Source organism: Heterodontus francisci, chromosome 16 (genome assembly GCF_036365525.1).
Source record: "Heterodontus francisci isolate sHetFra1 chromosome 16, sHetFra1.hap1, whole genome shotgun sequence".
Classification (NCBI taxonomy): domain Eukaryota; kingdom Metazoa; phylum Chordata; class Chondrichthyes; order Heterodontiformes; family Heterodontidae; genus Heterodontus; species Heterodontus francisci.
The window spans coordinates 25,787,273-25,859,361 of NC_090386.1; the positions used below are offsets into that span (position 1 = coordinate 25,787,273).

General features: G+C 44.8%; 1 protein-coding gene and 1 pseudogene across 1 annotated transcript; both read left to right on the forward strand.

Annotated features, from left to right (window-relative positions):
- Positions 1-650: 650 nt before the first annotated feature.
- On the forward strand, positions 651-40,575 carry rae1 (ribonucleic acid export 1). Its single transcript, XM_068048042.1, has 13 exons — positions 651-807; positions 6,885-6,976; positions 15,501-15,605; positions 20,221-20,313; positions 25,124-25,210; positions 26,497-26,583; positions 27,263-27,334; positions 28,744-28,851; positions 29,947-30,053; positions 30,141-30,219; positions 33,123-33,317; positions 36,131-36,216; positions 40,372-40,575. The coding sequence occupies exons 2-13, from the start codon at positions 6,893-6,895 to the stop codon at positions 40,376-40,378; spliced, it is 1,110 nt and encodes a 369-aa protein (XP_067904143.1). The 5' UTR covers positions 651-807; positions 6,885-6,892; the 3' UTR covers positions 40,379-40,575.
- Positions 40,576-69,044: 28,469 nt separating this feature from the next.
- LOC137378539 (U2 spliceosomal RNA) lies at positions 69,045-69,153 on the forward strand (annotated as a pseudogene).
- Positions 69,154-72,089: the final 2,936 nt, after the last annotated feature.

Here is a 72,089-nt window from a genome sequence, read left to right on the forward strand (position 1 = left end):
ACACCATTGTGTGCAAAAATTAATTTCAAGGGCTTAATCCTTAACAAGTAGTATGTTTTTAAGTATAACTAGATTAATGGTTTCAAGAGGAAACTTGACAATTATTTAAGAAGAGAGAACAGAAAGATTCTGAAAGGAGGTGGAGGTAGATGGAATGGGAAGAGCCTCATATACCAGCACTGAACAGTTGGGCCGAATGGCCTGTATTGTACTTCTATGTGAAATGTAGCATTGAAAATAATTAGAACATCAATTTCAATACTTGAAGCTACAAAGTTAGAAATAAACATTTTTTTCCTTTTCAAAGGCAACAATATATATAAAATTAACATGTAAAACATTTAATAGTGAAATTGTAGTTGCGTTTTGAAACCGGAAGTACATTCGCGCATTGTGTAGTCAGTGTGCGGGTTCCGTCCAGCAAATCATTCAAGAGCCGAAGCTGGGAGCTGGGGAAAGAAGCAGCGGGAGATTGGAGAGAAGAGCCGGGGGAGCAGCAGCGAGAGGCCGGGGAGAAGAGCCGGGGAGCAGCAGCAGCGAGAGGCCGGGGAGAAGAGCCGGGGAGCAGCAGCAGCGAGAGGCCGGGGAGAAGAGCCGGGGGAGCAGCAGCGAGAGGCCGGGGAGAAGAGCCGGGGCAGCAGCAGCGAGGGGCCGGGAAGAAGATCCGGGGGAGCAGCAGCGAGGGGCCGGGGAGAAGGGCCGGGGGAGCAGCACCGGGAGTCCTAGGACCAGAGCCGGGGGAGTAGCACCGGGAGGCCGGAGTCCGAAGCATCGAGAGGTGGCTGTGTGGGCAGCAACAGGCTGCAGGTATGGATTATAGAGTCATACAGCACCGAAACAGGCCCTTTGGCCCATCGTGTCTCTGCCGGCCATCGAGCACCTATTCTAATCCCATTTTCAAGCACTTGGCCTGTAGCCTTGTATGCTATGGCGTTTCAAGTGCTCATCTAACAACTTCTTAAATGTAGTGATGGTTCTTGCCTCTACCACCTCTTCACGCTGTGTGTTCCAGATTACAACCACCCTCTGGGTGAAAACATTTTTCCTCAAATCCCCTCTAAACCTCCTGCCCCTTACCTAAAATCTATGCCCCCTGGTTATTGACTCGTCCGCTAAGGGAAAAAAGTTTCTTCCTATCAATGCCCCTCATAATCTTGTATATCTCAAACATGTCCCCCCTCAGCCTTCTCTGCTCTAAGGAAGACAACCCTAGCCTTTTCAGTCTCTTTTCATAGCTGAAATGCTCCAGCCCAGGCAACATCCTGGTGAAACTCCTCTGCATCTTCTCCAGTACAATTGCATCTTTCCTATAGTGTGGTGCCCAGAACCGTACACAGTACTCCAGCTGTGGCCTAACTAGTGTTTTATGCAGCTCCATCATAACCTCCCTGCTCTTACATTCTATACCTTGGCTAATAAAGGCAAGTATCTCATATGCCTTCCTAACCACCTTATCTACCTATGCTGCTGCCTTAAGTAGTCTATTATCAAGTACACCAAGGTCCCTCTGACCTTCTGTATTTCCTAGGGTCTTACCATACATTGTATATTCCCTTGCCTTGTTCGTCCTCCCAAAATGCATCACCTCACACCTCTCAGGATTAACTTCCATTTTCCACTGCTCTACCCAATTTACCAGCCCATCTATATCCTGTAATCTAAGGCTTTCCTCCTCGCTATTTCCGACACCACCAATTTTTGTGTCATCTGTGAACTTACTGATCATATCTTCTATATTCACGTCTAAGTCATTAATGTACACTACAAACAGCAAGGGTCCCAGCACCGATCCCTGCAGTACACCACTGGTCACAGGCTTCCACTCGCAGAAACAACCCTCGACCATCACCCTCTGTCTCCTGCCACTAAGCCAATTTTGGATCCAATTTACCAGATTGCCCTGGATCCCATGGGCTGTTACCTTATTGACCAATCTCCCATGTGGGACCTTATCAAAAGCCTTACTGAAGTCCATGTAGACTACAGGAACTGCTTTACCCTCATCTACACATCTAGTCATCTCCTTGAAAAATTCAATCAAGTTAGTTAGACACGATCTCCCCCTGACGAAGCCATGTTGACTATCTCTGCCTCGCCAAGTAGAGATTAATCCTGTCCCTCAGAATTTTTTCCAATAGTTTCTCAACAACTGATGTTGACTCACCAGCCTGTAATTACCTGGTTTATCCTTGCTACCCTTCTTGAATAATGGTACCACATTTGCTGTCCTCCAGTTCTCTAGTACCTCTCCTGTGGCCAGAGATGATTTGAAAATTTGTGTCCGAGCCCCTGCTGTCTCCTCGCTTGCCTCCCATAACAGCCTGGGATACATCTCATCTGGGCCTGGGGATTTATCCACTTTTAAGCCTGCTACAACAGCTAATACTTCCTCCCTTTCAATACTAATATGTTCAAGTATATCACAGTCCCCCTTCCTGATCTCTACACCTACATTGTCCTTCTCCATAGTGAACACAGATGAAAAGTAATCATTTAAAACCTCACCTATATCCTCCGGCTCTACACACAGATTGCCACTTTTGTCCCTAATGGACCCTACTCTTTCCCTGGTTATCCTTTTGCCCTTAATATACTTATAAAACGCCTTGGGATTTTCCTTTATCTTGCCCGCCAGTGTTTTTTCATGTCCCCTCTTCGCTCTCCTAATTACTTTTTTTTAAGTAACCCCCCTACACTTTCTATACTCCTGTAGGTCCATATTCTGTTTTCAGCGATCTGAATCTGCCATAAGCCTCTCTTTTTTTTTTTGCCTGATCCAATCCTCTATATTCCTTGACATCCAGGGTTCCCTGGACTTGTTAGTCCTACCCTTCGCCTTAATGGGTACATGTTGGCTCTGAACTCTCGCTATTTCCTCCTTGAATGACTCCCACTGGTCTGAGGTAGACTTTCCTACAAGTAGCTGCTCCCAGTCCACTTTGGTCAGATCCTATTTTATCATACTGATAAATTCAGTACCTTTATTTCTGGTTTATCATTGTCCTTTTCCATGCCTACTTTAAATCTTAGTTATGTTCACTATCCCTGAAATGTTCCCCACTGATTCTTCTACCACCTGTCCAGCTTCATTCCCTAGGATTAGGTCCAGTACCGCCCCTTCTCTTGTAGGACTTTGTACGTACTTGCTCAAAAGGCTCTCCTGTCTGCATTTTAAGAATTCCTTTATGCCTTTTGCACTAAGACTATCCCAGTTAATATTAGGGACGTTGAAATCCCCTACTACTATTCTTACACCTCTGAGATTTGCCTACATATCTGCTCCTCTATCTCTCGCTGACTGTTTGGAGGCCTGTAGTACACTCCCAGCCAATTGATTGCCCCCTTTTTGTTTTTAAGTTCTACCCATATGGCCTCATTTGAGCAACCTTCTAAGATATCATCCCTCCTTACTGCAGTAATTGACTCCTTGATCAACAGTGCAATACCACCTCTTTTTTTTTTTATCCCCTCCCCTGTCACGCCTGAATATTCTATACCCTGGAATATTGAGCTGCCAGTCCTGCCCCTCCCTCAACTCAAACCCCCCCCCAATGTCTCTGATAGCAATAATATCATCATCCATGTGCTAATCAATGCCCTCAATTCAACTGCCTTACCAGTAAGACACCTTGCATTAAAATAGTTGCAATCCAGCCTTGCATTTTTCACTTGTGCTTTAACAAGTCTATCTTTGCTCTGCCTTCCAGACTGACTCGGTTTCTCTTCTATATTTCTATATATTCTGACTGTGCATCACCCCCTGCTGTATTTGCACTCTGTATCCCATCCCCCTGCCAAATTAGTTTAAACCACCACCCGCGCCCCCCCCTTGCCCAACAGCACTAGCAAACTTCCAAGCAAGGATGTTGGTCCCGTTCTGGTTCAGGTGCAGCCTGTCCAACTTATGCATGTCCCACCTTCGCTGCAACAGTCCCAGTGATCCAGGAAACTAAAGCCCTCCCTCCTGCACCATCTCAGCCACGTATTCATCTGCTCTATCCTTCTATTCCTATACTCGCTAGCATGTGGCACCGGGAGTAATCTAGAGATTACAACCTTTTGAGGTCCTGCTTTTTAATATGCTACCTAGCTCCCTAAATTCTTGTTGCAGGACCTCATCCTCCTTTCTACCTACGTCGTTGGTACCAATGTGTACCATGACCTGTGACTGTTCACCACCCTCCTCCTTAGGAATGTCCTGAAGCTGCTCCGTGACATCCTTGACCCTAGCACCAGGGAGGCAACATACCATCCTGGAGTCACGTTTGCAGCCACAGAAATGCCTATCTGCACCCTTTACGATCGAATCCCCTATCTTTATAGTTCTCCCACTCTTTTTCCTCCCCTCCTGTGCAGCTGAGCCACCTGTGGTGCCACAGACTTAGCTTCTCAGAGAAATGCAGCAAGAGCCATCTCCCCAACAGTATCCAAAGTGGAAAATCTGTTAGAAAGGGAGATGGACCCAGGGGACTCCTGCACTACCTGCCTAATTGTTCTGCTCTGCCTGGCGGTCACCCATCCTTTACCTGCGGTGTGACCACCTCCCTGTACGTGCTATCCATGATGATCTCAGCCTCGCGGATGTTCCTCAGTGTCTCCAGCCGCCGCTCCAGATCCGAAATGCGGATTTCGAGTAGCTGCAGCTAGGGACGCTTTGATATTTATTTGATTTAGAGATACAGCACTGAAACAGGCCCTTCGGCCCACCGAGTCTGTGCTGACCATTGACCACCCACTTATACTAATCCTACACTAATCCCATATTCCTACCACATCCTACCACCTACCTATACTAGGGGCAATTTATAATGGCCAATTTACCTATCAACCTGCAAGTCTTTTGGCTGTGGGAGGAAACCGGAGCACCCAGAGGAAACCCATGCAGACACAGGGAGAACTTGCAAACTCCACACAGGCAGTACCCAGAATTGAACCCGGGTCGCTGGAGCTGTGAGGCTGTGACACTTCCTGCACACATGTTCGCCCTGGACACTGGAAGCGTCCCTGACTTCCCACATTGCACAGGAGGGGCACTCCACGTTGCTGAGCTGCCCTGCCATGACTTACCCATAATTTAATTTATCCCCTTAAATTATCCAAAAAATAGATTAATTACACTAGGGACCTTGATTCCCTTTAAAAAAAAAAACTACCTACTATATTTTTAAAAAACTGTAGACCTGACCCTTTACTTTATTTACTTACCCAGCTATTTAGAGTTATTCCCTAACAGCAGTGACTCACCAACCAATCACCTTGCAGCTTTCCTGTGACATCACTGTTGGCTTTTTTTCAAAAGTCCAGTGCGCTTGAAGAGGTCTGACTGCTCTCCGCTCCTGAATGTAAGTGAAGGATTGTATGATGGGTAAAGCTTGCAATGGGATGTCAGGTTCGGTTATTCATCCAGTGGCCTCCTGAGATGCTGAGTGGAGAACTAAGGTGCCTCCCTCAACTGGGGAGGCTGATGTGATGTGTTCCATGGTCTGGACCACAGCTGCACTTCGGGTCGTCTCTCGTCTTCCACTTATGGGGCAGGTGGCCGCATCGTCCATGACTTGTGCAATTCGGTTGTCCACTGTCTTTGAAGGAGATGAAGCCAGAGACCTCCCTGATTTTGGGTCAGTTATGAGATTTTTTTAAATGCGGCATGTGTCCCACGATTCCACCTATTTGGATGGTTGGTTGATACCAGCTGCTGTTTCCTGAATTGGTCGGTGTGATTTTAAGTGCTTTCATGGTCGATTTTTCAGGTCTTTGTGAATGGGAAGATAGGTCTTTGATTTTTTTTTTTTCCCCCATCTCAGTATGATATCCTGGCAAATGGGAGAATGTGGGACAGTACTGGGAACCACTCAGTTGGAGGGGGACTTGAAGGCATCTGATATTGTCCTCGTGACAGTATTTAGCTGTACAGGTCTTTGTGTGGCAACTGCAGACCATGAGGCAGAGAATTATTCTGCAGGACAGTAGACAGGGGCCATAGTTGTGATGTGTTCTTGTTGTGTTCCTCCATGATATTCCAACAAGTTTCCAGACTCCGTTCACCTTGGTTTTTACTTTTTTGGCTGGTGTTGATGAGGTGATGCTGATAGTCTTGTCCACGGTGATGCCTAGGTATTTTGAGTGGGGGATGGTAATGGACAAGAAGGAAACTGAGTTCTTTCCGGGCAGCATTGTAGTCATTATTGGCCGTGGATAGGGTTTGGAGACTGGAGATGGATGGATGGAGGCCCAGCTCATTCCACCTGCTGTAAGAATTAGGATAAATGGGAAATTTCCCTGGGAATATACAGTAGTCCTGCCAACCTGCCTTAGGATCTATCGCTGTGCCCTCCCTCATTGGCATCTGGCTCCCCCCTCTTGTGGGTACTGCCCCCCACCCCCTACCCCCCTGCGGTATCTTCACTTTTGTACGCTGACCTGGGATCGTTGATTCATGTGTATCTGCTTAACATTCAGTGATCCATACCCAGTCTGTCACTTCATGGCAGGCACAACTTTGTTAAAACTGGAAACAAGTTGAATGTATATACACAGCTTCTTTTCGTTATTCTTTATGTATGCTGTCAAAGAAGGAAGTATTTCTTAACTTTGTCACTTTAAAAAAAAAAATGCTTCATTACCTGTGTATTTCCCCCCATGTTTACTTTCAACGATCCTGTTGTTTGTTATAACTTTATGTAGTCTGTGATGTAGCATAATATTATAGAATTTTCTAACACCAAAATAGGCCAAATGGTCTGTGGTGTTTTCTCCTCCACCCTAATTCATTTAACCTGATCAACAGATCCTCCTTTTTGCACTTGGCAGTGGCTGTTAAGCCCTTCCTATTTATAGTAAGCTGCTGTAATCATTATGTGCATTTTAAAATGTATTGTTTGCAGAGCCAAAAATGAGCATATTTGGAACAAGTGGAGGGTTTGGAACAGGGAGCATGTTTGGAGGGACAGCTGCAGACAACCACAATCCTATGAAGGTACGATACATTGGAAGGGGATATATTTGTGTATCTGAGTATATTTGACCACACAGCATGTAAATAGAAACTGCAACTGTATATAAAATGGGGAAAATCTTATGAATAGTAAGTTGCATTCCCTAGGGTTGGCTGAGGCTCAGTTGGTGGCATTTTCATCTGAGTCAGAAGGTTGTGGGTTCAGGCCCCACTCTAGGGACTTGAGCACAAAATCCACATTGACATTCCGGTGCTGTACTGAGGGAATGCTGCACTGTCTGGTAGATGTAAAAGATAGCATGGCACTATTTTAAAAATGAGCAGGGGAGTTCTTCCTGGCCAATATTTATCCCTCAACTACTTAGAAGCAGATGCCTAGTGATTATCACATTGCTGTTTGTGGGAGCTTTCTGTGCACAAATTCGCTGCCACATTTCCTGCATTATAATCGTCAAGACTGTTCAAAAGTATTTCATTGACTGTAAAGTGCTTTGGGATGTCCTGAGGATGTAAAAAGCACAATAGAAATGCAAGTCCTTTCTTGACGATTGAGTGAGTCATGTTTTTTTTTGGAGTGCGCGGTCAATTTCTTTAAGCGTGCGGGCCCTTTAAATTTTTTTGCATTAGCTTATTGGGGCCAACTTGTGTAGACCTGCATTGCCATGGGATCGCACAGCTGAGCGGGCATATTGGTTACAACTGTTTTTTAAAAAATCTTTGTGTGAAGAGTTGCATATTAAGTTTTCAACACTTTTCATTAAAGTTTGTGCTTCCAAATAAGGGTTAATATTACTGTCCTTTTTTTGTATAAGTTTTCAAAATTACATTAATTAGTGGAATGCAACCACACTGAAGTTGGGCTGAGGTCTGAGCTTTAACTGGAGTCAATCAAAATGATAGCTGCACGTTTCACTATTCTGCAAAGTGTCATCCTTTTCAGGCCTAGTCTGTCCCATTAGGGGAGAGTAGATGGCTTCTCAATTGCAAGTAGCTTACTATGGGAAACATTGGTACAATTGAGAGATTTAAATTTCTACCCACACTTATGGTCTTGTGGTACTGGACTAGTAATATTTTAGAATGTGGACTAATCCAGAGTCTATGGGTTCAGGTTCCACCATAACAGTTGGAGAATTAGTTTTTTTTTTTAAAAAGGCACTGGAAATAAAAATCTTAGTGGTGTCCATGAAGCTGTCACTTTGTGGCAAAAACCCAATTGCTTCACTAATGCCTTTTAGGGAAAGAAATTTTCCCTGGTCGATAAGTGACTGCAGCCCCAGACCAATGTAGTTGACTCTTAACTCACAGAATCATTACAGCACAGAAGGAGGCTATTTGGCCTTTCATGTATGCACAGATTCTCTGAAAGAGCAATTCACTTAATGCCATTCTCCCGCCTTCTCCCCGTAACCCTGCATATTCTTCCTTTTCGTATAACTGTCTAATTCCCTTTTGAATGCTTCAATTAAACCTGCCTCCTCCATACTCTCTCAGGCAGCGCATTCCAGACTTTGACCACTTGCAGCATGAAAGGTTTTCCTCGTCACATTTGCTTCTCTTACCATTACTTTAAACCTATGCCCTCATTCTCGATCCTTTCACAAGTGGGAACAGTTTCTCTCTATCTACTTGTCCAGCCCTTCATGATTTTGATAACCTCTATCAAATTTCCTTGGAGGAAAAGGCTTAGAGGTAAACAGCCCCAACTTCTCCAACCTATCCATAACTGAAATTCTTTATCCCTGTAACCATTCTCGTGAATCTTTTCTGCACACTCTCCAATGCCCTCACAACTTTCCTAAAGTGCCCAGAACTGGGCGCAATACTCCAACTGAGGCCAAACTAGTATCTTATACAAGTTCAGCATAACTTCCTTGCTCTTGTACTCTATGTTTCTATGAATAAAGCCCAGGATATTGGAGGCTTTATTAACTAACTGCTCTCTTAGCCTGTCCCGCCACCTTCAATGACTTATGCACGTCTACACCTAGGACCCTCTGCTCCTGCACCCCCTTTAGAATTGTGCCCTTTATTTTATATTGTGTCTCCTTGTACTTCATACCAAAATGAACCACTTCACATTTCTCTGTATTGAACTTTATCTGCATTCCACCAACTTGTCGGTTTCCCTTTGCAGCTCTTTAACCTCACCAGCACCTCTCTTGATCTGACTGTCTGTCTCTGATTTGTCAGATCACTTGTCCAACACCAAGTATTGGATGAGCAGAAATTTCCTCCAACTAAATATTGGAAAGTTTAAAGCCATTGTTTTCGGTCCCCATCACAAATTCTGTTCCTCAGTCACCGACTCCATCCCTCTCCCTGGCAACTCTGAAGCTGAACCAGACTGTTTCAGAACTCTGGTGTCGTATTGACCCTGTGATGAGCGTCCGATCGCTGATCCATTCCATAACCAAGACAACATACTTCCACCTCCGTAACATCGCCCGACTCTGCCCCACTACGGTTTATCTGCTGTTGAAACCCTCAATCATGTCTTTTGTTACCTCATACTTGACTATTCCAGTGCTCTCCTGTCCAACCTACCATCTTCCATTCTACATAGCACCCAGAGGAAACCCACGCAGACACAAGGAGAACTTGCAAACTCTGCACACAGTACCCAGAATTGAACCTGGAGCTGTGAGGCTGTGGTGCTAACCACTGCGCCACTGTTGACCAATGTTTGTCCAGCAGAAAGATGAGATACTTCTCCCAAAGCTTGTATTGGATGTTGTTGGGACAGTGTAGGAGACCAAATTGGAAAGATACTGGAAAAGGGAGTTTAAGTGTTGCAGAAGGTGGTCAGGGCCACACTTGCAGACTGGAGAGCTGTGTCCAGTGAAGCAGTCAGTTAATCTGCATTTGGTATTCCTAGTGTAATAATGACCGCACAGCAAGCAGTAAATACTATGAGAAAGTACTGGTGGATTGGTGTCTCAAATGGAAAGGAATAATTGGTGCCTGGGGCAGCACACTTCAGAAGGTAAATTGGGCATTTGTTGCATTTCCTATGATTGCATGGAGAGGAGGGGCAACTGGATGGAGGAATACAAAAGAGGAGGAGAAAATGTGGTTGTTGATGAGACCATGTTAGCAGATTGGAGTCTGGCAAAAGTGGAGGCTGGTAGGATGGAAGTTGAGGACAAAGGCATCGTAATAAAAATGCAAGAATGTGGCAGGGGCCCTGTCGGCTAAGGTGGAGTGGAAATCTCCGCTAAGGAAAAAGTACCTTTTCAGAAGCTCCTCTGAGAGAAGTGGTCATCTGAATAAATGTGCCGGGGTGGGCTTGTATAGAGGTCTGTGGAAAGTGTGTTATCAGAGTCCAGGAGGAAAAGGAGGAGGCAGATAAGTGAGGGATAGTCAGTCATTTAAGGCACAGAAGGAGGCCATTAGATACAAACATACGAATTCCGAGCAGGAGTAGAAACACTCGGTCCCTTGAGCCTGGTCCGCCATTCAATAAGATCATGGTTGATTTGATTGTAACCTCAACTCCGCATTCCTGCCTACCCCCAGTAACCTAGTAACCTTTCACCCCCCTTGCTTATCAAGAATCTATCTACCTCTGCCTTAAAAATATTCAAAGATTCTGCTTCCACCTCCTTTTGAGAAAAAGTTCCAAAGACTCACGACCCTCTGAGAAAAAATTTCTCCTCATCTCTCTTAAATGGGCAACCCCTTACTTTTAAACAGTGACCCCTAGTTCTAGATTCTCCCACAAGAGGAAACCTCCTTTCCACATCCACCCTGTCAAGACCCCTCAGAATCTTACATGTTTCAATCAAGTTGCCTCTTGCTCTTCTAAACTCCAGCAGATACAAGCCTAGCCTGTCCAATCTTTTCTCATAAGACAACCCGTCCATTCCAGGTATTTGTTTAATAAACCTTCTCTGAACTGCTTCCAATGCATTTATATCCTTTCTTAAAAAAGACCAGTACTGTACACAATACTCCAGATATGGTCTCACCAGTGCCTTGTATAACTGAAGGATAACCTCCCTACTTTTATATTCAATTCCTCTTGCAATAAATGATATTCTATTAGCTTTCCTAATTACTTACTGTAACTGCAATTCATGCACCAGGACACCCAGATCCCTCTGCATTTCAGAGCTCTGCAATCTCTCACCATTTAGGTAATATGCTTTTTTACTCTTCCTGCCAAAATAGACAATTTCATGTATTCCCACATTCTACTCCATTCACTTAACCTATTTTTTTTTTATTTGTTTGTGGGCATCTCAGTCTAGGCCAGCATTTATTGCCCATCCCTAATTGTCCTTGAACTGAGTGACTTGCTAGGCCATTTCAGAGGGCATGTAAGAGTCAACCACATTGCTGTGTGTCTGGAGTCGCATGTTGGCCAGACCAGGTAAGGACAGCAGATTTCCTTCCCTAAAGGACATTGGTGAACCAGATGGGTTTTTACAACAATTGACAATGTTTTCATGATTAGACTAGCTTTTAATCTGGATTTATTAATTGAATTCAAATTTCACCATCTGTGGTGAGATTCGAACCCATGACCCCAAAGCATTAGCCTGAGCTCTGGAATGCTAGTCCAGTGACAATACCACTACGCCACCACGTCCCCTATCAGTATCCCTTTGTAGCCTCCTTTATGTCCTCTTCATAACTTGCTTTCCCACCTATCTTTGTGTCATCAGCGAATTTAAAAACCATACCTTCGGTCCCTTCATCCAAGTCATTTATAGCAATTGTAAAAAGTTGAGACCCCAGCACAGATCCCTGTGGCACACCACTAATTCTGTTTTCTGTTAGCTAGCCAAAATGTTACCCAACCCACCCACGAGATTTTATTTTCCGCAATAACCTTTGATGTGGCGCTGAATCAAGTGCCTTCTGGAAATCTAAGTACAGCACATCCACCGTTCCCCTTTATCCACAGCACATGTTGCTTCTTCAGAGAACTGACAAATTGGTTAAATATGATTTCCCTTTCACAAAACCATGCTGACTCTGCCTATTGCCTTGAATTTTGCAAAGTGCCCTGCTATAACGTCTTTAATAATGGCTTCTAACATTTTCCCTATGACAGATGTTAAGCTAATTGGCCTATAGTTCTTTCTTTGTCTCCCTTCCTTTTAAAATCAAGGAGTTACGTTAGCTACTTTCCAATCTAATGGAACCTTCCCCGAATATGGGGAATTTTTGAAAATTAAAACCAATGCATCAACTATCTAACCACTTCTTCTAAGACCCTAGGATGAAGTCCATCAAGACCTGAGGACTTGTCAGCCTGCGACTCCAACAATTTGCTCAGTACCATATCCCTGGTGATTGTAATTTTCTTGAGTTCATTGCTCCTTTCCATTTCTGATTTGCAGCTATTTCTGGGATGTTACTTTCATTGTCTATGGTGAAGACTGATGCCAAATACCTGTTCAGTTCATCCGCCGTCTCCTTATTTTCCTGTATTAATTCCCCAGACTCTCATTTTATAGGACCTATGCTCACTTTGTTAAATTTTCTTTTTAAAATATCTGTCGAAACTCTTAATGGTTTTATATTTCTTGCCAGCTTTCTCTCGTACTCTAATTTTTCCCTCCTTATCAATCTTTTGGATGTTCTTTGCTTTTTATATTCTGTCCAATCTTCTGACCTGCCACCCATCTTTGTGCATGTATATGCTTTTCCTTTTAAGTTTGATGCTATCTTTAAGTTTTTTAGTTAACCACAGATGGTGGGTCCTTTCCTTGGAGTTTTCTTTCTCGTTGGAATGTGTCTATTCTGTGTATTCTGAAATATCCCCTTTAAATGTCTGCCCTGCATTACTATTGACATATTCGTTAACCTACTTTGTCAGTTCACTTTTGCTAGCTCTGCTTTCATGCCCTCATCATTGCCCTTATTTAAGTTTAAAATACTAGTCTTGGACCCACTCTTCACTCCTCAAACTGAATGTAAAATTCATATTATGATCGCTGCTGCCTAGGGGTGTCTTCACTGAGGTCAAGTTAATACTACCTTGTTGCACAATACCAGGTCTAGTAGAGCATAATCTCTGGTTGTCTCCAGAACATGCTATACTAAGAAACTATCCCAAAAACATTCTATGAACTCCTCATCTAGGCTACCTTTGCCCATCTGATTTTTTTCCAATCTATAGATCAAGATCCCCCAAGCACCCATTATTTCTTCCATTTTATACTTATACCCTGTCCTACTGTGTGGTTACTATTAGGGGGCCTGTACACCACTCCCACAAGTGACTTCTTGCCTTTATCATTTTTATCTCTACCCAAACTGCTTCTACATCCTGGTTTCCTGAACTTGGGTCATCCCTCTCTAATTAATTATGGTAATACAGAGCCAGCCTCCACCTTTTCCTAGCTTCCTGTCCTTCCTAAATGTCATGTAGCCTTCAATATTCAGCCATGTCTCTGTAATGGCTATCGGATTGTACTTATTCATTTCTATTTGCGCTATCTGGTCATCTGTTTTGTTTCGAATGTTGCGTGCATTCAGATACAGAACCTTTAGTTTTGTCCTTTTTTTTTTTTATTTTTGTAACCTCGAGCCTTGTCTGCTGATTTACTCTTGGATTTGTAGTCACAGTCTGTTTATCTTTTCCCATATTAGTACCTTTCTCTCTTGCCTTGTCTTTCACTCTGACTTACCACATCTTTCCAAATTTGTTCCCTTGCTCCCACTCTTTAGTTGAAACCCTCTCTACTTCCCTAGTTATGCATCTTGCTAGAACACTGATCCCAGCGAGGTTTAGGTGTAGACCTTCCTAATGTACAGGCCCCACTTTCCCCAGTACTGGTTCCAGTGCCCCACGAACTGGAACCCGCTTCTACCACACCAGTCTTTGAGCCAGGCATTCATTTCTCTAATCTTATTTGCCCTACTCCAGTTTGCCTGGCGCTCAGGTAATACCTTTTTGAAGTTTTGCTTCTTAATTTGGTGCCTAGCTCCTCATACTGACTAGGCAGAACCTCTTTCCTTGTCCTGCCTATGTCATTGTTACCTACATGGACCACGACGACTGGATCCTCCCCCTGTAAGTTCTTCTCCAGCCCTGAGCAGATGTCCCAAACCCTGCAACTGGGCAGGCAACACAACCTTTTGAACTCTCGCTGTTTGCTGTCGAGAACAGTGTCAATCCCCCTCACAATACTGTCCCCTACTACCACTACTTGGTCAGTCTGCTTATCCACACTACAGCCCCTCTCGTCCATACAAGCTGCAAGAATCTCAAACCTGTTGCTCAATTGCAAGGGCTGAGGCTCCTCCACTCCCACCTTCTTGATCGCCTTAGCAGGTTTGGCAGCATCTGTGGAAAGAGAAGCAGAGTTAATGTTTCGGGTCAGTGACCCTTCTTAGAACCCGAAACGTTAACTCTGCTTCTCTTTCCACAGATGCTGCCAGACCTGCTGAGTGGTTCTAGCATTTCTTGTTTTTATTTCAGATTTCGAGCATCCGCAGTATTTTGCTTTTATTCTTGATCCTCTTACCTGCCTGACTCCTGTCCCTGACCACTGACCAAAACAGACAACTCTATCCTAAAGGGTGTGACAGCCTTCTGGAACAAAGTGTCCAGAAAACTTTCCCCCTCCCTGATGCATCGCACTGTCTGCAGCTCAATAATTCTGAGCCGAAGCTGCTCAAGCCAAAGACGCTTATTACAAACTTGGTTTCCATGGATTGCCGTGGCATCTGGGAGCTCCCACATACTGCAGCCACGACACATCATCTGTCCTGCCATCTTTGTGTTAATTTAATTAAATTTATTTCTTAACTTATAGTTCCCCTCCTTACCGAACTCCCTCACTTACCAAGCTCCCTTCTTCACACTCTGCCCCCACAGCAGCATTCAGTGCAGACCATTCAGCCCATCGAGTCCATGCCAGCTCTCCACTGAGCTATCCAGTCAGTATGGCAAGGGTGGAGAGGGGTGTAAATGGAAAGTGAGAGGGGTGTAAATGGAAAGTGCAGCTAATGGCATTCTGAGCAGAGAGAGAACAAGGAGGAGCACTAACTTCTATCAGGGAGAGGAGGCCTAAATAGAATTGGAGTAAAGGCTGTTCCACCTATCCTGTTTTATAATTTTAGGAGTGAACTCTTTATGGAGTCATCCAATAGTGTGTTAGCAGAGAGTTGTCTGTAACTGATACATGCTTGGAATTCTACATTAGATTCTATTAAGCAAATAAAATTTAGCATTTTTATAGTACTTTTCACGTCCACTGGACATCTCAAGCGTTTTACAGCCTTTGAAGTACTTTTGAAGTGTAGTCACTGTTGTAATGTAGGAAACGCGGCAGCCAATTTGCACACAACCTCCCGCAGCTTGTTGGTTTGAGGAAGAAAGGAAGGCTGAGGGATTTGTCAAGGTGCAGATGGAATAAGTCTTGATTTAAATCTGAGTGAAGGGAGGGAAAGGAGAACTTCTAGGTATAGATTGGGTTATTACAATAAGATTGTTTTGTTTTAGGTCTGAGAGATTCTGTGGATAATTCAAGTCCATTCCTCAACTAAATTATCATGCCCTAGTTTAACAATGTTGTTTCCACAGGATATTGAAGTGATGTCCCCTCCTGATGATAGCATCAGCTGCCTGGAGTTTAGCCCTCCTACGTTACCGGGAAACTTTCTGATCGCTGGATCATGGGCCAACGATGTGAGTAATGAACCTGGTGTTAATGCCCTTTATTCATGGGCCTTTGTGTCCTCTTCTTTGCATTGCTTTATTTGCTTAGCCTCCACTTTACATCATTACACCCTAGCTAAGTTCCACGTTTGGGTAACACACTGGAGCTTCTGCCATCGTTTTCCATCATTAGCATTGCTCCCTTTTTTCTTTTCAGATATGAAGTTCTCAAAATGCAAAAGCAAAACACTGCAGATGCTGGAAATCATAAAAACATAAAATGCTGGAAATACTCAGCAGGTCAGGCAGCATCTGTGGAGAGAGATAGTTAGTTAATGTTTCAGGTAGATGCCATTTATCAGAACTGGAAAAAGTTAGAGATGTAAGGGTTGTTAAACAAGTAGAGAGGCAGTGAAAGGTGGGGAGAGGGCAGGAAAGAACAAAAGGTCTGTGATGGGGTGGAAGGTAGGAGAAATTAAATTACCAAAGGAAAGAAGGTGCAAGACACAAGAGGGTGGTAATGACGAGTAAAGAAACAAAAGATGAGTTTAGAGGGGGTGTAAATGGCAACAGCAGAATCATTACATGGTCCATCTCCAATCCTTCTCTCTTCCCCCTTTTCCCTACCTCTGTACTTGTTTGTAATCTGGAAATCTCCTAACTTCTCCCAGTTTTACCAAAAGGTCATTAACTCTTTTTCTCTCAACAGGTGCTGCCTGACCTGCTGAGTATTTCCAGCACTTTCTTTATTTCTGCTTTCCAGTATCTAGTATTTTTTGTTTGTCTTCTGCTTTTGACTTAAGACTGTTGTTCTCAAACTTGGTAAGAGATTCACCCCCTTGAGGGAAACCAATGATGCCTACCCAGTGTGTGAATCAATAAAGGAGGATATTCAAAAATAAATCACCAGGCACCCCAACAAAAGTTATACCTGCATGAGTTTGTTAGTAATTGTAATTGTCAGAGGGAGAATGTAATGGTACTAATGATAAATCTTCAAATGGTAGAAATATACAGTTTGGTCCACCAGCATCTGAGTAAAGAGCTGGAAATCTTAAAGGTTCATTAAATGAGTAGATCAGTTCTGTTTAACAGTAATCAGAATGGGGTGGTTTGGCAGGGGGGTGGGTGGGTGGTTCAGTGGTAAATCTTAAAATTGGAGCTTGGCCATTCAAGAGTGAAATCAGAAAGCACTTTTTCACATGGCATTGGAAATCTGGAACTCCCTTCTGACCGATGGCTGGGGATCAACTGAAATTTAAGGCTGTCATTTAAAAAATTTTTTTTATTGAAAGCTGTTGAGTATGGATCAAAGCTAGGTAAATGGAATTGAGGTATTGATCAAGCATAATCTAATTTTATTTGGAACAGGCTTGAGGAGTTGAATGACCTCCTCCTGTTTCTATGTTCTCTTTACAGGCGCTAATGGGTCTGCTGTGTATTTCCAGTGATCTTTTTATCTCTTGCGGCCAAAATATTTGCAGCCATCTTCAGCCAGAAGTGCCTAGTGACTTGTTCTCTTGTGCTCCAGAACTAGCCACGCCCCTAGCCAAGCTGTTCCAGTACATCTACAACACTGGCATCTACCCAACAATGTGGAAAATTGCCCAGTTATATCCTATCCACAAAAAGTAGGACATATCCAATCGGACCAATCACTGCCTCATCAGCAAAGTGATGGAAGGAGTCGTCAACAGTGCTATCAAGTGGCACTTATTCCCCCAGAACCTGCTCGCCAATGCACACTAGGTTCTGCCAGGGCCACTCTGCTCCAGACCTCATTACAGGTTCATTGGTCCAAACATGGACCAAAGAGCTGAATTCCAGAGGTGAGGGTGATTGTCAAATGCTGCCTTGATGTCAAGGGCAGAGCGTGGCATCAAACAGCCTTAACATTGATGTCAATGGAAATCAGGGGGAAAACTCTCCACTGGTTGGAGTCCTACCTAGCACAAAGAAAGATGGTTGTGGTTGTTTGGGGACCGATCATTTCAGCCCAGGTCATCGCTGTAGGAGTTCCTTGGGGTAGTGTCTTTGGCCCAACCATCTTCAGCTGCTTCATCAATGACTTTCCCTCCAACATTAGGTCAAAAGTGTGATGTTCACTGATGATTGCACAGTGTTCATATCTCCTCAGATACTGAAGCAATCCATGCATGTATACAGCAAGACCTAGACAACATTCAGGCTTGCGTTAAGTGGCAAGCAGCATTCACCTGACAAATGCTAGCCAATGACCATCTGCAACAAGAGAAAATTTGGCATGTCTCCTTGACATTCAGTGGTGTTACCATCATTTAAATTCCCCACCATCAACATCCTGGGGTTCACCATTAACCAGAAACTTAATTGGATCAGCTATGTAAATACTGTGGCTACAAGAGCAGCTCCGAGCACTGGGAATTCTGTGGCGAATAACTCGCCATCCAGACTCCCCAAAGCCTGTCCACCATCTACAAGGTATAAGTCAGGAGTTTGATGAACACTGAAACAGAACCAGATAATGCTGGAAGTACTCAGTAGGTCTGGCAGCATCTATGGAGAGAAAGTCAGTAGTTCAGGTCGATGGCCTTTCATTTACCTTCTTTGCTTTCTATCTCCCTTTTTGTGTTTGATCACGTTAAGAGTTCTGATGAAAGGTCATTGACCTGAGAAGTTTACTGTTTTTCTCTCCACAGATGCTGCCTGTCTGCTGAGTATCTCCAGCATTTTCTGTTTTTGTTTCTGTTTTCCAGCATTTGTTGTATTTTGCTTGTGTGATGGAATACTCCCCACTTGTCTGGATGAGTGCTGCTCCACCAATACTGAAGAAGCTCCGCACCATCCAGGACAAAGGAGCTTGATCAGCTCCCCATCCAGAACCTTAAACATTCACTCCTTCCAACAGTAACAGTGTTAACAATGTGTACTATTTACAAGATGCACTGTAGCAACTCACCAAGGCTCCTTCAACAGCACCTTCCAAACCCACAACCTCTACTATGTAGAAGGCCAGCAGCACACTCATTCCATTAATGAATAAAAAAAAAAGTTTGCTGAATACTGTGATAGCTTGTGTACTGTTGTTCACTCATCAGTTCTTCTGTAATTCATTCCTATATATCTATATATCTATATATATCTATTAGTCTTGGCACAAAACAAAATGAACACCAGCATCTTCACTAGATCCCAAAGAGCTTCTCTCCTGTTGCACGTTAGTGCTGTTTATTTAGCACTATCAGATTGGCCAGCCAATGATAAATGGGAAGAGGCATAACTGTCTTGCAGCTCCAACCAATTCCAGCTGGGGAGTAACCCAAGGAAAAAAATCAATCCAGTAATAGCAGGCCTGCAGCCAATTATGAGTAGGAAAACAAAACCATACAGCCATGCTCATACCTCAGCAGAAGAACATATGTCACTGTGGCCCGATGCCCTTCTATTCCCTTTGCTATGTGAATCAAGTGTTCCTTAAATGAAATAAAAACAAGAAATGCTGGCAATACTCAGCAGGTCTGGCAGCATCTGAGTCTGGCTAACCCAACACTGATGGGCCAATGAATCTCATACCTGCTGGTGTAGTTTTATGCTGGACGGTGTCCTTTACCTGCAAGTGGTTGTGAGGGGCAAACTCTGATAGCTCCTCCAATCTGGTGAATTTCAATTTGCCCCTTGAATTTCCCAGCTGTTCCTTGGGTTTGGGTAAAGGAAGGAGGGGGAAAGTGTCCGTGGTTTGTGATTACAAAGTTCTTAAGTTTTGAAAAGTTGAAACAAGTTTTGCTCACCCATCGACTAGGCTTCTGTGAAGCACCTTGGTTTTCCTACGTTAAAGGTATAAACACAAGCTATTGTTGAGTTTGAACAGTATAAACATGGGAGTATATTTTTTGAAAACTTCAGACCTGAGGTTAAAAAACAATGTCAGAAGTGTGCAGCAGGCTCGTCAACATCTGAAAAGCAAATAACGTAGATTGACACTTTTGCTAGAACGTTTGGAACTGATTGAGTCAGAGTCCATGGGAGTGCAGTGGAATAAAGATCAGAGTTCCTCGGTCTTCTGGGTTCAGTTCTACTGAGACTTTCACTGATACCTGGTGACCAAGTAAGTCTCATCTGCTTTTATTACTAGGTTCCAGTTGTGTCGGAGTTTGCATTCTGAGACACTATCCATTTTTGCTTTGAAAGCCAGCAGCTTTGCTCAGTGCATGTGAGAGAGTACGTTGGTCAGTCAGTTGTTTGGCATGGAAACGCGTGCACTGGAAGCAATTCTTATTTAATGATTTGAAATTGTTCATTTGGTATTGGTGCCTAGCCTCTGGTTTAGCTAGGGGGGGTACATGGGTTTGTGTCTGTTAAGTGGCCACGTTTGTTGGAAGGAATGTTCTTGACTTAACCTCGCCGGTATTGTTTTGCTCTCCCTTCTTGGAAGAGGCTTTCAGTCACTAATATTCATTAGCTGGTCACTCATATATTAATGTCCTTTCATCAAAATTTCTGTGATCTTGGTTTTGTGTCCTTTTTTTATTCATTCATGGGATGTGGGCATCGCTGGCCAGGCCAGCATTTATTGCCCACATGTGCTGTACCATCTTGAGCTGTTCATTCATTATAAACATTTTTCCATTCATGCAGTGGTGTAGAAACTTTGTTTTTATTTTTGAAGGTACGTTGCTGGGAGATTCAGGATAGCGGGCAAACTGTTCCAAAGGCTCAGCAGATGCACACTGGTCCAGTGCTGGATGTCTGTTGGAGTGATGTAGGTCTATTTATTCAATGTTTTTGTTACACATTCATTTTGTTCCACTCTGTTGAATCGAAAATCAAGTCAGGAAAATAGTTGGGATACTTGCTGTAGTCTTTCTCATCACCCAGTTCTCTCTGCGCCCCCCCCACCCACCCCCTGTTCCTGTTCAAACAGGAATTGGATGACATACCAAACTTGAGTGGGCTGCATTTTTTCCCTGATTCCTTTTATATTGCCCCAGTTACATTAAGTCCTGACACATTGATGTTGCACACATGGCATTAATGCCTGTAGATACGCAAGTAAAATCCTGTTAACCGTTTTCATGGCCTTATCTACTCGCACTACCACCTTTTAATGAACTACACAAAGGTCCCCCTGCTAAAATCCATTTCCTCAGTTGCTGACTGCCCTCTCACTGTGGTGGAAGCACAGAGGGGATGCTGACTGGATGTGATGGAGGAGAAATGCCCAAGGGACTCTTGGCCATGAACCATTGTTGTTCCTAGCAGGCAACTGACCGTGGCCAGCAGAGGTCACTGGCTTCCTGTTGAGGGACCAGTAGAAAGATTTGATACTCTTGCATCCTGCTCATTTATCATGTCCAGCCAATGAGCATAGGTATTGTTCCTTCTGAATGCATTGAGTCCTCTTTGGGGACAGAGGGTCCGATGTATCACAAGCTTCATTCAAGTGAGCTTTGATGATGACTCTCAGCAAGCTATTTCCACCATAGAGGATATCTCCGTCATGCTCAGCCCATTCACCCACCAGGCACATGCAGAGGTAGCTGGTGGGAATCAGAAGGAACTCTGGCTGGTTTTGCTCTTTAGCCCATCTTAACACCAGGACTTCACTGCAGGAGTGAGGCTGTGGGGCGGCGCAGTGGTTAGCACCGCAGCCTCACAGCTCCAGCGACTCGGGTTCAATTCTGGGTACTGCCTGTGTGGAGTTTGCAAGTTCTCCCTGTGTCTGCGTGGGTTTCCTCCGGGTGCTCCGGTTTCCTCCGGGTGCTCCGGTTTCCTCCCACGTGCCAAAGACTTGCAGGTTGATAGGTAAATTGGCCATTATAAATTGCCCCTAGTATAGGTATGTGGTAGGGAAATATAGGGACAGGTGGGGATGTGGTAAGAATATGGAATTAGTGTAGGATTAGTATAAATGGGTGGTTGATGGTCGGCACAGACTCGGTGGGCCGGAGGGCCTGTTTCAGTGCTGTATCTCTTAATAAATAAAATAAATAAATAAATAAAAAAGTCAGTATCCTAGGCCCAACTACCTTCTGCTTCATCAATGTATTTCCCTGCATCATAAGGTCAGAAGCAGGGCTGTTTGATGATTGCACAGTGTTCAGTTCCATTCGTAATTCTTCAGATACTGAAGCAGTCCATGCCCATATGCAGCAAGACCTGAACAACGTTCGGGTAGGGCTTATAAGTGGCAAGTAACATTTGCGTCACACAAGTGCCAGGCAATGACCATTTTTAACAAGACAAGGGGCAATCAAATGTATGCAAATACACAAAAATAACCCTCCTCCAACTGTGTAATTTCACTGAATTGGGAAGGGTTCTGGTGGATTAGAATCAAAAGATTAGCAGGCAGAACAGAAACTGAACAATGGGAGGCCTTCGAAGAGGAGATGGTTCGGGAGCACACCAGACATATTCCCATGAGGGGGAATGTAAGGGTATCCAAACCTATAGCGAATAAATGAAATAGGAAAAGAAGCTTTATGACAAATGCCAGATTCATTGTGCAGCAGAGAAACAAGCTGAATATAGAAAGTGCAGAGGAGAACTGAAAAAGGAAATAAGGGGGGAGGGCAAAGAAAGTGTTTGAGAATAGATCCGAAGGTATTGTAAAAGGAAACATTCAAGACTTTCATAAAAATATAAATACTAAAAGGATAGTCAAGTGAAGGATGGGACTGATGGGGACCAAAGAAGCAATCATCTTGTGGAGGCAGAATGATTACTTTGCATCTGTCTCCACTAAAGAAGAGCATGCTGCCAGTGTCACAGTAAAGGAGGAGGTAATAGAAAAATCTAATGGGATAAAAATAATTTTTAAAAAGAGGTACTTAAATGGTTGGCAGTGCTCAAAGTAGAAAGGTCACCTGGTCAGGTTGCATCCTATATTGCGGAGTGAAGTAGGGGTGGAAATTGTAGAGGATCGGACCATAATCTTTCAGTCCTGCAACACCCCTGTTTTTAAAAACCAACAAAAAAAATGGGGGGTGGGGGAGAGGGATAAAACTGCAACTAATGCCAGTCAACCAAACAGTGGGGTGGAGGAGAAGCTTTGAGACAATACAGGACAAAATTAATTGTCCCTTGGAAAAATATGGGTTAATCAATGACAACCCAGATTTGTCAAAGGCAAATCGTGTTTCATGAATTTGATTGAGGTTCTTTGATGAAGTAGTGGAAAGAGTGGTGAGGATAGTGTGGTTGATATGTTTATGAACTTTCAGAAGGCACTTGTTAAAGTGCCACATTATAAATGTGTTGGCCCATGGGATTAAAGGGCCAGTGACAGTGTGAATACAAAATTAGCTAAAAGACAGAAAGCAGAGTAATGGTGAACAGTTGTTTTTCAGACTGAAGGGAGGTGTACAGTGGTATTCTTCCACCCCACCCCCCACAAAGAATTAGGACTTGGGTATACAGGACATAATTGCAAAGTTTGCAGATGGCATGAAATTCGGAAAAGCAGGTAACAGTGAGGAAGATCTTAACTGACTTCAGGACAGATTGATGAAATGTGTATTCACATGGCAGATGAAATTTAGCATAGAGAAGTATGAAGTGATTGCCCCTCGTTATTCTTCCTACCAAAATCAATGTAAACTAAATGCTACAATTTTAAAGGGGGATGTGCGATAGAGACCTGGGGGTTTGCATACACGAATCTTTGAAGGTAGCAGGGCAAGTTAAAGAAAGGCTATTAGAAAAGGAATATGGGATCCTTGGCTTTAAAATATATGCGTAGAGCACAAAATCAAGGAAGTTGTATTCAGAGGTGAGAGTGACTGCCCTTGACATCAAGGCAGCATTTGCCCAAGGATGGCATTAAGGAGCCCTAGCAAAATTGGAGTCAATGGGAATCGGGGAGAAAACTCTTCGTTGGTTGGAGTCGTACCTAGCGCAAAGGGAGTTCCTCAGGGTAGTGTCCTAGGCCCAACCATCTTTAGCTGCTTCATCAATGACCTTCCTTCACTCATACAGTCAGAAGTGGGGATGTTCGCTGATGATTGCACCATGTTCAGCACCATTCACGACGACTCAGATATTGAAGCTGTCTGTGTAGAAATGCAGCAAGACCTGGGTAATATCCTGGCTTGGGCTGATAAGTGGCAAGTAACATTCATGCCATGCAAGTGCCAGGCAATGACTATCTCCAACAAGAGAGAATCTAACCATCTCCCCCACCATCATCACCCTGGCAGACACTGTTGACCAGAAACAACTGGACCAGCCACATAAATGCCTCGGCATTCTAGGCCATGTTGGAGGTCAGGTATTCTGTGGCGAGTGGTTCACCACCTATCTCCCAAAGCCATTCCATACCTACAAGGCGCAAGTGGGAGACTGATGGAATCCTGTCCGCTGCCTGACTGGTGCAGCTGCAACTCGAAGCTCAATGCCATCCAGGATGAAGGCATCCACTTGATTGGCAGCCCAACCACCACTTCAAACATCCATCCCCTTCATCACCAGCGCATCATGGCTGCAGTATGTATTATCTACAAACTAGACTGCAGTTACTTGCCAAGGCTTCTGTGACAGCACCTCCCAAAGCCTTGACCTCCATCAGCTAGAAGGACAAGAGTAGCAGTTAGATGGGCACATCATCACTTCCAAGTTCCCATCGAAGTCATACGCAGTCCCGACTAATCCATATATCACGGTTCCCTTATGGTCATTGGGTTAACTGTGGGAGTACCTTCACAATGCAGACTGCAGTGCTTCAAGAAGAAGGCCCACTACCAGTATTCCCTTCTGTAAGTTGCACGGCAGCTTAGCAACCGGGAAGTTCCCGCGCAGGCAGAGCACAATTCAGACCCTCTAAGTAATTGCGTGCACAGCCGCACAATAAAAACAAAGATTCTGTGTACTTAAATGAATAGGCCATGCACAACAAAAGAAAACATTTAGAGAAGTTGCCCACTATCACCAGGACACCTTGTGATCAGCAAGAAATGCCTGCCTTGCCATTAGAGTTCATATCCTGAATTATTTTTTTTAGTTTGAAAAGCTAACTAAGCACAGAGCGAGCAATCAGCCTAGGAAAGTTTTTTACCACTCCAGCATCAGTAATTGCCTTTTAATGGGGTGGTGCATTTCTGTGAAATAAAATGTACACACACTATTGCAGGAGCATTAAGTTGGTGGATTTTTGTTTTGTTAAATTAATTCTTGGGATCTGGGCATTGATGACCAGGCTGGCATTTGTTGACCTTGGGAAGGTAGAGGTGGGCCTTGTTCTTGATTAGCTGCAGTGGATGTGAAGAAGATAGTCCCTGCTGTTCGGTAGGAAGTTTTAGGATTTTGACAATGATGATGGAGGTGATGGTGCTCTTGTGCGCTTGCTGCCCTTCGAAATAAAGTGTAAACTCACAATGGGAGCGGGTTTTATGCGGGGGGCATAAAATAAAATATTCACTCGCTTTAATGAGTGTTATGCACGCTGGGAGGGGTTTAATGCAAGCGATGTTACAATGTGTTTTCATTGTAGTGTAGCCTGTGAGAACTGTTCATATTGGAAACATGTGTCTGTAGTTAACCCTGTGCAATAATGCATCTTCATATCTTTAAAGGATGGGAGCAAAGTGGTCACAGCGTCATGTGATAAAACTGCAAAGATGTGGGACCTCAATAGTAACCAGGCGATACAGATTGCGCAAGTAAGTGGAAAATAAGGTACTCGGTAGCAATACTTGTGGGTATGCTCAGGACAAGATGCATACAAAGCAGAATGGGCCCCTTGGTTCACTTTTAGGTTAGTTGTATTTATTGTCAAAATGGGTAAGTCCACAAGCATGGTGACTGTGGAAATTCTATTCAGCTGTGAGCTAGATTGTGTCCTCTGTAATACATTGACTGACTTGTGTCAGTGTTATGGGGACAGCATGGGGGAAGCAGCTATAGCCATACAGTGGCATACCACACATTCATGTCCATGATTCACCACTGACAAGTTCTGATCTAAATCCAGCTGTCTGGAAGCGGCACAAGAGTCTTTCCGCAGGCTGGCAAAATTGGAAGGAAAGTCACTCCACACCGCTTACTTGTATCCCCTGGGGGAAATGGGTATTCCTACAAAGGAATGACACAGAGCTGGAAGGTGGTCTCTTGACCTGCCCTGTCCCTTCAGAGCACAAAGATAGATCAGATATGAATTTACATCTTCAACCTAAAGTAAATTTCAAGCTGGAAATTTTGCTGGTAACTTTCACTTGTTTGTGTGTCGTTAATGACGCTGTTGGCCTTGGAGGTGGTGCCAGTGCAGATTCCCCAGGATTTTATTTTTTATTTTATTTAGAGATACAGCACTGAGTTTAGAAGGTTGAGGGATGATCTAATCAAGGCAATTAAAACTTTGAAGGGTGGATACAGAATATATCTCCTGTGCTAGGGAATCTAGCGTGAAGTAATAAATCTTAAAATTAGAGCCAGGCTGTTCAGGAGTGAAATCAGGAATCACTTTTTCTCACACAGGGTTGTGGAAATCTGGAACACTATCTTCCAAAAGGCTGTGGATGCTGGATGAATTGAAATCTTCTAGACTAAGATTGATAGATTTTTGTTAGGTAAGGGTATTGGGGGATGTGAATCAAGGGCAGCTAATGGAGTTGAGGTACAGATCAGCTGTGATATAATTGAACGGTGGAGCAGGCTTGAGCGGCCACCTTCTGTTGTTCTGTACAGCACTGGGAATCCCAACACCTACCAGAACCATTACAAGTCAGAGTGGTTCTGTGACACGATCAGTGTTAAAGAGGCAAAGTCCTTGGGGCTTCCAATCACTGCCCGTTTATATATGAAGGCTTTGCAGAGTTAGCTGCATCTTCCTACTGTTTACAAGAGGAGGTGCAAGAATTGGACGTGGCTGTATAAGATTGGGAGAACCTTATTGTGTGAGTCCTTTTAAAAAGTACAGCACTGGTAATAATGTCTGCTTGAACCACAGCACGACGCTCCCATTAAAACAGTCCACTGGATCAAAGCACCTAACTACAGCTGTGTGATGACAGGAAGCTGGGACAAGACGTTAAAGGTATGAATTGACTGTATTTGTTGCCATTCAACTTGCAGGGGTCACGCATTCTGTGATGTAACAGCCTGGGAGTAATGTAGGCAAACTGCTTTCGTTTGTAAAAAAAAAAAATGTAATTTATGGGATGTGGGTGTCACTGACGAGGCTGGTATTTATTGCCCATCCATAGTTGCCTTTGAGAAGATAGTGGTGAGCTGCCTTCTTGAGTCGCTGCCGTCCAAGTGGTGAAGTAATTCTCGCAGTGCTGGTAGGGAGGGAGTTCCAGAATTTTGACCCAGCGACAGTGAAGTAACAGCAATGTATGTCCAAGTTGGGTTGGTGTGTGACCTGGAGGGGAACTTGGAGATGATAGTATTTTCCATACGCCTGCTTCATTTGACCTGATACAGCAGCATGTGAGTATTGTAGGCAGGCTGCTTCTCTTTTTGCTATTGTAGCAGTGACTGGATAATAATGAGGAGTGGGAGTCCAAAGACACTAAGACCAGTTGTAGCATCTTCACCCCTGCCTTGCCTGGGATTGGCCAACTCAGCACCTAGAGTTAAACCTGGAAAAGTATTTTGTTTGAAACATCTTCGTGAAACAAGCTGAGTTAGCAAGTCGCAATGTCAAGTTGTTTTTGAGCTCAAGTCTTTAGATGCTGAACAGGGGATGTTGAATTGTTCCTCTTGTATTTCAGTTTTGGGACACTCGCTCTCCAAATCCCATGCTGACATTGCAGCTGCCAGAGAGGTGTTACTGTGCTGACGTGGTAGGTACATATATTATTACTACACCTATACAGGCACCTGTTGGAATTGCCACACAAGGAGATCAAGGGTGCTCACTCACCCTGACCCCTCAAATTAATGTAACTTGTTCCACTCAATAATAGACTGAACAGGAACAAGCCATTACAGAGAGATACAGCACTGAAACAGGGCCTTTGGCCCGCCGGGTCTGCTGACCAACAACCACCCATTTATACTAATCCTGCATTAATCCCATATTCCCTACCACATCCCCACCATTCTCCTACCACCTACCTACACTAGGGGCAATTTACAATGGCCAATTTACTTATCAACCTGCAAGTCTTTGGCTGTGGGAGGAAACAGGAGCACCTGGTGGAAATCCACGCGGTCACAGGGAGAACTTGCAAACTCCACACACGCAGTACCCAGGTCGCTGGAACTGTGAGGCTGCTGTGCTAACCACTGTGCCACTGGTGAACCATTTTGTTGATTTTGTATCTTCGCAGTCTTCCCCTGGTGAACAGTGGGAGGACTTGCAGGCTGATTCACTGACAGATCACATGAGTGCTCCTTCCATAGCTGTAACCCATCTTTATACCAGTTGGTAGGATGGTTAGTCCTATATGTTGGGACGGTTTTATGGGATCCCACACCCATACCCTGTGAGGGGGTATTAGGGGTGGCACCTTCCCGAATATCCAACTTTGTCAACCATAATTCCGAGTCGAATGAGGTTCAAACCGTGTACGTTCTGACTCAGACAAGTGTGCTACCAGTAAGCCAAAGGTTTGCTTTTCAGTGAACTGTGAAGCTCCATATTGCTGTCTGATTACCCTTTTATTTTTCGCATCCTGAAACTTGACTTGTTGCTGAGTTTTCAGTTTCAGCCAGGAGTATGAGGGAGAGGAAGCAGGTGTGACTTTGTTCCTGCCGCCTTACTGATTGTTGGCTAGCTGCTGACTTGTTCCAGATATTCTTTGAGATTCTAATGTTTGGGAATTAATTCAATCAAGGCCTTGGAACAGAGCTCTGCTCATAATGTGTGCCGTTAACTATGAAGTGGAGCAATAAAAATGTGAATATGTAGTCATCAAGTTGTGAAAATATTTCAACAAATTTACGAGATTGGTGCATTTTTGTGCAGTGATTAACAAATATGGAGATTCAATTAATGATGGAAAAGTGCATACATTCTGTAATTGTATTGTTAATCTCCACTGTATATTACAAGAGATTGTTGGAATGTTCACTGCATACAATAGGAAAGCAATAGAATGAAGGAGGACTTTTAGACAGGGGGTTGAGGAAAGAGAAATCTAATGTTAAAAGTTGCAAGGGTTTTCTTTGCTTGAACTTGGTTGTGTTACTCCAGTAAATGAATATGCAAGATCCCTTACTTACCCTCCTTCTCTCTTTTAAATGACAGTTATATCCCATGGCTGTGGTTGCCACTGCAGAGAGGGGTCTGATCGTCTACCAGCTCGAGAACCAGCCCTCCGAATTCAAGAGGATAGACTCTCCTCTCAAGCATCAGGTATAATGACAGCTGCACCTAACTGCTGGGGAAAGGGAGCAGTGCCAACAGCAGGAAACGTGCTATTTGTATTAATTTAGACTGTTGCACAGGTCCACACATGCCCAGAACACCTGCTACTGTGTTCAACGGCTTCTCTTTGTTATGTAGTTTCTGTTTTTTTGGTATATTTTTTGACAATTTCCCATGTTTATTTTTATGTTTCCACTCAAGCTAGAGTTTTATCTGTTAGATGTATCCCGTTTTTAAGAAATCTTTTAAATCAGAAGAAATTCAGTTAGAGCAATTGCCACATGCTTGACTCTCTCTCAGGTGCCTTATGTAAGTGTGCACATGTATTAAATTTATAAATCTATCGTATTTTCCCATCGCTAGGGAATAAATCCAAGTGTCATCCTACTGTGGCACAGAGCGTACTGTTATTTGTTTATCTAAACATTTGACTATACTGGGCCATCTTCATCTGTAAGCTTGTATGGCAAGGCTGAGCAGAGAATATGACTTTGGAGAGCCCAATCCTAGCCTGGCCCAATGTGCAGACACACCTCTCAAGCCAAGGTTACTGGAGAGAGATCAGGAGCAGGATCTCCCCTCTATAACTGGAGGCTGTTACAGTCAATCTTAATTGCTACCCAGTGTAAGATGAACCAATTCGGCACAAATCATTTGCCCCACTGTCCAATTTGCAATGAAATTAATTACAGTACTTGTTTCTAAAATTTCTCACTGCCATCTCCTCCCAACACAACTCACCAAGGCTTCTTCACTTACTAAATCTGCGACCTCCACCATTCAGAAGGGAAGCAGAGAACACCATCATGCCCAGTTCCTCTCCAGGTCTCATACCATCTAGGCTTGGAGATATATTGTCATTTCTTCATTGGGTGAAAATCCTGAAACTCCCTACCTAATAGCACTGTGGGAGTATCTTCACCACCTGAACAGTTTAAGAAGGACAATAAATGCAGGCCTTGCCAGCATTGCCTCAATCACATGAATGAAATAAATGCAGCTAGAGGTGGGTACATAATCTGTTGGGCATTAATTTAGTATGAAGCTCACATCCTCAAACACCTGTTAAACCACCTTTTTCAGCATCGATGTGTTGCCATCTTCAAAGACAAACAGAACAAGCCCACAGGATTTGCACTTGGAAGCATTGAGGGGCGAGTGGCCATTCATTACATAAACCCTCCCAACCCGTAAGTAGTCTCAATCTTTGGCCATTTCCTTACGATTTTTCGGTGCGCTACTTTAACAATTTGCTTAATTCCACCTTTTTTGAATAGTGCAAAAGACAACTTCACTTTCAAATGCCACCGATCTAATGGAACAACTAACACATCTGGGCCTCAAGATATCTATGCTGTGAGTATTGAAGCAGAAATCAGACCTGTTCATGCTGCAGAGCAGCAGCTTATTTTCTCTTGAGAATCTGATCATTGAGGGAAACAACTTGGAACAAGACTTGGCTAATAGCGAACTCTGGCACTTACAGACTGGCCATGTTATCAGTGCTCCCATTAATTCTACACCCAATTACTCACTAACTTTTTCAGTGCATTTACAACCAGGTAAGGAAATTGGAGAGTTGGGGCTTAAATAGAAAATCATTTAATAACCAGCCACTGCAACCTGATCTTAGAATAGATTTCAGCACAGTAGGTGGTCATTTGGCACATCATCCCTATTCTAGCTCCATCAGACCTGATCAATTTAATCATGCTTCCCTGTGATTAGAATGCATCCACAAACTTACAATCTGATATCAGTGAACAGTTTCAATCAAAACAAAAAATGCTGGAAATACTCAACAGGTCAGGCAGCATCAGTGGAGAGAGAAACAAAGTTAATGTTTGTCTATGATCTTTCATTAAAACTGGAAAATGTTAGCAATTAACAAGTTTTAAATAAGTACAGAGACAAGGAAAGAAGAAAAGGGAAGGTCTGTGATAGAGAAGAAGGCAGGAGAGACTAAATAACAAAAGGGGATGGTAATGGGACAAGTAAAGAAACAAAAGATGGGTTTAGAGGAGGTGAAAATGGCAATAGCAGAATCATTCCCAACACGAAAAAAAATGAGGGCAGTAGTTATGAGCTGAAATTGTTGAACTCGGTGAGTCCCTAAGGCCATAAAGTGCCTCACCGAAAGATGACGTGCTGCTCCTTGAGTTTTTGTTCAACTTCATTGGAACAGCGTAGGAAGCCAAGAACAGAGAGGTGGGGTGGGGGGGGAGGAATTAAAATGATGAGCTGTACCATTTCCGCCACTTCCAGTATGATACTACCATCAATCACATCTTCCCTCCCCTTTCTGCATTTCGAAGGGACTGTTCCCTCAAAAACGCCCTCGTCCACTCTTCAATCTCCACCAACACCCACTACCTTTCCCACTGCACCATCCCGTGCAAGCGCAGGAGATGCAATGCCTGACCTTTTACCTCCTCCCTCTCCACTGTCCAGGGCCTCAAATACTGCATCCACGTGAAATAGCAATTTATTTGTATTTCTTTCAACTTGGTCACTGTATTCACTGCTCACCATTCTCTATATTGGGAGACCAAATGCAGATAAGGTGATTGCTTTGCAAATGCCTCCATTTAGCCTGCAATCATGACCATGAGCTTAAAATTGTCTTTTTAAAATCTCTGTCCCATTCCCACTCACCTCTGTCTTCAGCTTCCTACATTTCTCCACTGAAGTTCAATGGAAGCTTCAGGAACCGCACCACCTCTTTCGATTAGGAATTTTACAACCTTCTGAACTCAATGTTGAGTTCAGTAATTTCAGATCATGACCATTACTCCCATTTTTTTTTTTTTTGGACAGCAATTGTTGGTAATGATTCTGCTCTTGACATTTCCACCTTCTCTAGACTCATCATTTGTTTCTTTACTTGTCCCATTACCATCCTGTTTTACCTTGCACCTTCATCCCTTTTGTCCTTTTAATTTCTCCTGCCCTTCACCCTATCACAGACCATCCCTACCTGCCCCCCCCCCCCACAGCACTGCTTTTTCCCTGTCTCTGTACTTGCTTAAGCCAGTTACATCTCCAATTTGTTCTAGTTCTGATGAAAATTCATCGACCTGAAACATTAACTTTGTTTCTCTCTTCCTAAATGCTGCCTTATCTGCTGAGCATTTCCAGTATATTCTGTTTTTATTTCAAATTTGCAGTATTCACAATGTTTTGATCATGCTGGGTCAATCAGTTACAGGTTTTTAATTTTAGGCCCTGATTGTCTTACTGCCTTTTGAGTTTAAGACCCAAGGATTAAATGATTCTAACATGTTTTAATCCGCAATTCCAGGAATATCCCTTGTCTGTTAATATATTGAATAGAGCAGGTGGCACCCTGGTGCAAAACACGTGCTATAACTTGCTCAGCAATCTAACTGCACGTTGAGTGTTTGAAGGAGGTGCAAACACATTTGCACATAGCTCCATAATCACTGCTCAGAGAGAGCAGGAGCTGACAATGCTGGGCTGTAGGCCCAACCTGGTACTCTAAAATAATGTTGTCCAGTAGAAATGCTGATGAGCCATGTGCGAACCTTTTGCAACCACATGCGCTTATTTTAGTAAAAAAAACGTCTTTTACACACATTCAGTGCAGGTAAACATACTTCATGTACGTAATTACTTAATAAGCATCCACCATTCAATAACCAAAGGAATAAAGCACGTAATACAATCAAAAAATGCTTGCGCACTCTGCTTTTTGTCTTGTATTTTACCAACAATCTCACACAGATTAAAGTTCGCAAGCTGGAACTCACTGTCCATGAGATTGGTGGAAGTGGAGACAATCGATAATTTCAAAAGGAAATTGGATGGGCACGTGAAGGAAATAAACTTGCAGGACTGCAGGGATCGAGCGAGGGAGTGCGACTGACTGGATTGCTCCACAGAGAGCCGGCATGAACTCAACAGGCCGAATGGCCGCCTCCTATGCAGTAAATGACTCTGACAAGCATATGCTGGACATGTGATCTCAATTCTCATGTGCACAATGACCGTGTCTGTTACTCATGTTTTATTTAATCAGAAATGAAATTAGCCACTTCCAGATTCCCAATTTGCCACATATGGCTAACATTTTGGATGACACTGCTGTACAAGTACCAGCCTGGCCCTTTTAATGTATTGTAGAAACTGTTCAGATTCCACAATGAAACCTCAGGTGAGTTGTGACCAATGATTTAGTAAAGGATGTGCTGTCCGTTTCTCTGATTGCCGTTTAACACTCCTTTTGCTGCTTCTCCCAGGTGAATGGAATTGCATTCCACCCGATACACGGCACTCTTGCCACTGTAGGATCCGATGGCAGGTTCAGTTTTTGGGACAAAGATGCTCGCACAAAGCTCAAAACATCAGAGCAGCTTGACCAACAAATAGCTGCCTGCTGCTTCAACAATAATGGGAACATCTTTGCCTATTCATCAAGTTACGACTGGTCAAAAGTAAGTACAAAAGTGTCTGGCCCTCTTTGGATATCTGGCTAATGGGTGAAAAAAATTAAACCTTTGACCAGGTAACATCTCGTAAGCCTTTAGAGTTCTTGGGTCAGTAGTGGCAAGAGCTTGTTCCAGTAAAGAGTGCTGTCCCTGGCACCTGTGAAAAGAGTTAGTTCTCATAAGGGGCTGTCCCACAACTGAGACAGTAGCTGTTTCCAGTGAGGGATGCTGTTTTACAGCTGTGGAAAGTGCTGGTTCCAGTATTGGGTGCTCTGCTGCAGCTGTGATGAGAGCTAGTTCCTGTAGGGGGGCATGCTTCAGTTTCTTGCCAAATTTATTTTAAATTGAAATAGCACTCTAGTAGGAGAGTATTTCCAATCTCCGTCAGTTTTTTTTAATATTCTTTCAAGGGATGTGGGCATTGTTGACAAGGCCAACTGAGTGGTTTGCTAGGCCATTTCAGAGGGCAGTTAAGAGTCAACCACATTGTTGTGGGTCGGGAGACATATGTAGACCAGATCGGGTAAGGATGGCAAATTTCATTCCCTAAAGGGCATTCGTGAACCAGATGGGTTTTTACAACAATCAATGATCGTTTTTTGGCACCATTATTGAGATTAGTTTTCAATTCCAGATTTTTATTAATTAATTTGGGCGGCACAGTAACGCAGTGGTTAGCATCACAGCCTCACAGCTCCTGTGATCTGGGTTCAGTTCTGGGTACTGCCTGTGCGTAGTTTGCAAGTTCTCCCTGTGTCTATGTGGGTTTCTGCCGGGTGCTCCGGTTTCCTCCCACAGCCAGACATGCAGGTTGATGGGTAAATTGCCCCTAGTGTAGGTAGGTGGTAGACCGGTGAAGATGTGGTGGAGAATATGGGGTTAATGTAGGATTAGTATAAGTGGGTGGTTGTTGGTCGGCATAGACTCGGTGGGCCGAAGGGCCTGTTTCAGTGCTGTATCTCTAAATAAATAAATTAAATTTAAATTCCACCTGCTGTCATGGTGGGATTTGAACCTGTGTCCCCTGAGCATTAACCTGGACCTCTGGATTACTAGCTGTGATATTACCACTATGCCACCATCTCCCCCTTGTCCCCAGTTACCCTTTGTTGAATATTTCCCTTGTGATTGTGTACTGTGAAGACCCTGAAACCTCCCATGTGAGTTATAAGTTTGAATGTTGACAAGTTACTTGACTGGTTGAGATTGGCTCAGAGGCAAGCCCACTCTATCTTTACCAGTGGCCCACATAGACACAGTAGAAGTTACTGTTTGGCGACCAGGGCGTGAGACTCCTGGTTGATTTCTCATTCTCCATCTCTGTGTCGAGGCTGATTCTGCTCCTGTCTGGGATCAGCTAATTCAGCACATATGGAGGATCAAACCCAAGACCAGCTGCTCACTCTGGTTGATCTTTTGTGAAGCTTCACACAGCTTTCATTGTGTAAAGTAGTGATCTATACCCTGAGTCTTCGAATAGGCATTTCTACCTGAGCCCTAGCTGGCACTGTATTGGGCATTGCAATCAGCATGTAACTTGATTCGGAATGTCATTGTGCCTGCCACATGCACACCTCTCCACCGTCCCAGCAACGCTGGTGAATTTTAATCCTGACCTGACAGCAGCATTTAGAATTTTAAACGTGGTGTCCAAGCCCAAAACTATTCTGGACCTTGTTACAGTTACAGAAGTTGGGATAGATGTTATGTTTGATTTCGTTTTTCCATACTTTTTAATCAGAAGAATTTACTGTATCTGATGCTCTGTATTAGACGTAAACTATATTTAATCTCTGATTAGGAATGATTTTAAAATATGACAAGCACATAACAGACTGAAACTTTCCTTAATTTTTACTTGGATTTTTGGAAGGCATAATATATTAAACTTAATGTAACCAGAGACATTTTATTGAAGCCTCCGTGTGCTAAGAATTACGCTGACAGTCAATTTAAGATTGTCAGTCGGGCTCGCAGTGTGGCGCATTAGCACGTACTGGAAGCTACATCTATGAATACACAGGGCCCTGTTCTTTGCAGACAGAAAGAACATGTGCACACATTGCGCCTGTTTCAGTTAAACAAAATAGTTGACAGCTGGTTCAATCCTCAGGGCAATGTCTTGACCAATCAAAGTCAAGCTGTCTGATTTACATTTCAAACAAAGCTCGGCAGTTAGCTGTCAGTCACCATAACCTGGTGCATTCTCCATAACAACATCTCGACCAGTCAGCACTCTTCTCATACAGTGTAAATTTGTTGCTTTCCCTCTTGCAAATTGTCCTGCTGAGTGCAAGACGAAAAGCTTCAACAAAATGTCTCTTTTCAGCATTACTCAACTTCTCTGCTACCAAATGACTATATTTTTAATGTAACCACATACTTAGTGCAAATTATATTCGATTGCTAGCTGATCTCTTGTGTTATAGCTCCTGGATAATCTAGGACATGGAGTGCAGTTGTGATGTTCAATGCTAAAAAAGAGCTGCATTTAATCTGGCCTATCCCTGTAAGGTTCATTCTCAGGTGAGCGCCGTGGGGAGCAGTTGAAAAGGCATCTCCTGTGGACAATTAATGGATGAATGCAGAGAGAAATTTCTGTAGGTGGGCAGGTGCTTGTAAATCCCTGGCTCCTGTTCTTGGTGAGGGGGGAGAAGAGGCTAATATAAACTCATAGCTGTGATGGTAGATATAAAGGGATTGTGCTTTCCTAACGCCGTTTGTCGTGCATTTTTACTTTAACTCCTGAAGAGACTTTGCTCTTACTACAGTTTAATTGATTAATCGGTTACAAAAACATTTGAATCCTTTGTTTTCAGGGTCATGAATATTTCAACCCACAGAAGAAGAATTACATCTTCCTGCGTAATGCTGCAGAGGAGCTGAAACCCAGGAACAAGAAAGGGTAAGCACCACAGAGAAGCTTCTTGCAGATAGCCAACTCTCCCAGCTACCTTCAGATTATCCAAACCATTTCATTTAATGTAAGGGGTGTGGTTGGAATTAGTGGTGTGTCTGGCAGTGGGATTTGGCTATTATTTGGTGCCATATTTATCTTCTGTACAATTGATGCACTAAAGCGCATAAACCTTAACATTGTGGATATTGCTGATTATTCCTCCTGCCAAATCAGAACAGGCCCATTGCTTATCACCAGATCAAATACAAACAAGCAAAGTCACATTAGCTCATCCATCTAGGTATACTATTACATTTGACTAAATATGGCACCAAGGAGCCCTAGTAAAATTGAAGTCATTGGGCACTGAGGGAAATCTCTCTACTGGCTAGAGTCATAGCTAGCACAAAGGAAAATGTTTATGGTTGTTCAAGGCCTGGTATATCACTGCAGGAGCTCCTCAGGGCAGTGTTCTAGATAATGAAGCAGTCTATGCTCACATGTAGTAAGACCTGGACAGCATTCATGTTTGGCCTGATCAGTGGCACGTAACATTGCCTACCACTTGAATGGCACAAATGACCATTTCCAGCAAGAGAGTGTCAAATCACCTCTGCTTGATAGTCAATGACATTACCATTGTCAAATCCTCCGCCATCAACATCCTGGGGGAGTCACCATTGACCAGAAACTTAACTGGGCCAGCTACATAAATACTGTAGTTACAAAAGCAGGTCAAAGGTTGGGTGACACACCTCTCAACTCCCCAAAGCCATTTCATCACCTGGCAGGCACAAGTCAGGAGTGTGATGGAATATTCTCCACTTGAGGGCAACTCAAGCAACATTCAAGAAGCTCAACACCATCCAAAACAAAGCTGCGCACATGATTGCCACCTCATCTGCCATCTTAAACATTCAGTCCCTCCACCACACCGTGACTACAGTGTGTACTATCTACAAGATGCACTGCAGCAATTTGCCAAGGCTTCCTCAACAGCACCTCCAAACCCACGACCTCTACCACCTAGAAAGACAAGGGCAGCAGATGCATGGGAACAAGATGACCTACAAGTTCGCCTGCAAGCCACACACCATCCTGACTTGGAAGTATATCGCCATTCCTTCATCATCGCTAAGTCAAAATCCTGGAACTCCCTAGCCAACAGCACTGTGCGTGTACCTATAGCACATGGGCTACAGTAATTCAATAGTGTGGCTCACCAACAACATCCCCAATTCCCCTTGAGGAGGGCAATAAATGCTGGCCTTGCCAGCGATGCTCACATCCTGTGAATGAATACATTTTTTAGAAAGACAAAGAAAGGCTTGCATTTATATAGCTTGTTTAATGACAGGGCATTCCAATTGGCTTTACAGCCAATAAAGTACTTTTGAAATGTAGTGACTGTTGCAATTTAGGAAATGTGGCATCCAATTTGCTTGCAGCAAGCTCCCACAAACAGCAATGAGCAAATGATCAGATAATCTGAGTAATGTTGGTTGAACGATAAATATTGGTGAGGACACCAGGGGAACTCCCCTGCTGCTCTTCAGAATAGTTCCATGGGATCTTTTATGCCCACCTGAAGTCAGACAGGGCATCGGTTTAACGTATCATCTGAAAGATTGCACTTCTGACAGCACAGCACTTCCTGAGTACTGCACTGCAGTGTCAGCCTGGCTGTAAAGGGCTTTGTGACGCCCTGAGGTTGTGGAACAGGCAGAAACCCTGGTGTATGATTCGAAGGTCACTGCCTCCATTACACTGGAGTTCATTTCAAGTGCAGAACACCCTTACTGTGGAGAAGCCTCCAATATCCTAGTGCTAGGCCCAACATAGTGTCAGAACGTGGATTGGGGATGTTGGTATTTATGCCCAAATCTCAGCTTTGAATGTTAACGCAGGTGTTCTATTTCAATCCAGTGAATTACCTATATGGAAATGGTCTCCAATCCCTGATCATGTTTATTTGTAAGCATTTTATGAAACCAGACCATTCTCAAGAATTAATATTTTCTATTCCTGTTTTACTTTTTCCAAATATTTTTACTGGAGCAGCAATGTGCACACCCTCGTCAAAGGAAGCTAGCACTGAAATTTTAGAGACTACATGTAAAGGAACTACAGACATGAATCCAAAATTGTTTATTTAATGACTGCATGAGGCTTCCCCTACTGTTCAGCTGAGACGCATGCACACCAGGAAGGTCCTGGAACCAATTCCTGCTCTAATTTGAGTTGGCTGGGCTCCGCCACAAGGACATTGTTGAGAGCACAGCAGTTGGCCCCACTGTATGTGGAAAGGGATGGGAGGAGAATTGGTATAGGGTTATCAGTCTCTGTTATCTTGTGTCTCCCTGAAGTGCAAGGCTTAGCTGGGATTAGCCACCTAGGTTTTCTTTTTAGAGATACAGCACTGAAACAGACCTTTCGGCCCACCAAGTCTGTGGCTGACCAACAACCACCCATTTATACTAATCCTACATTAACCCCATATTCTCTATCACATCCCCACCATTCTACCTACACTAGGGGCAATTTACAATGGCCAATTTACCTATCAACTTGCCAGTCTTTGGCTGTGGGAGGAAACCCACGCAGACACAGGGAGAACTTGCAAACTCCGCACAGGCAGTACCCAGAACTGAACCTGGGTCGCTGGAGCTGTGAGGCTGCAGTGCTAACCACTGCGTCGCCCATAAAAAAGGAACACGTAGGCACAGTCCTAGAGAGTACCTATGAAATACTGTCCCTACAAGAGTTCACATCTTCAGATGGAGGGGAGAAACAGACGTGTCTTGTTGGGTCCTCCCTCTTGTTGGATCTGTAAGTCCTCTCAACCAGCTCCCCTGCCCCCCCCACTCCCGGCACTCATGGTTCTAAAACCTAAAGCACGCAGGCGTTAATGTCAGTCACCATTGTAACAGTTTGGTTTCTTTTCTTCAAAGACGTACAGTTGGTGATATTCGTTCTTGAGTTGAAGAATGCACAGTAAGTACGCTGTACTGCCCCTCTCTGGTACAGCACCAGACAGTGTTCTAATCTCTCACCTGACAGTGCTATTATTGCCTCAAGAGCTCTTAATTTATTTGTCACCTGTGGGATTTATTTCTGGCAGTTTCTCCAGGGCTCCTTATTGGTGTTGGAGATGTCTGGTGGAGTCACTGTTAACTACTATGCCAAGTCCACTTAACACATAGGTTTAAAAACTCAAAGCACCTTTTCTACCTGCACCTGTTTTTATTCCTATTTATTTTATAAAACAGTTCACTTTTTAGGGAATGTTTTCCACCTGGATTGCATATCTTGTCTCCTTGACAGACTTCGTTTCTATTGTTTGACTCTTTATTCAGATTCTTTGTATTTCAGAAAGCTCTGGCAGTTGAAAGAGTCCTAAGTGTTTGTGTAGAGTGTCGTCCTGTACAGTGGGTGTGGGCTCCACTACATAAAAACTGTCCCTACTTATCTAGCTTCCCTTTAAATAGGAACAGTAGGTAAGTACATAGAAGGAAAGACAGACTTGCATTTGTATATCACCTTTCACGACCACAGGACATCCCAAAGTGCTTTACAGCCGATGAAGTACTTTTGAAGTGATGTCATGTAGGAAACTTGGGGAGACAGGAAGTAAAAGATGTGCTGCTGGGTTTGATTAAATAAATAATGGGAGGAGGCTTGTATGGAGCACAAGCACCAGCATAGACCTATTGGGCTGAACGGCCTGTTCCTGTTTGTAACAGCTCATTCAGAGAGATTGGGAAAATGACACACTGTTGCAGCAGATGGCGCTGTTGAGTTTAGCACTGGGCATTTAATTGGAGCAGAAGATTATCGGGTTAAATCTCCTCACTTCACTGACTTTTAACCCCTTTTACAAACCTAGGCGGGAGGTTTCCACCAAATTAGCTTCAAAGTTATATTGACAAAGCTGGCAGTATGCAGAGTAGATTCGCTCTTCACCTCCCCCCCCACAATTCCCCCCTGAACACTGAATGTAACCCATGCTGTTCCTGCTTTGGGAGTGTTTGCTGACACGAGGTGTCTGAAAAAACTCACTTATTTGTACCTTGCGAGGAGATGTTTGTCCCCAAAGAATCCAGAACAGGTTCAGCTGGTGGCTCTGTGTAATTTCTCTTATTTTTGTTTCCTACTGTTCAGGATTTGAGCACTGGCAGCTGGTGATTTCCAAAATCTTTTCAGAGGTGGAGCCATCAGAGAAGGACATTTTAAACACACGGAACCATAGCTACAGCTGCTGTCTGATTTCTGTCGCTCTCACTGTCTCCCTGGACCACACAGCATGCCTTGTATTAGATTTTCTTGTTTCGTATATTTTCCCTGAATAAAGTTTTCATTTAATAACTTTGGATTGTTTTTGAAATGTGAAGGTGGTGGGGGGGAAGAGAAAATTCAACCGTGCTCCACTCTTGTACACCAAGAGACAGGGTGCCAGCCTTTACAGCAATAGCAGGCACACACTCAAACATGTAACAGGAGCCGAGTAGGGAGTTCACTTCTTTAGGTGCAAACTATTGGAAAAGGCAACCTAGGAGACAGCTGCTGCAACATTTGCACTGCTATTCTTTGCCTATCACTGTCACAGAATAACTGCTGCTGTGTTGTTTCATAAACCAGAATGAGGATGTTACGGACAGGTGGGAAATGATGGGGATGTTTCTCCTACTTCACTTCTCAACTGACCAAAGACAATGTTTTCTTTTAATTAGAATTGTGTTTTAATCCTTGAGTCTTTTAATGGTCAACAAACAGACAAATGACAGGTTTTCTTGGAGGTTTTAAAGAAAGATATTGTTTTATCGGAAAATATTCGCAACTTCACAAACAAGAATAAATAGAGATTTAAAAATAGCATGCATTTAGATCTGTTGGTTTTAAAAGAGTTGTTGTGAAACCTTGTTTGTTTCCTGGAGAGGAAAATTTAATCACAGTGCAGGTCTGTTTCTCCTTTTTCTTGGTTCCAATCACAGTCACCGTTCAATGACACAAATCCTGTTACAATTTCACGGGTAGGGAGTTTCAAAGGTCACCTTTTTGTCTCTGCCTCTGGGTAGTTTAAAGATGTATTCTGTCAGGATCCTCCTCCATGCTTGGATGGGTCTCTCTCTCATTTCTGGCTTTTGCACAGAAAATGTCTCTTATTAATACCGCTTATCAGAGACTCGGTTTTTGTCAGGTGACCAACGTTTCTTTCCCATTGTGTTTTCATAAATGGTGTTTGGTATGGCCATTGTTACACAATAAGTTTGGATGTTGTTTATCTCTATAACATCTTGATAAAGTGGTGGTTTTTCACACCCTTTATCCTGAGTTTGAGTCTGGTGTCTCTGTTTGCAAAGTCATTGTTAGACCAACTTGTTGAGGAGGGGTAACCTTAACATTGAATGGGCCATTTATATTTTTAATGCTTCAACACTTGAACCGTGAACCAATTATCACATTTGGTCAAGAAATTACCATGTATATTTGCAGTACAGGAGAGGTCATCTGACCTCTTGCTCCATCTTGCTTTGCAGCAAAAGGTGTCCGTTTTGAGTTCAATTCATCTATTTATGTTATAGTTCATAATTTCTCCTTGCATGAGTGTGACGAGGAAAATACTTCTCAACTAAAATTAGACTGAAGACTATAAAAAAATTTTATTTGCAGGATTAGCAGTGCCACTGCCACAAACCTCTAATGTCAAGATAGTTTTCCCCGTGCTTCAGATTGAAGCACTCCCTCTAGGTAATCTGAAAAGGAAATATGGTGGAGCCCAGAGTGTGCTGGCTAGCTGTTCCACAACGAAAAGAATTATAGCTGATACTAATTGTTCTCTTGCCTGATTTCACCAAATACGGATTCAAGGTATGGATAAAGAAGGCTATTCTGCCCATCTAGGCTCATTCATCCAAAATGACAAAGTCTTCCACTGCGGCACCAGGTTGGTCTGTACGTGACATACACATTCTTAGCAGCAGGAGGTAACCGCCCTGGCCAGTGTTGCACTTGATGGCAGGCTGCAGTCAGGTATCCGTGCAGAGTGGCCTCTGAACCTGGTATCTCTTGAATTTAGTCAGTCAGGTGCTCCTTGGTTTGTCCAAAACTGCACAAATTTATGGTGTAAATTTTGGCGTCATGCTTTTAACATTGAGAGGACCGCTTCAGTGGTGGACCAATGTGATGTCTTCTTGTTGCCTGACACACTTAATCATCCATTGCTTCATTTACAGTGTATCCCTCATCATTTATGTACTCCAGGAACATGAAGTGATCTGCACTTTCCGTGTAATGGAGAAACGCTCAGGCAGTCCCAGTGTTCAGTTATTTTGCCTTGTGACAAATGCAAATGAGATGAAGACAGCATTGGAGGGAAGATGCACAGAGGCTGATTATGACTCTCAGTCTGTGACTGCTTACTGTCTAGTAGACTCCAAGCATTAAGTTCGAGTGCTTTGTTCAGTTGTCAAACACCTTGCTGGTCAGTGATACAGCCCCTCAGAGTGAAAGGACACTGTCATAAAAACCCTATGTGCCAAATGGGAAATATTAATTTCATCAGTTGAAACCTTACCTGAGACTTTTACAAGTTATTTGCAACAATTTTTTTTTATTCACTTATGGGATGTGGGCGTTGGTGGCTAGGCCACCATTTATTGCCCTTGAGAAGGTGGTGGTGAGCTGCCTTCTTGAACTGCTGCAGTCCATGTGAGGTAGGTACACCCACAGTGCTGTTAGGAAGGGAGTTCCAGGATTTTGACCCAGCGACAGTGAAGGAACGGCAATATAGGTCCAAGTCAGGATGGTGTGTGACTTGGAGGGGAACTTGCAGGTGGTGGTGTTCCCATGAATTTGCTGCCCTTGTCCTTCAAGTTGGTAGAAGTCGCAGGTTTGGAAGGTGCTGTCTAAGGAGCCTTGGTGCATTGCTGCAGTGCATCTTGTAGATGGTACACACTGCTGCCACTGTGCGTCAGTGGTGGAGGGAGTGCCAATCAAGCGGGCTGCTTTTTCCTGGATGGTGTTGAGCTTCTTGAGTGTTGTTGGAGCTGCACCCATCCAGGCAAGTGGAGAGTATTCCATCACACTCCTGACTTGTGCCTTGTAGATGGTGGACATGCTTTGGGGAGTCAGGAGGTGAGTTACTCGCCACAGGATTCCTAGCCTCTGACCTGCTCTTGTAGCCACAGTATGTATATGGCTGCTTCAGTTTCTGGTCAATGGTAATCCCTAGGATATTGTTAGTGGGAGATTCAGCGATGGTAATGCTGATGAATGTCAAGGGGAGATGGTTAGATTCTCTCTTGGTGGAGATGATCATAGTTGCCACTTAAGTGCCAGGCAAACATTCGCGCCACACATCAGCCCAAGCCTGGAAATTGTCCAGATCTTGCTGCATTTCTACATGGATTGCTTCAGTTTCTGAGGAGTCACGAATGGTGCTGAAAATGTGCAATCATCAGTGCACATCCCCACTTCTGACCTTATGATTGAAGGAAGGTCATTGATGAAGCAGCTGAAGATGGTTGGGCCTAGGACACTACCCTGAGGAACTCCTGCAGTGATGTCCTGGAGCTCAGAAGATTGACCTCCGACAACCACAACCATCTTCCTTTGTGCTAGGAGACTTTTCCCCCTGATTCCCATTGACTTCAGTTTTGCTAGGGCTCCTTGATGCCATACTTGGTCAAATGCTGCCTTGATGTCAAGGGCAGTCACTCTCACCTGACCTCTTGAGTTCAGCTCTTTTGTCCATGTTTGAACCAAGGCTGTAATGAGGTCAGGAGCTGAGTGGCCCAAATTGAGCATCACTGAGCAGGTTATTGCTCAGCAAGTGCTGCTTGATGGCACTGTTGATGACACCTTCCAAGACTTTGTTGATGATTGAGAGTAGACTGATGGAGCGGTAATTGGGCGGGTTGGACTTGTCCTGCTTTTTGTGTACAGGACATACCTGAGCAATGCTCCACTATTTCCAATAAAAGAAAAACTGGCAGCCAAGATGGCCACTGCAATTTACATACAAAACACCAACGGAGTAGACTGGAGGCAGCATAACTGACTGATTCAGCCTAGCCAGAACAATGGCATGCTCTCTGGTTAAATTAGATGAACTGGCTTTATCAGTACGATCGTCAAGGACCATCGACACCCATTGACTTTGAAAGAGCCAACCCCCACCAAATATGACTGGTCAGTTTTAGGAGTAAAGCCTTGAATATCAGAGAAGCTACCAGAAGGACCTCGTTAAAAACAGAGATTTGGGAATGTCATGGGACTGCTTGTGCAGCTCTGGAGCGACTAAGCTTCGACTCAGAAAGCAGAACAGTAATTAAGCCATCAAGAGGACCTCTGTCTGTGTGTCGCTCTTGCTCTCCAGAGAAGGCCTGGCTAGACAGTCCGCAACTGTGCACGTGGCCCAGCGAGGACTTCAGGACTACAATTTAAACTAAAGACTCAGGGACTGATATTCAGTATTTAAATTCCATTTATTCCAGACTGAGGAAAAACAGCTTTGGCGGTTAGAGTAATCTATTTGTGAGTGTGCATGGATGCGTAGCGTATTTTTAGTAATTTTAACTGGTTTAGAGTGTTAAGGATAATAAACTTGTATTTTTCTTCTTTAAACTCAAGAAGACCTGTCTGGTTCTTTTGCATTTACATTAGAGGAACAGGAGCGAGGAACAGGAGCGAGCAAGCACTCGCTGAGGTGGTAAGTTCAATCACTGTAAAAAGGATCAACCCTCTTCTGTCATACCAGAGGAGGGGCGAAAGGGGAGCCTGAGACCCCCCTCCTCACCTGGTCGTAACAACATGTACTTTTTGCATCTCAGAATGTTCCAAAATGTTTTACAGCCAATTAAGTGCTTTTAAAGTGTAGTCACCGTTGTAATGGAGGAAGTGCAACAGCCAGTTTGCCCACAGCAAAGTCCCACCACAGCAACAAGATAATGACTGGATAATCTTATTTTTAGTAATGTTGGCTGAGGGCTAAGTATTGTCAGGGCACTGCAAAGAACTCCCCTGCTTTTTGATTAGTGCCCTGAAATCTTTTACATTCACGCAAGAGGGCTGGCAGGGTCTTAGTTTAATGCCTCATCTGAAAGACAACACCTCTGACAGTGATTCATTTATGACTCTCTATTTTATCTCTAACTAACCCCCCTGCACTTCACGCTTCACCCATTACTGGGCTGTGGGTTCACTGCAACATGTGCCCCACTGCAGGAAAATGCTTGGCTCTTGAAGGCTGCCATTTCCACTAGCTGCAAAGTCAATAACCAATGCTGTGCTATTCTATGAGGACAGGATGCCATTTAAAGATAAAACAGTAGGTGGCAACCTAACATTATTGAACCTTTATTAGAAAATTCTGTCAAAATTGCATTTGTGGAAATACATGTTAGATGTAACTTGAAAGGCTGAATGGCCTACTTCTGCTAGTTTCTATGTTACCTGTCGGAGAAAGGCCTTTGACATAGAGCCACGCTCACCCCATCTCAACAAAAATACAAGGACCCACAGCCAATTTGGAAATCTTCAGTCAAATTTTCCTCTTTGATCCCTCAAAGTCTCCCCAAGCTTCTTATTCAGTCCCTGGAATAACTCGTGTTGCATTCCTTCCACTGTGATCACCTTGTTTTCCAAAGATATGCCTTTTTCAAGGACTGCAAAAACAAGTTATTCACGGTTATCACCAGAACTCTGTTTCACATCTAATGGTAAAATAAAACTCCTGCACACGCACACTCACTCCCCGCACCCTCGCTTTCTGCTCCTTCCGTTTAAATGTCTGACTAGCCCCTATTTCTACCCAGTCCCATCACCACAAACTATCTGTCTAAATTTTTTTAAGGACATCAACAGAACCACCTATCTGAAACAGCCATTGAATTTTCCTGAAAAAGAATATGAGCCCTTTGGTTCTTTGTAAACATACTAGCTCTGTGATTTTGAGGTGCTAAGTGTCCACCCTGTACCCCCAGTTTTATATTTAAAACATTCTGGGGTGGGTGGAATTTGCCAGTGACAAACCAGCCCATCTTGAAAAGAACAGCTGAGAATTGCAGATTCAATTTGTCACGTGACAATTGCCCCTATAAATATTTCCTCGGGATTGGAGGATCACCTTTGAGAGGTCAAAGAGGAATTTCCATTGATATTAATTCAACTCAATGTTGGGTTGGGCGTATAATGGGCATCTTTGCAATACCGCAAAGGACAAATTTCTACCTCCTAGCGTTCTGCTCTGATCCTGCCTGAAATAGTTCTCTATCCCCTGACTGACTGAAGCAAAAGTGTTGCAATCTGTCCAAATGCTTCTGCGTTCAAATCATCAGCTTTAGATGTTTCACTCGAGTTGCACACACAGGCCCCATGATCATGTATTTGTGGAAGCTTAGCTTTGATTTTTCTGTCTCTAACTAGCACCTCTTCTTAAAGCTGAAATCTGATGTAACTCGAAGTACAACATATCAGAGCAGGTGTTCACATTTTAAATATTAGTACTATTAAGGCTGAAATTGCTGCTCAAGTTCATTAAATATCCACATACAGTCCATTACAATCTTTATATGTTTGTCTGCCTCAGTTCTATAGTACATGTATTCTTATTCTACAACTTAATATGTCACCTTGGCTCAGTGGTATCGAGTCAAAGGTTGTGGGTTCAAGTCCCACTGCAGAGACTTGAGCACATAATCCAAGCTGCTACAGGATTGAGGGAATGCTGCACTACTGCAGATGCTGTCTTTCAGATAAAACATACCAAGAGCCCGCCTGCCCTCTCGGGTGGACATAAAAGATCCCGTGACACTATTTTGAAGGAAAGCAGGGGAGTTCTTCCAGGTACTAAAACCGATTATCTGGTCGCATATCTCATTGCTGTTTGTGGGATCTTGCTGTGTGTAAATTGGCTGCTGTATTTCCTCTATTATAAGAGTGACAATATGCCAAAAAGCATTTAGTTGGCTACAAAGTGTTTTGACACATCCTGAAGTGATGAAAGATGCTACAGAAATATAAGTTGTCTCTTTGCAACCTCACCTGAATGCTCCAGATCCTGAATTACTTCTACTGTGTAAAGGGGTAGAAATGGAAGATAAACAACCAAAAGCACCGTGATAACAAAAGGGAACTGTTAACATCTAGTTAAATGATAGTCATTAAAAGCTTCACCTCTCTGGTTGGTGCAAACAGGGTTAATCCACAGAGATTCTGTATTTGTTGCTGTCACACAAATACCAACTACTTTTAACCAGTTTTGAATCCATCTGAAAGCTGAAACTACAAGAAGTTTTCCTGTACCCTGTTCAAGCACAGGGGTGTCTGGGCAAGGCCCTTGGACTATGCACCACGGTAATGTATTCTAGTCCTGTTATTTCCAATACTAGGTCAAGTTGCTGCCTTCAATATCAGTATTATCTTTACTTCAGGTTTCAGAGACATTCTGCATATAAATGGGTCAGAGGGGCTCAGTTGAAATGTTCCTGAATCAGGAGAGCCCTGGCATTCATGACATCTTCAAGCGACCTTCACATCCCGAGCTGTTACTGGCCACCTTGTTGTGCAGCAGGGGCACCTCTCTGTTCAGCTTCATCTCCCCCTGCCTCCACTTCCTCCTCCTCTCTTATCTCCTGCTCTAGCTCCTCCCCTGATAAGCTGTCTCCTTCCAGAGCCTCACCAGAGCTCTTCCAAAGTCCACACCTCTCTGGAGGGCCATGTTATGGAGAACGCAGCAGACCACCACAATGACAGAGACCCTTGCAGCAGGGTATAGGAAGGCACCACCCAAACAATTCAGGCACTGGAATTGCCTTCTTGTTACAACCATGCCACTTGCTTAGTAGGACAACCATTGTATCAGCTCCGTGTCTCTTTCTGGGGGTCCCGTAGAGGGATGAGTAGCCATCTCTTCAAGGAATATCCCTTGTCCCCTAGGATCTATCCACTCACTTTATGTGAATAATCTTAAATTTGCATATACCAGAATGTGAGATTGAATTGTATCATAAAAGGCAAATACACTATCAGAAATAAAAGAATAATTTAAGACTATCTGCATCCTATGAGCTTTTATTTACCTGAATGTGAAAAGCTGCAGACTAATATGCATTTGGAATCTGTATTCATTTCGCTGCCAACTGTTATGTGAAAAGACATGTGACTGAAATTAAAAGTGTTTCTTAAAGAACCAGGAAAATATGTTTATATTCTAGCTACATTGCAAACCAGAAATATCACATCAATAATTATGTTCGACTGCTGCAGAAGCACAGTGTACGCGAACGTATGTTGATCTGTCATAGATAAAAAACCAGGACAACAGCACAGCTTTCCTCACTAGTCCTGTGTTAGTGTTCAAACATGTGCAAAACAACCTTGCAGCCAGAAGTTAGAGCAGTTACACTGTGGAATCACCTTTGCATTTATAGGACCAGAGCAAAAACCAAAGATGGCAGAGGGGCGCTCCAGGGTGGCCCCACTGTTCAGCGATAACTCCCTGCTCACTCTCCTCCAGGCTGTGCGGGCAAGGCGGGAAGTCCTTTTCCCCAGTGATGGCAAGAAGAGGCCTTCCCACCTGACCAAGGCAGTCTGGCTGGAGGTGGCAGGGGAGGTCAGTAACCATGGGGTCATCCAGTGTGACTGGGTGCAATACCGGAAGAGGATGAACGATCTGCTTTGCACCGCAAAAGTAAGTAGCACTTTGTATCATGGACCCACCGAACCTGGGTGTCCCCACAGAGTGGCACATGTGTGCCACTGCCATGCCAAAGACAGAGGTTGGGCAGGGATGAATGATGTGACATGAATGGATATGACAGAACTCACCCTTGTCTGCAGCTCAGAACATGGCACCTACATGAGTGGCTCACTCAGGAGTGCAGACTGAACCTTCCCCACCTTTAGGCCCAGCACCCCTCTTGTTACATGTTTCAGGTTGTTGCCTTGCCATCCTTAATGTCTGCCTCCTTGCTCCTCCGGGCAAAGAGAGCCCATAATACTCGAGGCGAGTTGGACTGTTGGAGGAGTGCCAGATATGCAGACGTTGACACAGGCTGAGGAGGAGGTCCTTGAACTGGCTGCGACACATGTGGACCATGCATTCAGTGACGTTGAGCTTTGACTCTTGGGTGAGCATGCAGCCATTTGATATACACAATGATCAGTGTAAAAATTGTGCTGTTTGACACAATGCTGTGACAATCGTTACATGCTCACCATAAAGACTGACGGTGTGCTCTTCTCATTGTATCTTGCAGGTCAATGCTCTGATTCGGCAATGGCAGCCCAGGACACCTTCCGCACCTCAGAGGAAGAGACATCCTCTGAGGACGCAGCATCCCATGACACTCACGCACCTTCCAACAGTGCAGATACAGTCATCTCGGTGGGAATCCGGTCAGCCTTACAGTCATGTTCACAAGCTGGTGAGAGCGCAACACACGTGCCCGAGCAGCTGACTAAGCTGAGAAAGCCGAGGCCCCTGATAGTCGGAGGGCTGAGGGTGGCCAGGCCCATGCTGAGCCCCAGGCTGCTGATGACCCTCTGTGCTGTCAGCACAGAGGGTCATGCTGGAGCTGCAGCAACAGTCATGGCAAAATCTGGCAGAGCTGCCACAGGCCATGTGCAGCCTTGAGCAGACGACAGCAGAGTCCATCCAGGCCATGACAGCTGCCGTGTCACAGGCATTAGAGCACATGGCATCATACAGGCGTCGTTCACACAGAGGACGACCACCAAAGTCATCCACAGCCAAAGATCAATCAAATCAGCAGCCTTCCTCCAGTCAGGCTGCTGGCGCAGAAGTGGCACCGCGAAGGAGCATCCGCAAGCGTGTCCAAAAAATACTGTGACACAACTGGGTCTGCATGGGTGACACAACAATGTAGAAAGGCCAAAATCAAAATCTTCTTCACTAACGTCGCATACTGTATGAATGACATGTGCCAACATGTACCGATCATGTCTCCTCCCATTACATCATTAGCCTTGCAGAACTGCCAATGCATGGAATAACATCATTGCCATTCCAGTATGTGCGTCTCCACGGATGCAGTAACATGGACAATGGCTCTTTGTCCTCCTATGCACCTTTCCTGCTGTAAGTCCTCAGCGTCCTCATCATCCAAGGATGAGTCCTGCTCACATCTGTCCTCATCCTGAAAGGCCTCCCTGCAATTGAGTGTGTAGTTGTACAGAGCACAGCAGACAGCAACGATGCAAACTCCCCTTTCAGGCTCGTACTGCAGGGCACCACCTGATCTATCCAGGCAGCGGAAGCACATTTTCAGCATGTCGATCACCTGCTCAATAGTGGCTCTTGTCGCGTCGTAGCTGGTGTTGTACCTCTCCTTAGCATCAGTGGTGGCAGGAGCTATGACTGCAGGGGGTAGCCCCTGTCTCCAGGAAGCCACCCCTCCATCTGAGCTAGTTCAGTGAACAGCAATGGCAGCTGGGACTGGTACAGGACGAATGGGTCATGGCAGCTGTCTGGAAAGCGGACACAGATTTGCATGAAGCATTTCTGGTGATCACATACTAGCTGCATGTTGATTGAGTGGAAGCCCTTACGGTTTACGTATTCAGCTGGTCACCCAGCAGGAGCCTTGATGGCCACATGGGTGCAATCTAGGACTCCTTGCACCTGAGGGAATCCCGCCATGGAGCCAAATCCGATGGCTGTCCAGGCCTGTCTCTCCGGGTCCGTCATGAAGTGGAGATAGTCACCAGCTCTCTGGTACAGGGCATCGGTAACCTCCCTGATGCAGTGGTGCACTGCTGACTGTAACGCCACAAAGTTCTCCAATGGGCCCCTGGAATGATGCAGAGGCGTAAAAATTAAGAGCCGCTGTCACTTTGACAGCCACTGGCATAGAATGTCCCCCGAAGCCCATGGGCTGCAGGTCATCGTTCAGCAGGGCACAGAGATGAGAGAGGAGATAACACACCATCCGCACTCGCCTCTGACACTGGCGCTCTGACATCTGCAGGTATGTCATGCGGGACCTGTGGATGTGCGGCGATCTGTAGTGGCGAGCTCTGCTTGGGTGCTGCTGCTCACAACTGGGGGCCTCTATGTATGCTGCAACTGCCTGTTGGTTTTGCCTGCGGCTCATATGGATCCTCACGAGAAATGGGAAAATGCATATAGGGTGAAACATCTCCATCACAAAGTTGTAATTAAGCTCGGTTCCTTCACTTCTTCAAAGGTACCTAACAGGGCAGAGATTGATGTTGAGTGGTACATCTGGTGCTTTCATGCAGCAGCTATGTGGCATGGCATGGCATTGCCCATCTGTGCTCCCACTGAGAGGGGTACCACATGACCACATAAAGATTGTACCAGCTGCATCGATTGGCCCACCGGACATATAACCTTTTACATGCCTACTGTTTCTGGCACTTTCCCCACATACAGGGTGACTCGAGTGTCATTTCCTCTGTCAATGAAGGAGCAATCAATGGCACAGAGCTGACAACCTTTACAGAGGGCAGAAACGCAGTGACTCCCTACACGTCTGCAGATGGGCCTCTGTAATCCCCTCTATGCAGAGTTGAGACCCCAGTATATCCAGCTTTTCCCGCATTGTGAGCGAGTACTCCTACTTCTGATGTCCCGTCGGCTTTACATATTCGTGAACGGGACGGCACGTGACAGCCGTTCAACGTAAAATGTGGAACTGTGGAGTGAGAGGCGGCGGAATGCATAATCAGGAAGGGTAAGTAGAGCTTTACATATGATAATTGGGGTGCCACCGCTGAGCAGCAGGGGGGCCGGCCGCTGCCAGTAAAATGCGACGAGGCCTTCTCAGCATCGGAGGTCCAGGCGGGGGTCTCCCGGCAGAATTTTGCAGCCCCCCTGGCATGACCCCCGACATCGGAGGGCTGGTAAAATCCAGCCCTGTGTTTATGTAAGTGCACAGACACTGTGTGTGTAACAGTCCACAGACACCACGTGCGTCACGGTCTGCAGACACTGTGGGCTGGATTTTATAAGCTCGCCGTTGACCTCGCCGCTGAGCTTCAGAAATGGCAGCATGCCCACGTGGGCCGCACACCAAAGAGCCACCGCGATCTCAAGCGCAGCGGTTCGTTTAACGTCGAGGGCTCCTTAAAATCCAGCCCTGTGTGTGTGTGACGGCACGCAGCCACTGTGTGTGTGTGTGTGTGTGTGTGTGTGACGGCACGCAGCCACTGTTGGCTGGATCTTGTTCTCCCCCAGGCGTCTGGTTCTGTGGCGAGGGGGGCCTGAGGATGGCTCTGGATGAGGCTCGCTATGGACCTCAACGTCGGGAGGGCCCGGCCCAATCCTCCTGGCGGCGGTGAGGCTCCATGGAGGTCCCCCTGCTGCTGGGTGGTAGGATCTCAATTAAAATATTCAAATCAATAAAATGAATGCATTTAAATAGACTTACCTGCAACCTTCAGGGCCCACCCAATCCTCAGCGCAGCAGCTGGCACGTCCGCACCTTTAGTTCCCTGCCCCATCTGGGGAAATGCGATGCCACACTATTGGGGAGGGGGGAGGAGGTAAGATTTTCAGTGCAGAGTGTTGGGGAACGGGATCAAATAAATGTCTTGGGAGTAGGGGATGGTGGGAAGGGTTGACCTTTAAACTTTGTGCAGTTTGTGGGGTAAAGTCAGATGTAAAAGGTAAGTGTTTGGGGGAAAGGGCAAATAGATATGTTAATTGTTGTTGGGGGGGGTGGTGGGAAAGGGGCATTATGAATTTATTTATTTAAATTTGGGGGGTTACTTCTTTAAAGATTTAAATGGCGTCAGCGCCCGTGCAGAGGCCTGTGCCAGTGCCTTTCTAGAGGGCTATGTTATGGAGAGTGCAGCAGACCACCACAATGACCAAGACCCTTGCAAGAGAGTATTAGAGGGTGCCCACCAAATGGTTCAGGCACCGGAATTGCATCTTCAGAAACTGTCTAGCTACTGAACAGGTGGCATTGGTTGTATCGTCTCCGTGCCTCTGTCTGGAGATCCTGTCAATGGGGGAGTAGCCATCTCTTCAAGGGATATCCCTTGTCTGCTCGGATCCATCCATGCACTTTGGGTGTTGGAGTGAATATCTCAGATTGCTGGAAGATGAAGGAGTCATGCCAGCCATGTGTGCACTCATGTAGGAAGCTCTTGTTGTGGTCACAGACCAGTTGGATGTTGAGGGAGTGAAAGACCTTCCTATTGATGGATCTAGTCACTGGTGTCTTGTTGGCCACATGGTTGCAATCAATGATGCCCTGCACATGGGGGAATCCAGCAATGAAGGTAAAATCCAATACCCTCTCTTCCTGCAAGGCCCTATCTGTCGTGATATGATTGCGCTGTTCAACTCCGGCAAAGCGGGCATCAGTGACTGCGAGATGCAGTGGTGTTCAACTGTTTGTGAGATGCCACTAAGGTCCACAGCTGATCCATTGAAGGAGCTAGAAGCGAAGACGTTCAAGGCCACATTGACTCTGACGGCTGCTGGCAGGACATGATGACCAGTGCTGCGAGGTGTGAGGTCTTCAGCAATGAGGTCACAGATCTTGGAGACAGTGATGTAGGTGGCTTTCTTCCTGGAGTCTCTGTCTGTAACAATGATAGCCTTAGATGTTCCGCAATCCACAGACAGGGTTTGAAACTTGCATTATTACCTTGAGAGAGAGACACCCCACTGGGGTCCTGGCACTGATTTGCTCTCAAAGCTTGTCTGATGTGTCCAAAAGAAACTCCATGTTTTCACAGAGATGGACAGACTGTCACATGATTGACTGTGTATTCTCTGTTGCACTTTAATTGTTGTATGATCTCTTCAAGAGTGGTGTCCCTTTAAGAACTCAGTATGCTAATGAGCTAAGTGCCAGGATGTAGTCATGTGACTAGAAGCCAGAGTCATTCTGCAACTGTAACTCCTTAGACACAGGTTCTGTACATAGTTTGCTCAGTATTGTAGAAATAGCTGTTAATAAACCTGTTTGAGATCTTCAAGGAATGGGAATCCATGTAATTTATTGTGTCACTTAAGACAACACAAAGAATATGTGACATGGTGACAGCTGTGGTGAAAAGTCCAGCTTTAACTTTGAAGACCACAGGTGAAAACAGCAAACCAGTGAAGAAATTTTAAAAAGCACCTGAAAAGAGTGAAAGAAATATTGGCCCAAACAGTGAAAAGCAGAAAACTTACCTCCAACTGCTGGAGACAGAGCACTGAACGACACGCTAAAAATACATTCCTGTGATCGGGTGAATCATTATGCCGACGGTCAAGGGATTCTGGTTTAAAAAAAGATTTGAAGTGCTCAAAAAAAATTGATTTTTTTAAAGGCTCCGTTTAAAAATAAAAGGGGGAAACCTGATTCCTCTCTCAGGCTGATTGAGGTCAGTACCATTGCGGGAGGCATCCAGGAAAAGAAAGCACAGGAAGCCCCGAAAACTGTAGAGCCTCCCTTCACACAGCCAACACTGAAAAAACCAGCAAACCAGTCAACCGTGAAGAAGTTAAACAAACTCTAGCAGCCAAAGCTAAAGAAAATCATTAAACCACTCAAGTGTGAAGAACATAAACAATCTCTAGAAAAAAAGCAAAGGAGAAAGACCTGCCTATTGAACAGCTGTGTGAACATACAGGTTGAAGTGCTGAAAGCAAAATAAACAGAGAACACTGTCAATCACCTTCTACTCTCATCAAAGCAACTAGTCTAAATAAAAGGGAATTTCTCAAAGGGGAAACAGTGCAAAGTTAAGAGCACAAGCCTTAAAGCAACTTTTAAGCCATGAATAGATAAGTCATAATAAATACAGTGCTGCAGGCAGACACAGAGCTGAACAAAGTTAAATACAGAGCAAAAAGGAAAAGAATAGCAGAAAGATGGATGTCAAATTTCCCAGCATGGAAGGCCATTGATATCCGATCCAAGTTCAAACTTTTTAAACAATGAATGCAGTTATGCTTCACAGACCAAGTGGTTGTAGAACCAGAGAAGTGAACTGTGAAAATACTTTTAGCAGTTGGAAATGAGGGGTTATACAGAATAAATACCTCTGCCTTATGTGAAGAGGACCAGAAAGATCCCGCAAAGATATGGAAAGTGCTGGAAGATCAGCTTCAGGAAAAAGTGAATTTTAGAATTCATCTCCTGGAATTGATGCCCTACAGGCAACAGCCACCAGAATCACTCGATCAATTTGTCAGTAGATATGTACCGCAGGCATTCAAAATTAATGATACAACTGACAATTGCAAAGTTAGCTGCATACAATTGATCACCTATCCCTTGGCACACTAACAATACAATGCAGCTATGACAAGTCGGCATGGAAACCACAAATATTTTACTTGGTAGACAAGAGCTGACCAGCAGTGGCAGGACGACCAGCGTGTAAGGACCTCAACATGATAACTATCAATGAGGTCACCAAGGTAACCATTACAGCAGAAGAGACCAAGACTACCCGCAATGAGTCAGTCCTGGACTTACAACAAATGTACCCGGACATGTTAGACGCCATAGGAGATTTCAAAGGCAGTCCTATACTGCACCTCAGAGAGGATGTGATTCCATCAATCAACCCTCCTAGAAAGTGCAGCAGGCACATACAAAAAAGGCTTAAGTACGAGTTTGATGACATGGAACGCAATGGCAACATCCGTCATGTGCATCATCACACAGGCTGGTGCAGCTCAATCAAGTGTGTACTAAAGAAGGGTGGAGCAATCAGGGTATGTCTGGATCTGAGATGTCTAAACTAAAGGCCTGCTCAGGTCAGGAAAAAAACCCTGATCCGAACCCAAAAGAACCGCATCGGACCCGGACCCAAGCCCAAGCCCAACCCGAAGCGAGTCCCTCCATTTTTACCCGCGCCCGACCTGACCCGACCCAACCCGAGCCCGACCCAACCACCAGAATGTTCACATTACCTACCTTCCAACTCCGAATCTGCAGGAAGCTGAAGCATGAACGTGATGGCATCATAGAGACGTTCACTCACTTACTGCACAGACTCAGAGTTTCCCTCCTTGACGTCCTGGACTCCCAGCTCAGGTAGGCTTTTCAACTTTTGACACTTACCAGCAGAGCAAAATGCAATACTTACTGTGTGTGTCCGACCCGGGCCCAACTTGACCTGAGCCCGAAAGCTAGACCCGAAAGAGCAACCCAACCCGAACCCAACACATGTCGTCGGGTCCTGTCGGGTTTGAGTGGGATAGCAGGCCTTTAGTCTGAACCTCTCCCTAAAGAGATGCCCTTACAAGATTCCAACACTAAAGGAATTGAATCCCAAGTTCACAGGAGCCAAATTCTTCTCCAAGTTGGATGCTAAACATGGATATTGGTCAGTACACCCAGCTAAGGAATCTCAGGAAGTCACCACCTTCAGGACACCATTTGGAAGATATTGCTTCCAGAGACTACCCTTTGGCTTATCTGTCAGTCAAGATCTGTTTCAACAGCATTTGGACAGAATTATAGAAAACATGCCTGACTGTATATGCGTTGCCGATGATATTGCAGAAATGGGAAAAACTAAAGAAGAGCATGATCGAAATCTTCATTCACTGATGGCAGTAGTTTGTCGCAAAGGGCTTGTTTTTTATAGCAAGAAGTGCCAGGCCAATATAAGTCAGATCAATTTCTTTGGCTTCATCTACTCAGGTTGTGGAATCCGTCCTGACCCAGGCAAAGCCAAAGATGTAAGGTGTATGCCTATCCCACAAGACAAAGAAGATCTACAGAGATGTCTTGGAGTTTTCAAGTTCTTGGCACCATACGTTCATCATTGAGAGAGCTCTGAAAGAAAGACGTACCATATGTATGGCAGGAGGACCACCAGCATTTGTTTGAGTCTCTCAAACAAGCATTGTCAGCAGATACCTGTACCCTGCAGTACTATGATCCAAGGAAGAAGATAATCCTGGAAGTTGACGTCTCATAAGGGCTAGGAGCGTGCATCCTGTAGGATGGCAAACCAATTGCATTCGGATCCAAGTGTTTATCCTCAGAACAATCCAATTACTCAAACATAGAGCATGAAACCCTTGCTCTGGTCTTTGGGATCACAATGTTCCACACCTACCTGCTCGGTAAGCAGTTCACTGTGGAGACCAACCACAAACCACTGGAGGTGATCTGGCGCAAACCATTAACAAGCGCACCATCTGATCTACAGCAGCTTTTAGTGAAAATACAGGGGTACAACTTTGATGTCTGCTACAAACTGGGTACTAAAATGGTTACCTTGGATACGCTGAGCAGATTGCCAAACCCAAGCAAGAATGAAGAAGTTCCACTGAATCTACAAATAGATAGCATGGGCATCGAGGTGGAAGATGTGCTCAAAATCGATTTATTGCATTTTGGTCAGCACAAATGTGACCAACTACAATCAGAAACAGCAAATGAACCACAACTGAAGGCAGTGTGGAGTGTCAACATAGAAGGTTGGCCTGACACGGTGAAAGTGGTGCCAGAAACCCGCAGATGCTTTTGGCCTTATAGAGATGAACACAGTATCTCGAGAGGCGTCACCCTCAAAAGAAAACAAGTGATTGTGCCCAAAGCTCTCCGAGAGGACATCTTGTCACAACTTCACCAAGGCCATATGAGCATAGAGAGAACAAAATACTATTTATTGGTCAGGGATGAATGGTGACATCGATAAGTTAGTGAGGATATGCAAGGCGTGCCAGAGCCACCAAGCACAACAATGTAAAGAACACTCACGAGATTCCTTCAGTCCCTTGGTCCAAAATCGCAGCTGATCTATTTTCCATGAATGGAGATGACTTTATTTTAGTCACCAATTATTTCTCTAAATTTCCAATTGTCAGACAGGTAAAAGACACTTTGAGCGCAGTCATCACAGACACATTGAGTGCCATATTCAATCTATTCGGTGCACCTGAAGAAATTATTTCAGACAATGGGTCACAGTAAATTGGCAGACCTTTCAGGGATATGTGTGCCAAATGGGCCATAAACCAGGTGGCGCCCTCACCACATTACCCGAGATCTAATGGTCTCGCTGAGCGAATAGTTTGCACAGTTTATCACTTATCCTCAAGCGTAGGAGAACGAAACAAGATTTTCGTGTTGTCATTTTACACCTCAGAGCTACACCTATGGATATGGGCTTACAGTCAACAGCACAGATCATGTTTGACAGACAAGTGTGAACGATCCTGCCTAGCCATCATCTGTATAAATTTTCCGCGATGCAGGAGACACTGCTTGAAAAACAAGGGAGAATAAAGATGGTGCATGACTGACATGCACGGAAAGAACTACCTCAGCGATATGTAGGACAAAAGGTCAGGGTCATATACCCCACAATAAGAACATGATTACCTGCAGAGGTCTCCAATGTGTGCAGTGAGCATAGGTCCTATGGGGTTACAACATTTAGCGGAGCAGTGCTGAGGAGGAGCCAAAGCCAATTGAGAGACGTGTGCAATACTCGAATTGTGCACAGCGGACTCGAAAGACCACACTCCAACGATGAGGGTGTGAAGTTGACTGTAAGCCCATATCCATAGGTGTGAAGTAACAACAGGACATCAACCAACACATTAACAACATGTCTGCAAACCAAAAACAGCCAACGGTGAAATCCACATACCCAGAAAGTTATGCCATAAAAAAATCTGGAAGAGTTTCAAAGCACCAAAACGATATTTGGACTCTTAAGCTTCTGCACATGCAAGTTTCATAATCTCTATCCTATGTAAATAATTTTGATGTTATCCAATTTTATATGTTTTTACTTATAGCGTATGAGACTTATCTTTGGAAAGAAAGGGGATGTTGTATGATTGCTTCAAGAGTGATATCCCTTTAAGAACTAATGAGCTAAGTGCCAGGATGTAGTCATGTGACTAGAAGCCATAGTCACTCTGCAACTGTAACTCCCTAGACAAAGGTTCTGTACATAGTTTGCTCTGTATTGTATATAATAGTGAGCTGTTAATAAACCTGTTTGAGATTTTCAAGGAATTGGAATCCATGTAACTCATTGTGTTACTTAAGGAAACACAACATGTGACAAGATTCAAGTCTTAAGAATTTTAGTCTCTCTCTGGCCTTATTGTTTCAATGATTACCCCGGAGGCTCGGCTCCACTAGGGTTAATCTTCCAAGATGGCTAGAATGTCTTGCTAATGAAAGCGATATCAGTTAATTCAATCCACTGTTGAAACCATTGTTCTGGATGAGAGCTATTTAGACATGAGTCTTCACTTTGATACCTTGGAATGTGAGGTATTTCAATGCAAATTGTGGCGGCTGTCTTAGCTGCCAGCTTTTTAAAAGTTGAATGTAGGATTCCAATTTTCCTTTTTAAAAGTTTAATTTAGGTCTCCAACCGATGAATTAAAAATAATCATTTAGAATAGCACATTTTCATGATGGGGGGCCTACTGAGAGAGCAACCCCCTGCACTTGCTGCTGCCCCCTACACACCACTCCCGCATGACCCACATCCTATGAAACCCCTCGCGCCCTGACTTACCTGTGACCTGGTTCCAGTGCCTCCGGTGAGTCCAGTACTGGCAGCAGCCACCACCTCCATGGTGGCACTGCTCAGTTAAAAAGCTGCCGATCTATGATAAGCTGGCAGCACTCAGTGGGCAGGACTTCTGTCGCCAGGGTCCTTAATCCTGGGGAAGGCCCACTGCTGTCCAGTTAAGTGCCTAATTGGCACATAATGCGGCAGGCCTTCCCCAGAGAAGACAACGCGGGGAGCTTGCTGGTGCTTTAGCCAGTGGTCGAGAATCGCCATCGCCAAAACAAAATTCCGGCCAGTGTGTATAACAATACATGGACATTGTCATGCCAACATTGTGCACATAATAGCTGCCGTGCATGTTTAACAGATACATTGCTAACATTGTGCCAGCCTTGGCTTAGTTTTTGCACTCCTGGCTCTGAGACAGATGTTTTCTGGCCTTGAACATATAGTTTAGGTTAACACTGCAGTGCAGCATGGAGGTACACCTCCACGGTCAGACGCAAATGAAATGTCTGTTCAGCTCTATTTGTCATGGAATAAGGGAGTGTCCCGGTGCTCTGGACGAAATATCTCTCTCCACCAACACCACTGACACATATTATGTGGCGAGTTATCTTATTCACTTGGAATCATACATCATAGAATGGTTACAGCACAGTAAAAGGCTATTCAGCCTGTTGTGTCTGTGCCAGCTCTCTGCATGTGCAACTCTGCTAGTCCCACTCCTGCCGTTTTCCTGTATCTCTACAATTTATCTTCTTCAGCTGTATCATGCTAGGCCCCTACCTGTCAAGAATGAGTCATGAACAATGATTTCAAACTGTTGCTGGAGCGAGGAAATGACTTGTTAAACAGATCAGCCATGGCTGGAAAAGACATTTGCATGTTAACAGACAGTGCTTGGAAGGACAAAGGAACATTCCCTGACACATTCAACCCACAATGGACCTTGATCACCAGGTTATACGAAGGTTTCGAAGAAGGGTCACTGATCTGAAACGTTAACTCTGCTTCTCTTTCCACAGATGCTGCCAGACCTGCTGGGTGGTTCCAGCAGTTCTTGTTTTTATTTCTTGATCACCAGGTAGTGTGTGTAAGAGGAGCATTCCAGAGACTGCCAAGGTGATACAATCCAGGACTGGTTAGACCAGCTGGTCACATGACTACCTGGCTGTTCCAGGGTTTTTTGAACTAGCTGCAGAGAGTTTGAACTCAGAAAGACTTTGCTTCTGGACTGAGAAGATCTCTCCTGTATGCTCCCATCTCTTTCTCACAAGCCTCTTAATCCACTGAAGCCACATGAACCCCAAGACAGAAAAGTCTCCTACAGTGAATAAGGTTTAAGAAGAGTACTGGGCCCCAATGAAAAGCAAGATCAACCTACAATCAAGGATTCTACAGTGAGCTTGAAGAACCACAACAAAAACTCTTCAGATATTGTCTCAAACTTTTCCACTTTATTTTTCTTCTCTTTTCTGTCTCTATTTACATGTGTGTATCACGTATGCATACTAATGTGGGCGTGCTGTGTATCGGTAGGCATCAACCAAATTAGATTTTAAGTTCAAGTTTAATAAATTTCAACTTTTCTTCTTTAAAGCTAAGAAAACCTGCTGGTGCTGGTTTCTTTGCCTTATAATTGAAAAGCAGTGAACAAGGATTCGCCAAGGGAAGCTAAAAGCACAGTGTGTTTAAAAATAAAACTCTGTTACGGTAAGACCAGGTGAAGGCTGAGAGAAACTCCTAGACCACTTTCTCACCTGGTCGTAACAGAAATATGGGTGCTAGTGTACGGGATTTTACCCACAAACGAGAGAAATTGGAAGTGGGAACCCAAATTGTTCCCAATCAAAAAAGAGCAAGATTTCAATACAGGTTTTCTTGTGGTTGTGTGCTCTTGAATACTAACATGACTGCAACTGAAGCCAGTACCTCTCCATGCCAGGGTGAAGTAACTTGGGATAAGTTAAAAGCACTGTCTATGGAGGATTTGAGGAAAATGGCTGAGCAGTGTGGGATCACTGTACATATCTAGGCTAGGAAGTCTGAACTCCTAAGGCTAGTGGCCAACCATTTTTCCTTTGAATCTGAAGAAGTAGAAACAGTGTTAGAAGCAGATCCCCACAAGGGAATGTTAGCAAAGATACAATTGGAAGAGAGGAAACCTGAATTAGAGGAGACGGAGAAAGAAAGAGCCTTCCAGAAGGAACGTGAAGAAAAAGAGAGAGAGGAGAGGGGGGGGGGGGGGGGGGGGACAGAATATTCCGGAAGGAATGCAAACAAAGAGAGCTGAAGTGGCTTGAGTTAACTAGGGGGCGACAGAGTAACCCCAGTGAAAGTATGGCCAATATGGAGGAGTGTAATTCAGGGCTAGGTACATAATTGTTAAAACTAGCTCATCCAATTCCAAAATTCAATGAGGAAGATGTAGAAGATTTTTGAGTCCTTTGAGAAACTGGCAAGGCAGCTAAAATGGCCAGCTGAGATCTGGCCTCTTTTAGTACAAAGCAAGCTAACTGGAAATGCCCATGAGGTTTATTCCTTGTTGCCGGATGAGAGTTCATCAAATTATGAACTGACCAAAAATGCTATCTTCGGGGCATATTAATTAGTACCCGAAGCCTATCGCCAAAAGTTTAGAACCCTCGAGAGGCAAGCTAATCAAATTTATCTGGAGTTTGAAAGAAGTAAGCAGCTGGCTTTTGACAAGTGGCTGAGGGCTCTTAAAGTACAGCTCAGCTATGAGAATCTCAGAGAAGTAATTCTGTTAGAGGAATTTAAACACTCTCTCCCACTCTCCATAAAGATCCATGTAGAGGAGCAGCAGGTTCATTAAGCCCGGCAAGTGTCCGTTCTGGATGATGAGTTTGCTTTAACTTAAGTTGCTTTCCCAAGGGAGAACCTTTCCTAGTCACCCCCAAAAATCCGAAAAGGACCAAGGGTGGGAAGGTGATAGGAGCCCAAGCGGTCCTAGGAGAGAAAGGAAATCAGGAGATAAGGGGGCTGTCCTCTAGCCAAAAGGAAGGTGCTGTGAGCAAGAGTGAGACCCGGAGACCTGTGTGCTTCCATTATAATAAAGCAGGGTATTTAAAAGCTGACTGCTGGAAACTAAAGGGAAAACTGGTAGGGTTAATCAGGGCACACCTGCTCAGTGAAAATGGAACCCTGATGGAAAGCACATCAGAACAAGCTGTGGCTTTAACTGCAGTAAGCATGAGACCCAGGAAGCTTACCGATGTGAGTGCAGGAAAATTCAGTAGGATTCCTGAAGGTTATCAGGGTTTTGTGTTTGAAGGGAAAATAACCCCATTTCCCTCGAGTGGGGCAAGCAAGCCCATAGTAATTCTCAGGGACACAGGTGTCACTAGATCCCTTTTACTGGGAAAAGGCCTGACCCTTCCCTCAGAGAGTACAGTAAACACCAGAATGGTGATGAATGGTATTGGAGGGCAGTGTATGCCTGTACCTGTACACCAGGTGCACCTGGAGTCCAACCTAGTTTCAGGACCAGTGACAGTAGGGATTGTCCCTAGTTTGCCTGTGGATGGGGTTGACCTGCTCCTAGGTAATGGTATGGCAGGGGTGAAGGTATTAGGCCCCCCAGTAGTGAAAGAAAGTTCGCAGGAGGTCAGAGAGACAGGATCGTGGCAGGAGACGGACCCCTGCAGTTTCCCTGAATGTGTAGTGAATCAGGCCATGATCAAACCAGCTCCTCCAGAAGACACTGAATTGGCACTGCAGGCAGATGACCAGGTCTGTCTGTCTGACTCTTTCTTTGGAAAGTTAGAAGACAGACCCAGGGAATGAATTAAATGAATCTTCCCTAGCCGAGGCTCAGCGAGCCGACCCAGTGTTGCGAGAGTTAGCACAGGCTGCCCAGTCTGAAAGTGAAGCAGAGGGAGTTCCTGATTGCTACTATTTAAAGAATGAGGTACTGATGAGGAAATGGAGTTCTCCTCACAGACCTGAGAGCATGGAGTGGACAGTAGTTCACCAGTTAGTGGTGCCACAGCGGTACTGCAGAGAAATATTAAGAAGGGCCCATGAGACTACAGTCGCTGTCCATGCCGGTATACGAAAGACCAAAGCCCGCATTAGACAACAGTTTGACTGGCCAAAACTCCACAAAGCTGTGGTGGAATGCTGCAGGAGTTGCCACATGTGCCAGGTTGAGGGGAAACCCCAGCCTACAGTGAAACCTGTACCCCTAAGTCCAGTACTGGTGTTAGGAGGACCCTACAGCAGACGGCTGGTGAACTGTAAGGGACCCCAGCTGAGAACAAAAGGGGCAGGCAGGCACAAGGCTAGCAAAAGGTTAGAGAGGAGAGGGGAAAAAGCGACCAAGAGGGCAGGTTAAAGGAATTCCGGGAGGAATCCCGGATGGAAACCCCCTACTGTCCGGTCAGCCAATCCTGCAAAATGTGAAAAGTTAGACCCCACTTCCTCCTACGTAAATGCAGATACAAGAAGCACCCCGCCAGAGTTGCTAACAGCATTTACAGGAACCTGCAGAGACAAAGAAAGACCTCTAGGCAGCAGAGAAACCGTGAGGGCGATGCCTCATGTAGTCGAAGTGCCACAGGGGAGTTCAGTAGAGTCTGCAAAAGGACCTGGAGGCAGGAGTGTCGCAGAGGGCAAAGGGGAGATTAGCAAGGACCCCTCCCCCACAGTCAGAACCAAAGAGAGCCACCCATCCTCCAAAATTAAAAGCCTTTGCATGACCCAGCAAAGCACTGAAAGAGAGTTCAGGATAGACTTGCCCACTACCGACTCTCCTGAGAAAAAAACATTCCAACTTAGGGCTAATTAAACCTAACCATCTGGTTAGACCAGCTAGTCACATGACTAACTGGCTGTTTCAGGGTTTTTTGAACTAGTCACAGAGAGTTTGAACTCAGAAATACTTTTTGCTCCTGGATTGAGAAGATCTCTCCTGTCTGCTCCCATCTCTTTCTCACAAGCCTCTGAATCCACTGAAGCCACATGAACCCCAAAAGAGAAAAGTCTCCTACATGGAACAAGGTTTAAGAAGAATACCAGTCACCAACAAAAATCAAGATCTACCTACAATCAAGGACTCTACAGTGAACCCGAAGAACCATAACAAAAACTCTTCAGATATTGCCTCAAACCTTTCCACTTTATTTTTCTTCTGCTCTTTTCTATCTCTATTTGCATGTGTGTATCACATATGCATGCTAGCGTGGGCGCATTGTGTATCGATAGATGTCAACCGAATTAGATTTTAAGTTCAAGTTTAATAAATTTCAACTTTTCTTCTTTAAAGCTAAGAAAACCTGTTTGTGCTGCTTTCTTTGCCTTATAATGGAAAAGCAGTGAACAAGGATTCACCAAGGGGAGCTAAAAGCAATGTGTTTAAAAGTAAAACCCTGTTATGGTAAGACCAGATGAAGGCTGAGAGGGAACCCTAGACCCCTTTCTCACCTGGTTGTAACAAATTGCTTATCCAATTACCTTTTGAACGCCATGATTGAATCTGCCTTCGCCACACTCTCAGACAGTGCATTCCAGATCCTAACTAAAGGCCTGCTACCCGACCCGTATCCAACGGGACCCGACGACATGTGTCAGGTTCAGGTTGGGTCGGATTGCACTTCTGGATCTGGCATTCAGGCTCGGGTCAGGCCGGGTCGAACATGCTCTATCACAGGTAAGTGGCTCCATTACTTCCTTGCTTTTGTACTTTATGCTTCTATTTATAAAGGTAAGGATCCCATATGCCAGGGGTGTCCAACCTTTTCGCATGGGGGGCCGGATAAGACAATTTTAGAAAGATAAAGACATTAAAAAGTTATCTAACTATTATTCAGAAGAACAACAAATGTGCATTTTTGTGAAGAAGCTTTAAATAAGAAGATTAATTTATTGACTTACTTTCTCATCACTATGTTGGACGCTGATTCAATGAGATACCTGGCATTTTTTTGCTTGCGCACATAGTTAATATTTGCCCACGCACTTCTCGTAGCGATGCAGAGTATTCCAGATAGATGTCCAGCTGTCTCTCTGTCTCTCTCCCTGTGTTCCTCCCCCCTCTGTGTTGTTCCCCCTGTGTTGTTAACCCCATATTCTCTATCACATCCCCACCATTCTCCTACCACCTACCTACACTGGGGGCAATTTACAATGGCCAATTTACCAATCAACCTGCAAGTCTTTGGAGGTGGGAGGAAACCGGAGCACCCGGCAGAAACCCACGCAGACACAGGCAGTACCCAGAACTGAACCCGGGTCGCTGGAGCTGTGAGGCTGTGGTGCTAACCACTGCGCCACCCATTATAGCTTTGCATCATCAGCAAACTTAGATACATTACTCTCTGTCTCTTTGTCTAAGTCATTAATATAGAGTGTAAATAGCTGAGGCCCCAGCACTGATCCCTACAGCATTCCACTAGTCACAGCTAACTTGAAAATGTCCCATTTATCCTTACTCTCTGCTTTCTGCCCATTATCCAATCCTCTATCCATGCTAATATATTAACCTCAACAACATGAGCCCTTATCTTGCCTATTAACCTTTTATGTGGACCTTAATGCATGTCTTTTGGAAATTCAATTTTACTATATCTACTAATTTTATTTTATTGACCCTACTAGTTACATTCTCAACAAACTCTAATAAATTTGTCAAACATGATTTCTCTTTCATAAAACTATGTTGACTTTGTCTGATCATACTATGATTTTCTAAGTGCATATCTTTCCCACTAGTTGGTGGCCTATAGAATACACTCAGTAGTGTAATGGTACTTATAATCTTTCTTAGCTCTGACCAAATAGATTCTGTCCTTGATCCCTCTAGGACATCCTCTCTCTCCAACACTGTAATATTCTCTTTAATCAATACTGCTACCCCTCCTCCTTTCTTTCCTCCCAATCATTCCTGAACACCTAGTATCCAGGAATATTTAGTGCCCAGACCTGCCCATTTTTGAGCCATGTCTCCATTATTGCCATGAAATCATATTTCCATGTCATTATCTACACCTGCAGCTCACCAACCTTATTTACCACACTTTGTGTATTTACATACACGCATTGTAAACCTAATTTAGACCTTATTTCATTCTCTCTTTGTCTGACTCCACTTAATACCTCGATATTTCTTACTGCAGTGCTGTCTGTCTCTCCCAATCCTTCATGCATCTTGTTTCTCCTTTCTAATGCTACATCCTGGTGCCCATCCCCTTACCAAGTTAGTTTAAGCCCTCTCCAACAGCATGAGAAAAATGCCTACCTCCTGCAGAACCAGTCCCAATGTCCCAGGAATGTAAATCCCTCCTTCATGCACCATTTCTCCAGCCATGCAGTCATCTGCTCTATTCTCCTATTTCTACACTCACTAGTGCTTGGCTCCCTACAATTTGCCTTTAGGACTTCATCCTTCTTTCTACCTATGTTGTTGGTTTCAATGTGGACCACAGCCTCTAGATGTTCACCCTACCATCTCAGAGTGTTCTCCAGCCGTTCAATGACATCATTGACTCGAGCACCAGGGAGGCAACATACCACCCTGCATTCAAGTCTTTTCCATTGGCTTTTTGTGCAATCTTGATGTGTGTAAATTGACTGCCATGTTTCACAGTGACTGCCTTTCAAAATTTATTCCTTGGCTGTGAAGCTCTTTGGGACATCCTGAGGATGTAGAAGGTGCTATATAAATGTATAATTTTTTTAACTCATTCATGAGATACAGGCATTGCTGGTAGGTCAGCATTTGTTGCCCATCCCTAATTGTCCTTGAACTGAGTGGCTTACTAGGCCATTTCAGAAGGCAGTTAAGAGTCAACCACATTGCTGTGAGTTTGGAGTCACATGTAGGTCAGATTTCCTTCCTTAAAGGACATTAGTGAATCAGATGGGTTTTTACAACAATCAGTGATGCTTCACGGCAATGTCACTAGCTTTCAATTCCAGATTTTATTAAAGTTAATTGAACTTTAGTTTCACCAGCTACCATGGTGGGATTTGAACCTGTGTTCCCAGGGAATTAGGTCTGGCCATCTGGATTACTCATCTAGTGACATTACCACTACACCACCATCTCCTTTTGGTCTGTATGACTCAGTACTAGAATGTATTTAATCAATCAATGATCACAAGATACTTATGGATGAAGAAAGTCATTTGTTCCATCTTAATTTATTCTTTCTGAAGAACCCCACACTCCCCCCACTGCCACATCTACATGATCACACAGAGATCTATGCATTGACTATTGTGCACAGAGTATAACAATGGGTTAATGGCTGAATCTGGCTGATTAGGAACAGTTGACTTGAAAAATTTGAGCTAAGCAGTTTTCTTTTCATTTCTCAGTACAGAAGTGATGCAATTGGAGTATAAAGGTCCAGCCTTTGTGCTGACACACTTGTGATCATTTAGACAATGGCGGGAGATTAACTTTCCACCAGGCAGACAAAAGCCAGTGTAACTTTCCCCTCTGCATATAGTCACACCATGTGGTATTTTTGGTACATATACTCGTTCATTGTCAATGTTAGCTCCAACATACCTGGCAGCAACCACTGACTCATGTCCCTCATAGCTTAACCTATTCATTATCTCACCCCACTCAACTATCTAGAGCTTTCCAGATGTAAGCCACTACCATGGTGAAGGTGCATCCAGGTTACCTTCTTATCTGAGTACTCTGGCCTCTGAGGCAGAGTGTTTCAGGTTCAAGTTCCATCCCACAGACTTGAATACAAAAGTTAGGTTGACAATTCAGTGCAGTACAGAAAGGGTGCTGCACTGTTGGAAGTGCTGAAATTTAACGAGACATGAAACCTCTGAGGTGGGCATAAATATCGGCACTGTTTCGAACAAGAGCAGGGCAATATCCTGGGCAATATTTATACTCAATCAACATCACTAAAGCAGATTATCTAGATATTTATCTAATTTGCTATTTGTGGAATTTTGCAGTGCACAAGTTATTTTCCGTGTTTGCCAACATATTAGCAATGACGACAAAATTTGTTCATTGGTTGTGAAGCACTTTAGGCACTCCTGGAGACATAAAAAACTTTATACAAATGCAAATTCTTGCTTCTTTTATAGAATCTGTGGGCTTTGCCGTTTGAATCCCCCCACGTGGAAACTACTGATCTGCCCGAGTTCAATGGGAATGTGAAAAAAAATGCTTCTGGCTGTGTGAGAAGGAGTGGGATCTGCCTTAGGAATGCATAGCAATGAAGAAGGAGAGCAGCATCGCTAAGAGAGGGAGCTGTGTTCAGTTCAATGCTCTCCTGCTGACAAAGCATGTACTGCTCGCTCTGATATTTGTGCGTGTCACTGAAGATCATGTCATACCAGCTTCTCGGCCTTTTGGCTAAGATCAAGTGTAGTATCTGTTCTTATCAGTGCTTATTTGATTGAGAAGAGACCATGATCATTGCCTTTTCATCCTGGGGAAGCTTTGAGTAAAATGGCTGTAACCAATTTTCGAGCTTCGGGCCAGGGAGTGCGCAACACCGTTCGGGTGGTCGTGAAGGACAAGGAAGGAGATGCACCGGTCGATCGCACCTTCTTCATCAAGAAAATTCTCTTCGATTGCTGCGGATTTCAAGCGACGGACGTCTTCTGCCTGCAGGATTTCCCCAGCAGTGGATACTTCGACGTGACGTTCCGGAACGTGACGGGATGCATCAAGTTCCTGAAGGCGTTCAAGGAGAAAGGGGACCGGGCGCCACTGTCGATCCTCACAGCGGAGCCGCTCTTCACGCTTCCGTCACAACGGGACCGGGTGGTGACGATTCATCTCTACAACCCCCATGTTCCGGTGGTGGATGTACTCACCTTTCTCGCCAGGTACGTCGAGGTGGCCGGCAGCAGCACTGATGTCAAGGACCCCTTTGGGATCTGGACCAGCAAGCGGCAGGTCAAGGTGACCTTGAAGGTAGATCCCAGTGGAGCCATCATCCACCCTCCCTCCAGCTTCGCTATCGGGGGAAGTCGAGGCTTCTTGGTCTACGTTGGGCAGCCCAGAGTTTGCCGCACCTGTGGCAAATCTGGTCACATGGCAGCCAACTGCAGCATGGTTGTTTGCAAGAACTGCAAGGAGGAAGGCCATCAGACCAAGGACTGTAAGCAGACTAAGTGTTGCAACTTGTGCGGTGCGGCAGGCCATCTCTACAAGACTTGTCCAAAACGTTGCCTCAGCTATGCTCAGGCGGCAAGGTCCAAGGAAAGGCCGGGAGAAGGTTCGACGAAGGCGTCCGCTGTTCGAAAGGAGACCAGCAACCTTCTCCGCAGTGAGGAACTTCAACCTGAGAAGGAAGGGGAGGCGGCTGAAACCAACGACCCAGCACCTACCCAGCGCCCGGAAACCCCTCCTCCACAGACAGAATCAATGGAGGAGGAGGCAGCAGATGGACAAACAGGTCAGTGGCAAGTGGTCCAGAGGAAAACCACAAAGATAAAACATCCCAAAGCCACCACCCAAACCAGTGGCAAGAGGAGGCTCTCTTCTGAATCAGACTGCAACAACTCCTCTTCACTGGACGGGGAAATGCTGGAACGACAGCCCCTTCAAAAGAGGCGGCAGAACTCCGAGATGGATGATAAAGCATCCCAGCCCCCGGGCACTGGAAGCTGTGATGGGCCCAGCGTGCCCCAACCCCAATGCCCCACACGTAACGAAGTGGCCAACGCATCTCAGCTCTGCGACACCGGGAGCAAAGACACGTCTGGCGCACCTGAGCTCCGGGAGACCGGGAGCTGTGATGTTTTCGAGGAGGAACAGATGGAAGCAGCTGAGGACAACCCAATCCTCTCTGCCTACAAGACCCCCCCGATGTCACCCGAGCGGCACAAACCCTGCATGAAAAATCAGGAGGGGTTTCTGAGCCCAACCAACGTGAAACTGCTTGCGCATACGATGGGTATGCAGGAACATCCCGAAGGACTGGGACTAGCGAGGACAAATGGTATGGGAAGCAACAACTAATTTTTAGTAAAAAATGGGTGTAAGAATTGCTTCCATTAATGTGCGTAGCATTAAATCTACTACGCGATGTGTTTCAACCTTGGATTACCTTGCCAAGGTCAAAGCTGACCTACTGTTTCTGCAGGAGTGTGGAATACCACACCTCAGCACCTACAGGCAGTGGTCGCGATGGTGGTCCCACGGGCCATCGATCTGGTCGGGGGGTAATGACTGCCGTTCCTCCGGCCTGGGTATTCTGCTGCGGGGAGGTAACTTCACCATCTCCGAAGTTAAGGAGGTGGTGGGCGGCCGCCTCCTCGTAGCAGACGTGATGTACAAAAACGCTCCGCTCCGGTTGATCAACGTGTACGCCCCGGTACAACGCAGCGAGCGGCTGACCGTCTTCCAGCAGCTCCCACTGCTGCTGGCGACGTCCAGGCAGGTCATCCTAGGCGGTGACTTCAACTGCATCATCGATGCGGCTGGACGATCTGGCAGTGACGACAGCAAACTGGACGCTACGTCCAGATGCCTAGTAGAAACAGTTAAGGATGCCAAACTGCACGACGTCTTCAGCAAACCTGCAGAAGGAGCGCAGCGCAGATACACATGGTCAAGATCGGACGGGTCTGCCCGTTCCAGGATTGACTTCCTGTTTGTGTCCCGTGCTGTCACGGTCGGATCCACCGACGTCAAGCCGGTGTTCTTCTCCGACCACTGCCTCTTACTGGCCGACTGTCACTTACAGGACGACCAGCGAGTTGACAGAGGGACGTGGAAGCTCAATGCGACACTGCTGACCCCAGAGAACGTTGAGGAACTCAAAAGGGATTACAAAGGTTGGAGGACCGTGAAACCCCTCTTTGAGTCTCCAGTTCACTGGTGGGAAGCGATAAAGGAGAACATCAAGAGGTTCTTCATCCACAAAGGTGTTCAGAAGGCGAGAGAGAGACAGAGGGAACTGTCCCGACTCCAGAAAATTATGCAAAATCTACTCCGGTTGCAGTCAATGGGGGTCGAGGTCAAGGAGGACCTCCAAGAGGTGAAGAGCCAGCAGGCCTCGCTCTTTGCCAAGGAGGCCTCCAAGATCATCTTCCGGTCCAGAGTCCGCTCCATCGAGCAGGATGAGACGTGCTCGCGTTACTTCTTCCAGAGAGAGCTCTGTTATCAGCAGCCTGAAGGAAGAAGATGGCTCGGTAACGTCTTCGCAGTCCGACATACTAAGGATCAGCAAATCCTTTTATGCTGGGCTGTATGACGCGAAGCCCACAGACAGCAGAGCCTCCCAGCCCTTCCTGTCATCTATCACAGAGGTCTTAGATGACAGCAGGAGGGAGGGACTGGACAAGCCGCTAACTCTGGATGAGCTGACAAAGGCCGTCGAGTCTTTCGAGGCGAGTAAAACTCCCGGGAGCGACGGCTTACCGGT

What these genes read in the sequence shown, in the direction of transcription:
- rae1 (XM_068048042.1), top strand. Translation starts at nt 6,893, where the DNA reads ATGAGCATATTTGGAACAAGTGGAGGGTTTGGAACAGGGAGCATGTTT. An exon ending in AGGCGATACAGATTGCGCAA is followed by an intron (nt 25,211 to 26,496) that starts GTAAGTGGAAAA and finishes CTTGAACCACAG; the next exon opens with CACGACGCTCCCATTAAAAC. An exon ending in CAAGTTACGACTGGTCAAAA is followed by an intron (nt 33,318 to 36,130) that starts GTAAGTACAAAA and finishes CTTTGTTTTCAG; the next exon opens with GGTCATGAATATTTCAACCC.